Below are 72,089 nucleotides of genomic sequence, written 5' to 3' on the forward strand. Positions count from 1 at the left end.
AAAAGAGAACTGGGAAACAGAAAATTTGGGATTGTGATTTTCTCTGAGTTGGAAGGATAAGCTAGGGGAGGAATCTACAGGAAAGGACAGTTAATGATAATTATTTTGTTCTCTGGTGGGTCAGTGGGTTCACAGGTGTTCATTGTCTTACTGAAAATAAATATATAAATAAAGAATAAACTAAAAAGGACCCTTGCACAGAACAATAACAACAGGATGTCATGAGATCAAGATCATGATTAATCTATTTATGTGCGCCTGAAGTTTCCCTTCTACTCTCCCCTGTCAGCAAAGACTTTCATAAACATTTAGACAGAAAAACCTAGTCCCCTTCCAAGAAAAAAGAATTAGGCTAACTCCCCAAATCTCATTTGTAGTACTTAATTCCAAAACTTTAAATAAACCTCATTTTTGCTTGAACTTTAATAGTTAATATGCTTTTAGTTTTCTCATTTTGAGATCAGAGAGGGTGTTCTGTTTCAGTTTCTTTTTGGGGGAGGAAGTTTTGGAGGTTTATTTCATCATCTAGAATATGATCAATTAAAGTAACTTTAAGGAATATTTGAAAAGGATGTGCATTGTTAGATGCGATCTTTGTAGAAGACAAAGATCTCTTTTTCACTATTTATCTATCTAAATAGCTAAAATAAATCCTATTATTCTTATTATTTCAATTTTGGGAGCGTTTCTGAGACAGGACTAAAGATGTCCCTGGTATCAGGTAGAGCACCAGGCTGGGAGGAGGATTGGAGCATCTGTCTAAATACAGTGGCTGTGCCAAGGAAGGGCAGGGGATTTGGTGGTCAGACTCCATGTGACTTGGCGACCTGGAGCCAGACATGCCAACATTGATGTCACATTATTCAGTGTCTCCTAACTTCATTCCACCCTATAAAAGTGGGGACCCAAAGACTAGGAGTGCTCTGGAGAGGTGGGAGCTTTAAGCAGTGTCCAGCATGTGTGCAGCATATATAGATAGACATGTGCCACACTAGCTTCTCCCAGGAATTCAAGGGCTTTGGGTAAACATAAAGGAGGACCAGGAATAGAAATATGACTTGTGCCAGAGCCAGAGCAAAGCACAGAACCTCACTGAAGCCTCCTTCTCTCTTGGATGAGTGAACCTGTTCATTCATTCCCTCAAAGGTATAATGACTGCCAGTGTGTGCCAGGCATTGTGCTGGGCCTCAGGCAATCAGCATGAACAAATCAAAGCCCCTGCCTGCAGGGACTTCACCAGAAGTAAGGGAAATCGTCATTTTAGAGGCAGGATTTGAATCCCAGCTCCAACCCTTGCTGTGTGACTCTGGGAAACATACTTAATTTCTCTGGCCTTCGGTTTCCTCCTGGGCCTGCTTCATGGGTGTGGTCCTTTGCTTGGTCTAATGCTCTGCTGTTGCTGTCTTAACATTCTTCATAATTTTTTAACAAGGGGTCCTGCATTTTCATTTTGCCCTGGACTCCATAAATTATGTAGTTGGTCCTGGTTTCTTCCTTTGCAAAACAGGGTCAAAATAGTACATTCCTCATAGGATTGTTAAGACAATTCAGTGATGGTGCCTGGCACACAAACACCATACAAGTATCGTTTGGGAAATAAATTCTCAAAGAGATGTTTCTTTGAAGTGCTCCCAACTGGAGAAATATGACGGCAACAACAAAACAATAATGACTTGTGGTAACCACGCATTTCCTAGCCACCATACCCTTTGCCGAGCACTTATACCATATTTTCTCCTTAAATCCTCCCACCATCCCTGTGAATAGCTCCCAATATTATCCCCATTTTTAAAAGGAGGCAGTGAGATTCAGAGAGGAGTGTTCTCACAGTCAAGGGCCCCCAGCTGACAACTATTTACAGTTGGGTGTGTCTGGCTGGGGCAGCAGTCTCTTAACCACTGACTCCATTTTACAGCCTCCCGTGGGAGGCACGTAGCTGAGGCTTTCTATGGTGGGGCCCTTGGGAAGGGTTTCCCCCTTCTGCAGAAAACAGGAAGAAGCTGGTTCATTGACAACTGACAGCTTCCTGGCAGTTCTCCTCTCTCTCTTCCACTTATCTTCTGTTATCTTTGGCCTTGTGTTTTCATCTTGTCTCTGCTTCTAGATTAAGTTTCCAGAGGGCACAGACCTTGCTGCCACATCTATGTCTTCCCCTAGGCACTCGTGAGGTGTTAGGTAATTATTTGCAGAGCCACAAAATGGGTCTTGATAAATCTTTCTCTCTGACTTCTCTATCACCCTCAAGCTGGGTCAATTAAAGAGCAGCAGCCCTCGGGTGCTGGAGCTCTCTTGTGGAAGGCTTTGTACATGAGCCTCCCCACACACATCTCTGTTTCCTGCCATCCTCCACTCTGCATCCAGGAGCTCGATCCTATAGGCCTGGCAGCAGGCCATATGCTCCATGTACACTAATCTCATTTATCCTTCCCACCACCCTGTGAGGTAGGTCCTGTTCTTCTCCCTGTTTTACAGAGGAGTCAATCTGATAATAAGGTGGTAAATGTGAATCTTGTTTTTTATGCATGATTGTTCCGTGAACCCACAATGTCTCTAATAAAAGAAAGACAAAAACAGAGAGGGGAGCCCAAGGTCACACACCTCAGAGATGTGAGTCCAAGGTCACCACTGATAGTGATGGATCTGGGATTCAACTCAGGTTTCTATATGCCAGAGTGAGTGAGCTTACTCTCCCTGCCAGATGCTCCTGGAGCAGTCTGTCATATCTGTGCCCTTCTCAGGTATAAACCTTGCCTTTAGTTTGCTAGCTTTGTTCTTGGAGAATACTGGGCATGAGGGATGGGGGAGGGGGAATGGGAGAAAAGTATTGTTAGCAATACATCTACACATCATAAATGCTTACTGAGTGTCAACTATATGACTGGCACTCAGGATATAGCAGTGAACAGGACAGGCCAGAATTTTACTTTCCTGGAGTTTCTAATCTAGTGTGGGGGCATCACAATAAGCAAATATACAAGTAAAGAGAAGATAACTCTGGACTGTGATAAGTGCTTTGAAAAAGATAAATCAGGGTAGTTAGATGGAAAGCAATTGGGGTGGTGGGTGAGGATGATCAGGAGAGGTCTCTCATTTGAGTTGAGATTTGAATCACAAGAAAAGATTAGCCATGTGAAGTTCTGGGGAAGACGTTTCTCGGTGGGGTGAACAGCAAGGGTAAGGACCCTGAGGTGTGATTTGGGGAAAGCAAAAAGGCCTGAGTGGCTGAACTGTGGATAAGGAGGGGAAGTGCCAGAGGGATGAGCAGGGGCCAGATCATGCAGGGCCTCAAGAGCCATATGAAGGAATTTAGATTTGAGAGGGGACTGACCTAGAGGAACACCTTAGGTTAACCTCAGGACAATGTGAGTATGGCTGCAACCAGGATTTCCTAAGACCTTCAAGTTCCTGGGAGGCTCCAGGAACTTGCGGGGCCCAGGATGGCATGATGTCATCAGGTGGGGTTCATTTAAGAGGCAGAGTTGGGTGACACATACATTATGTCTCAGGCATCTTTCCTGGTGGTCACATGACCAGGGTGATAGCTTCAGACGGGTGGGGAAGGGTGATACAGAGGACAGCTGCTTCGTCCTGTAACTCCTGGAGCCTGTTCCACCTGTCATGCAGGCTGGTGACATAGATCTGTCAGGAATGGGTCAAAGGTTACTACAATCTAGGCCTGTGACTTGGTAGAGGGCCTGAAAGGGCCTAGAGGTAGAAATCCTTCACAGTGAGGCAGAAGAAGGGAGACAGGCAGGGGCAAGGCAATATACACCTTTTAGCACTGGCTCTTAGAAGTTTTTCCAAATAGAGAGGCTGGAGGTTCTGATACAGCAGGTGATTCTGATGCATTACATTCTAAATGGTAAGGCTGTGCATGGTTAAGTGCACAGAGGCCGGCACCACAGATTGTTGGTTCAAATCCCAGTTCCGCCACTTGTTACGTAAGGGGCACTGAGCAAGATACTTAAGCTTGCTGTGCTTCAGTTTCCTCACTGAAAAATGGAGCATATAATAATAGTACCTCATTCATACAGTATTGTAAGGAATAAAGCACTTGAGAGCAATACCTAGATGGAGTGCCATCATTGTGCTATTTCATTGATCTTCAAGAGGATCCTAAAAGAAAAGTATCATTATTACTGAGATTTATAAATGAGAACTGAGGTTAAGGGACCTTTCCAAGTTCACACTGAAAGTATTTCATTTGCCCAAATAAACAAAAACACATTACCCTTAAATGCTCAAATCATCTGGCATCAAATGGGCCCATATTACCCATTGTTCTGAAGAAAGAAAGCAATAATATTAACAATACCTTACTTGTAGGGCTGTCCTGAAGATTAAATGTGACAGTGAAAACATAATGAGGCAAAATTCCACCCCAGTCAGAGCCAAGCAACTCCTACCAAATCAACCCTTTGCAGAAAACAGCTATAAACTCTGGACAAAATGTAAAAAATAACTACCTGAAGACACTGGGGTGTGATGAAAAAAGGCTGGTGCTAGGGGTGTTGCCACAGGGAAGAAAGGAACAGCACTAAGTGAGTTTCCTGTTTTGAGGGCAGGGCAAATCTATGCCTTGGAGGGAGCTAAAACTCTGCTGGAAAACCTGGTCTTACTGGCCTGTTAGAACCCAAGGACAGACTATGTAGAACACAGCCTTTGGAAAGGTGAGGCATGAATCCTGGAAAGAAGAGATCTACAGAAGGGGAGCTCCAAAGGCTACCTATGAATTCTGCCCCAATCTCTGGCTGACCACGTGTACTCAGGGCATACTCCATCTAAGGCTAAACTGAACTGATGACAGCTACTACTCACTTCAGCGGTTGCAGTAAGCATTTTGAGTTCAGCCAAGTTAACTGCCTGCTTTAAAAAATCCAGTTATGCCCTGATACAAAAGGGTGTCCAAAATATATAGTTGAGAAGCTTAGTTAAAACCAGCATATAATATGCTACCATTGTGTATAAAAAATATACATTTGCATATATATTTATATACAGATATACTTGTTTATGTCTAGGATATTTCTGAAGGGACACATGAGAAACTGGTTACTGTGATTGCCTTCTGGGAAGGTAATTGAGTGGTTGTGGAAGAACTGCACAGTTGTTCTTTAAGTTAGTTGTTTTGTAAGTTAGAAATCATTGAGGTTTAATTTCCATACTATAAAATTCACCTTTTTAGTGTACAGTTCTTTGAGTTTTCATAAACACATACAATCACATAACCACCATGGTCAAGATATAGAACAGTTCCCTTACTCTCCAAAATCCCATTGTGTTCCTCTGCCTCTGCTACCAGCCCTTGAAAAACACTGATACATTTTTCTATTTCTACAATTTTGCCTTTTCTAGATCATTATGTAAATGCATGTAGCCTTTTGAGTATGGCTTCTGTGACAATTTGAAGTTCCTTTAAGAATCCCAAAAAGAAAAAGATTATGTTCTTGAGCTAATCCATTCCTGTGGGTATGGGGCCCTTTTGATTGGACTACATCAGTGAGGCATGACTCAGGTTGGGTTTCTGCCTTCTTACTGGAGCTTTTTATAAACAGAGACACACAGAGAGAAAGAGACAGAGAAAGGAAGCTACCATTTTTGACCTGCCATGTGAGAGAAGACTTGAGGATCACTAGCAGTCAAAATTTAAGCATGAAGTTCCAAAAAGCCTGTGCCTATGGAGCAGCTTCAGGCTGAAGAGATGAGCCATATGTCTGATAACCTACAGCCAAACTCAGGAAGAAAGCAGAGCAGCTGAGACTAAGAGAGGAGGCCTGAACACAAGCCCTATGCCTCATTGCCCATAGCTGAGCTATGGGCGACAGTGGATTCTGGTGGGGGAAGACAGGGTCCTTGGTAGACATAGGCTACCATCTTTACCATGTAGCAGGAAACCAGGATCACCAGTAGCTGACTTTGGTGAGAAAACATCTCTGATGGTGTTTTGATTTGGACATTCCATGGCCTTGGAGTTGTTATCTTTTACCCTAAATAAATCCTAATAAGTCAACCTATTTCTGTTACTTTGCAATAGCAGCCCTGTGGCAAACTTAGACAGAAATTAGTACCAGGAGAGTGAGGTTTGTGCTGGTTGCAATTATCAAAAATTTTGGAATGGCTTTACAAATGAGTAAGGAGTATTAATTGGAGGAATTGTCAAATGCTTGATAGCAAAGGCCTAGATTGCTTTGAAGAGATTGTCGGTAGGAATATGGACCCTAAAATTATTTCCGATGAGGCCTTAGACAGAAATGATGACTGTGGCTGGAAGGAAAGTGATCCTTACTTTAAAGTGGCAGAGAATTTTGCAAAATTTACTCTGATATTAGAAGGAAGGCAGAGTTTGAAAATAATGAGCTGAGGAGATTTCCAAATTGAATATGGAAAATGTGACCTGGCTTCTCCTTGCAGCCTATAGCAAAATGCAAGAGGAATGAGATAAACTGAAAACTGAACTTGCTGGGGACAAAGAAACCAGAAATTGATGGTTTGAAGAATTCTGAGCTTCTGAAAAACAAGCCCCCAGAGGACAGTGCCCCATGTGAGGACTTAACTAAACTTGGAACTAGGCAGCCATTTCCTTGCAAGTCAGGATTGGACATACAGTTATCCAGGAGAGACTTGTGGAGAGTCTTGATAGATGATGGCTTGGATGATGGCTTGGAACTGCATGCAAAACTGGAAAGCGATTTTCAAGATCTGTATGAATGAAACCACTGTCAGTCTGGACTAAAAGAGACGGCGAGGGAAGAGATTGAAGGAAAAATGGCTTCATGAGGAAAACCGTGGAAGCTGAAGTCTGGACTTGGGACTTCTCCAGCCAGGAGAGGGACCCTACCATGTGTGCTGAAAGGGGCACTTTGCCCCAGCATTTGAAGAGGGTGGGCTTCCAGTCTGTTGTTCATGGACAGTTTGGCTGCCCCAGGCTACAGAATGGGTTGGGCACATTCCCCAGTGGCTGGAGAGAGTTAGGTCAGCACCCCATTGTTCTGAGGGGGTTGGGCCTGTATGCCAGAGATTAGAGAGAATTTTGCTGCCACCCCACTATACAAAGGGAGTTATGTCTGTCCCCCAGAAATTGTGAAAGTGTGGCCATCACCCCGATATTCTTGGAGAGCGAGGTCTAGAACTTGGCCACTACCTAGATACTTGATGAGGGTGGAACTGAGAAGATGGCCACTGGGTAAGCCCTTGGAAGGAATGGACTCCCAATGAGGCCCAAGGAGAAAAAGGCATCTAGAAGAGATGACTCTCAGACTTTAAATCTAATGAAGTATGCCCTGCAGGTTTTGGGAGCTGTTTGGATCCCATGACATGTGTTTCTCTTCCAATTCCTCCTATGGTAATGCAAATATTTATCCTATGTCTGTTCCTCCTTTGTATATTAGAAGCAGATATCTTGTTTTGTAAGTTTCACAGGTCTACAGCTAGAGAGGAACTTTTGCCCCAAGACAAACTGCATGCCTATAGCCAATTTTTATGAGATTTTGTACTTAGCATTGTTACTGAAATGATTTAAGATTTTTGAAATGTTATGATGTAAAGAATGTATTTTACATATGGAAAGAACATATTTTTCTGGAGATTCAGAGGGTAGGGTGTGACAATTGGAAATTCTTTTATGAATCTCAAAAAGAAAAAGATTATGTTCTTGAACTAATCCTTTCCTGAGGGTGTGAAGCCCTTTTGATTGGACTATGTCAGTGAAGTGTGACTCAGGTTTGGTTTCTGCCGTCCTACTGGAGCTTTATATTAATGGAGAGAGAGAGACAGAGAGAAACAGAGACAGAGAGATACAGAGGGACAGAGACAGAGAGAGAAAGACACACACACACACAAAGGAAGCTGCCATTTTTGATCCTGCCATATCAGAGAGGACTCAAAGATCACTAGCAGCCAAAGTTTAAGCATGAAGAGCCCAAGAGGCTGGTCCCACATTGCAGCTTAAGGCTGAAGAGATGAGCCATATGCCTGATAGCCCATAGCTGAACTCAGTAAGAAAAGAAAGCAGCTGAGACTGAGAGAGGAGACCCAGAAAGAGACAAGCTCCATACCTGGTTGCCTATCACTCTGAGAAATGGTAGATTCTGGTAGGGAAGGCAGGGTCCTCAGTAGAGATTGGCTGTCATCTTCAACAAGTGGCAGGACACCAGGATTGCCAGTATGTAGGAGTATCTTATTGTTGTTTCAATTTACATTTCCTTAATGATCAATGATGCTGAGTCCCTTTTCAAGTGCTTATTTGCCACCATATACCTCCATTCTTAAAACAACTTTATTGAGATAAATTTGTCTACTGGTGGGAAGTGGGAAGACGGTAGAGTTGGAAGCTCCAGGAATCAGTCCCTCCACCAGAGCAATTTTTAAAAGGCAAGAACTATCTGAATCAACTATTTTGAAACTCAGGGATCTAGTAGAAAATTGTGAAGCATCTAGGGAAGAGCGGGAGGAAGAGGCTGGTAAATTGCAGTAAATACTGGTGAATTGCACTCTCCATGTGGCAGCTGCCATCACTGTAGACAGCAGTGCGGTACTTAACCCTGGCCCCTGGTGCAGCTTGCTGGCATCATGGAATATAAAGACCTGATTCTTCAAGATCCAAGGATGTGCAATCTGATTTTTGATCACTGCTTTCGATTAGCTACTTCAGATCACTGGGGACACTGCTTTGAAGGCAGCCACTGTTCCAAACTGCCCCCAAAAAAGAGGCAGAGGATACTTTAAGCCAGTATGCTTCCTCAAAATTACAGAAAACAGTTAAAGGACTGCATTTACTGGGCTAGGGATGAATCAAGAAAAAACAGTCTCAAAGAGCCATAGGAGATACTCTTGGCACCCTTCCAGACCCTTCCTTCATTCCCTTCCCAGGGCAGTTTGAAACCAGTCAGTGCACCCTTCACGGGTCCCTGCCCTTGTTCTGGCTGGGAAAGACTGACTTGGGAAACTTCTCTCCAGAGGGGACCTCCCTTCAGAATTTGTCCTCCAGGCAAAAGCAGCTCCAGACACTCAAAGCAGTATAAGAAACATATGAGTGGGGTGGCCTGGGGCAAAGGCATATTTGCTTTAAGTTGTGAGGTGGAACACGTGGGAGAGGGAGAAGATCTGTTTCTTGGGGACTACAGGGAACATTCAAATTCCTGTAAATAGGAGAACTTCTAATATCACTAGCAAACAAAGCCTAGGACAAGCCACAGGCCCAGAAAAGATAGTGAGGACTTCACACTTTTCATTCACCTTGGCTGATATTCTTGATAGGAAGGCTGATTTGCAAAGACTGACAGATTTTTTTTTTTTTTTTTTTTGCATAGGTTTGTTTGGTTTCAACTCTTGATATTCAAGAAAATCTCTGTCATACCATTAACTGGATACAAACTCAAGAAATGGGCAACCCAGGGACTAAATCCCAGAGTTAACATTCAAAAATATTAAAATGTACAGTGTGCAACAAAGAGTATACGCCAAATAAAGAAACAGGAAATGATGACCCACCAAATGAAGAGGATAAAAATCCAGAAAACATCAATGAAGTAGACCAGACTGTTGATATGCCAGACAAAGACTTAAAAAATTATCTAAAATAGGCTCAAGGAGATGAAGGAAAATACAGAGAAAGAACTAAAAGATATAAGGAAAACAATGAATCAACAATGTAAGAATCTCATTAAAGAGAAATATTAATAAGGAACCAAACAAAACTACTGGAGTTGAAGAACACAATACTTGAAATAAAAAGTATCCAGGAGAATTTTATTGGCAGTTTGGAGGTGGCAGATGCAAGAATCATTGAAATTGAAGAAAATTTAAATGTCAGGCTGACAATCAGAAAGGAAAAAAATTAGAAGCAGTGAAAATAGTCTAAGAGACCCATGGAATACCATCAAACATACCAACACGCATATTATGGGATTCCCAGGGGGGGGAGAAGGAGTGAGAGGATTAGAAGAAACAGTCAAAGAAATAATGATAGGAAACTTACAAAACTTGGCAAAAGACATGAATATGCACACCCAGGAAACCCATCAAACACCAGACAAGATAAACTTGTAAATGGATTAAACTCTCATGTTAAAAGGTAGGGATTGACAGAATGATAAAAAAGCATGACAATATGCTGTTTATAAGAGACTCAGCATATATTATAAAACACAAGCAGGATGAAAGTGAAAGATGGAACAAATAGGGAGCAGATGTTGCTCAAGTAGTTGAGTGCCTGCCTCCCACAGGTGAGGTCCCAGGTTCAGTTCCTAGTGCCTCCTAGAGAAGACAGACAAACAACTAGCAGACAATGAACAGACATTGAGCAAAAACAATGAGCAGACTGGGGCTGGCTGCCAGCAACTCCAGGTCCGTGGCTTTTCCATCACATGGTGGCATCATTTCCTCTCTCTCATGGGGCAGTGTCTTGCTGCAGCCTTCTCCAGAAGCCTTCCTGTCCCAGGATTAAGACCCTCCTTACCCAAAGCCACCTCCTCACAAGGTCCTGCTCATGTGGGTTCACCCCCACAGGAACTGATTAAGATGAAAAACGGGGGGAGTGGGTTTAACTCATGGGTTGAGCACCTGCTTCCCATGTACAAGGTCCTGGGTTCAAGTTCTGATACCTCCTAAAAAAACATAGGAAGAACATGCTTTTCCAGGGTCCATCCATAAAAGCCATCGCAGGCAGAGAGCCTGGCTGTTTTGTCCCCTTTTCACATTCCAGATGGCCTCTCTTTTTTCTAACATGAATTCCCAAATTAAGTGTTTCTCCCACATAGAAATTTTCCATTGGTTCTGGGCCCATATAAAAATATTTTATGTCTTTAAGAAAAAAACAAACAAAAAAACAATGAGCAGAAAAAAAGCAAAAACCATGAGCAAGACAATGAGCAGACAGTGAGCAAAAACAAACAAGCAGGGAGCCGATGTGGCTCAAGCAGTTGAGCACCCACCTCCCACATGGGAGGTCCTGGGTTTGGTTTCCAGTGCCTCCTAAAGAAAAAAACACATAGACAATGAGCAGACAATGAGCAAAAACAATGAGCAAAACCAGTGAGCAAACAGACAAGGGAGCCATCTAAGAGGGGAAAATAAATAAATAAAATAAGAAAAGAGTGTATAGAAAAAAAAAAGATGGAACAAATATATGTTGCAAATAGTAACCAAAAGAGAGCTAGGATAGCTATATTTATATCAGATAAAATAGACCAAAAAAAAAAAAAAACTATTGCAAGGAAGAAAGTCATTATATACTGATAAAGGGGCCAATTCAACAAGAATATGTAACAATTATAAATAATATGCACCTGAAAGCAGATCTCCAAATATTTGAAGCACTTACTGACAGATTTGAAGGGAGAAAAAGATGGTTCTACATTAAAAGTGAGACACTTTGAATATACCACTTTCAATAATGGATAGAACATCTAGGCAGAAGATCTATATTTCCTTATATAGATCTTGGATATACAAGATTTGAATGATACTCTAAACCAACAAGACCTGACAAGAGATATGTATAATACTTCACCCAACAGCAGCAGAATACACATTACACATTCTTTTTGTGAAAAAAAAAATTATCCTTTTTAAAAAAGATTTATTTTACTTATTTATTTCTCCTTACTCCCTCCTTGTTTGCACTTGCTGTGCTTGTTCATCTTCCTTGTTTCTCTAGGAGGCACCGGGAGCCCAACCTGGGACCTCTGATGTGGGAGGGAGGTGCCCAATTGCCTGAGCCACCCTTGCCCCTTACACAGTCCTCTTTAATACACATGGATTATTCTCCAAGGTAGACCAAATATTAGCTTACAAAACAACTCTAAAAATTTCAAAGATATTTGAAATTTTCTGTGACCACAATGGAATTATGCTAGAAATAATAACTGGGAAAAATAGAAAATCCAAAAATATGTGGAAATTAAACAGTATACTACTCTTAAACAACCAATGAGGGAAGTGGACTTGGCTCAATGGATAGGGCATCCGCCTACCACATGGGAGGTTCATGGTTCAAACCCAGGATCTCCTTGACCCTTGTGGAGCTGGCCCACGTGCAGTGTCCCCCGCGTAAGGAAGCCCCACGTGCAAGGAGTGCACCTCGTAAGGAGAGCCGCCCAGAGTGAAAGAAAGTACAGCCTGCCCAGGAGTGGCACCGCACACACAAAGAGCTGACACAGCAAGATAACAAAACAAAAAGAAACACAGATTCCAGTGCCGCTGACTAGAATACAAGTGGACACAGAAGAACACACAGCGAATGGACACAGAGAGCAGACAACTTGGGGGGGGGGAGGGAGAGAAATAAATACAAAATAAATCTTTAGGAAAAAACAACAACCACCAATGAGTCAAAAAAGAAATCACAAGGGAAATTATGAAATATCTTGCTGTGAATGAGAATGAAAACACCACACCAAAATCTATGGAATCCAGCAAAGGCAGTGATGCGAGGGAAATTTATAGCTCAAAATACTTACATTAAAAAAGATGACAAATCTCAAATCAGAACCCTAATCTCAAAACCGGAAAAACTAGAAAAAGAAGAACAAACTAAAGCCAAAGTGAGCAGAAGGAAAGAAATAACAAAGATTAGAGTAGAGATAAATGAAATTGAGAATAAAAAAACAGTAGAAACAATCAGCAAAATGAAAAACTGGTTCTTTGAATAGATCAATAAAATTGACAAGCTTGATTGGACAAGAGATTGGATGCAAATAACTAAAGTCAATTAATGAAAAGGGGGACAAATAAAAAAGGACTATAAGAAGATACTAGGAATGATTGTACACCAACATACTAGACAACCTAAAGGAAATGGACAAAATCCATTTTTTGCATCAAAGGGCATTGTCTTCAAAGTGAAACTAGAACCGACACAATGAGAGAAAATATTTTGAAACCACATATCTGTCCGATAAGGGTTTTATATCTTCAATATATAAAGAAATCCTATAATTCAACCACAAAAAGAGAAACAACCCAATTCAAAATGGACAAAAGATTTGAATAGACATTTTTCCAGAGAAGATATTCAAATTGCCAAAGGCATATGAAAAGATGCTCAACATCTTTGACCATTAGAGAAAAAGAACTCAGAACCACAATGAGATATACCATTTCACACTCACTAGAATGGCTATTATTTTAAAAATTGGAAATTTGAAGTTTGTGAGGAAGATATGGAGAAATAGAAGCACTCATGCATTACTGGTGGAAATGTAAAATGGCACAGCTCCTGTGGAAGATATTTTGGCAGTTCTTCAGAAAGTTAAATCTAGAATTACCATATGACCCAGCAATCCCATTTCAATATATATTCCTATAATTGAAATCAGGGAAAATATATTTGCATACCAGTATTAACAGGGGCGTTATTCACAATTGCTAAAAGATAGATGCAACCCAAGTGTTCTTAACTAATGAATGGATAGACAAAATGTGGTATATATGTGCAATGGAATACTATTCAGCAGTACAAAGGAATGAAGTTCTGAGACATGTGACAACATAGATCAATGCTGAAGATGTAATATTGAGTGAAATATGTCAGATACAAAAAGACAAATACTGCATAATCTCACTGATTTGAAATAGAATAAGCAAATTCATGGAGTCAGAACAAGAATATAGGTTACCAGGGGCCAGGATGTGGGTAGACAATGGGAATTGATGCTTAAATTGTAGTTTATAGTTGGGAGATGGAAATGTTTTGGTAATAGATGTTGGTAATGGTAGCGCAACATTGTGAACATAATTAATAGCATTGAAATGTATATTTGAATGCAGTTAAAAAGGAGAAATTTTGGGTTGTATATATGTTGCTATAATAAGAATTTTTTTAAAAAAAGAAAATCCGTAGAACTGTACAATACAAACTGTGATAGCACAATTATAAAAATGTACTTTCATCAATTGCAACATATATACTACATTAAAGCAAGATGCTAGTAATAGGATGGTATATGGTGACTCTGTATCTTATGCATGATCTTCCTGTAAACCTATAACTTCATTAATAAAAAATTTCATATATGACAAAATACATTTTTTTAATGTGTACTCTCCAGTAGTTTTAGGTATGTCCACAGAGCTGTGTGATGATCAACCTATCTAATTTCAGAACATTTTCATCACTTCAAAAAGAAACTTCATCCCCATTAACAGTCACTCCCATTTCTCCTCTCTTCACACCCCAGCCCCAGCATTAGGCAACCACCAATCTACTTTCTGTCTCTATGGATTTGCTTATTTTGGAGAATTTATGTTCATGAATTCCTATAGTAAGTGGACTTTTGTGTCTGGCTTCTTCACTTAGCATACTGTTTTAAAGGTTCCTCTCTGTTGTAGCATGTAGCCATATACTATATATATGTGTATGTATATATATACACACATATATATTTTTATATACATATTTTGCTTATCCATTCATCAATTGATGAACATTTTGGTTGTTTCCATGTTTTGGCTATTATAAATAATGCTGCTTTGTGCATTTGTACAAATATTTGTGTGGACATGTTTTCTGGGTATATTCCTAGGTGTGAAATTTCTGGATCATGTGGTAATCCTATGTTTAACTTTTTGAGGAGTTCCCAAATTGTTTTTCAGTGTCTGCACCATGGTATTTTTCTACCAGTAATGTATGAGAGTTCCAATTTCTCCATATCATTGTCAACGCTTGTTATTGTCCTTCTTTTTGATTATAGCCATCCTTCTGTTAAGTGGTGTCTCACCGTGGTCTTGATTTGCATTTTCCTTATGAATAATGATTTTGAGCATCTTTTCATGTGCTTACTTCCCATTCATATATCTCCATTGTAGAAATGTCTATTTAAATCTTTTGACCATTTTAAAATTGGGTTATCTTTTTGTTGTTGAGTTGTTAGAGTTCTTTATATAGTCTTGATAGAAGTCCCTTATTAGATAAATGATTTGCAAATATTTTCTCACTTTATGTGGATTGTCTTTTTTTAAAAATTTATTGAAACATATCACTCATACATAAACATACATAAACAATAAGTGTATAATAGTTGTGAACTTACAAAACAAACATATATAACTTCAAGCATATATAACATCTCATCCTACCACCAATAACTTGCATTGTTTTTGAACCTTTTTAATTAATAATTAAAGAGCATTGTCAAAATATTACTACTAAACAAAGTGTTTTTCCCCTAACCAATCTTATTAATATTATCTTTATATCATTTATATATGAACATACATAAACAATTAAGTATATAGTAAAAGTTGTGAACTTACAAAGCAAACACGCATAACATTATACAGGGGTCCCATAAATCAACCCTCCACTAATACCTTGCATTGTCATGAGACGTTTGTTACAAATTATGAAAGAATATTGTCAAAATCTTACTACTAATCATAGTCCTTATCTTACATTTGGTATATTTTCCCCCCAACCCACCCTATTATTATTTTTTAAATATATTTTTTATGGAAGAAGTTGTAAACTTATAAAACAATCATGCACATGTGCAGAATTCCCAAACAACACCCCTCTATCAACACAGCACAATGTGGTGTGTCATTTGCTACAGATAAAGTAATATCATCTGATTGTTACCATGTCCATAGTATACATTTGGCTCACATTTTCTATATTGCCTCAGTATCAACACAGTACATCTTTTGCATAGATGCAAGAATATTATATTATTATTACTAACCACAGTCCATAGGTCACTCCAGCTGTATTATTCCCATGCTTCTCCACATTCCTTTAACACCCTGCAGTAGTGATATACCTTTGTTCTAGCTAACAGAGGACACTCTTGCATCTGTACCATCAACCATGATTCTCATCCACCTCTTGGTTTACTGTGCTACCCACTTCCTAGATTATTCTCTAGCATTCTGTCAATTGGCATTTATATAACTAGACTACCATTTTCAGTCATATCCTCATTTATAAACTAGCTGTTAGTCACTGTGTGTTACCATCCACTCTATATATTTCCATACCTTTATAGCACAGCTAATTAAGACTTCTACATACATTAAACATAAGTAGTCCACTCAGTCCTTCTCTTATCTCCTTTAAGAATCCATCATCTACCACCAGGTCTTGAAGATATTTTCCTACAATTTCTTCTGGAAGTTTTATGGTTCTTGCTTTTATTTTTAGTTTTTTGATCCATTTTGAGCTAGTTTTGGATAAGGTGTGAGATAGGCGTCCTCTTTCCGTCTTTCAGCTATGGATGTCCAATTCTTTCAGCACCTTTTGTTGAATGGATTGTTCTGCCCCAACTGTATGATGTTGACAGGCTAATCAAAAATCACTTGACCATACCGTGAGGGTCCATTTCTGAACCATAAATTTGGTTCCATTGGTCTATTGTGTGCTGCTTTTACCACTACAGGTAGGTATTATGATTTAAAGTCTGGAGATGAGGGTTCACTTTTCCTTTTTATGATGTTTCTGGTTCTTCAGGACTCCTTACCCTTCCAAATAAATTTAATTACCATGTTTTCAATTTTTTCTTTAATGCTGGTGGAATTTTTATCAGGATTGCATTAAATCTGTATACCAATTTGAGTAAATTGACATCTTGATGACATTTAGTCTTCCAATCCTTGAGCATGGAATGTTCTTCCAGTTATTTAGGGCCCTTTTGATTTAACATTGAGTTGCAGTTTTCTGAATACAAGTGCTTTACATCATTGGTTAAATTTATTCCTGACTATTAGAGTTTTACCTGTCATATTTTATTTTCACCACTCTTTTGACACTTTCAGTTACTTTTATTGATATAATCTTCATTCCTAGACTCTCTTCTAGGCCCCTCTCTCCTGTCATTTCTTTTCAGGCTCTAGCACACCCTTTAATATTTCCTGAAAATCTGGCCTCTTGCTTAGGAATTCTCTCAGTTTCTGTTTATCTGTGACTAATCTAATTTCACATTCATTTTTGAAAGACAGTCTTGCTGGATATAAGATTCTTGGATGGAAGTTTTTCTCTTGTAGTATCTTAAATATATCAGACCACTGTCTTCTTGCCTCCATGGTTTCTGGTGAGAAATCAGCAGTTAATCTTATTGGATATCCTTTATATGCTATGCATTACTTTTCTCTTGCTGCTCTCAGACTTCTCTCTTTGTCTTTGGCCTTTGACATTCTGATGAGTATGTGTCTTGGAGTTGGTCTATTTGGATTTTTTCAGATGGGAGTATGTTGTGCTTCTTGGACAGGGATATCTATGTCCTTCAATAGGGTTGGGAAATTTTCTACCATTATTTCTTCAAATATTCCTTCTGCCCCTTTTCCCTTCTCTTCTCCTTCTGGGGACACCCATGACATGTATGTTTGTACACCTTTTGCTGTCCTTTAGTTCCCTGAGACCTTGTTCAATTTTTTCCATTCTTTTCTTCATCTGTTCTTTTCTAGGTTCACTTTCAGAGGCCATTTATTCAAGCTCACCAATCCTTTCTTCTGCCTTCTCAAATCTGCTATTATTTGATTCCAATGTTTTAAAATTTTCATTATTGCACTTTTCCTTCCCATAAGATCTGCTATTTTTCTATGTATGCTTTCAAATTCTTCTTTGTGCTTATCCAAGTCTTCTTAATATCCTTAATCTCTTTAGTCATCTCATTGAATTTATTAAGGAGATTTGTTTGAACATCTATAATTAGTGGTCTCAACTCCTTTATGTCATCTGGAGGCTTATCTTGTTCCTTTAAGTGGGCCATAGATTCCTGTTTTTGGTGTGGATTGTAATTTTTTGTTGATGTCTTGGCATCTGGCTTACTAGAGTATTTATTCTGGGTGCAGTTTTTCTCTTTAGTTTAGGGCTTCCTATCATTTCTCCCTTGCTGAGTGTGCAGGAGGAGCCAAGCATGTAGTTGGTGCTGTAAGCTGTGGAGCATCAAGCTGTCCTCATTGCACTAGGGACCAATGAAGCGTCTTCCAACTTTCTCCTTTGCCAGGGGTAGGAACAGAGTCACATCTATGTGGAACAATCCAAGTCATGCAGGCCTAAACTGTAGTTGCCCAGAGAGACTGATGAAGCTTCACATCCCTTTCTCCCCTGCCTGGGAGAGAATGGAGCTGCAGGTGTGGGCAGCAGTCTATGTAGTGCAGGTCCAAGATGACTGCAGTTGCCCTGGTAGACTTCTGATTTTCAGTCTATTCCAGCCAAACTTACCTGCAGTTACCTACATAGGCTGGTGCAGGGCTCCTCAGGCTCCTCCCCACCAGAGGCAGGGCTGAAGCCTAGGCTAGGGAGGCAGGCTGATCTTCATGAAAGAAACTGGTTCCTGCCAACACTGAGAGTTTCAGTCAGCCCAGCTTCCTCTCAGGCTGGGGGTGGAGTCAGAATGGTGGCCACTGGCCTCTTTCTGACTTGGGCTGGTTCACACCCCAGCTGTTCCCAGGGTTATCTCTTAGCCAGCCATGTCTACCAATCAGTAACCGAAATCAGCAGCCAGTTGGCTGCTGTCTCCTCCTCTCCAGTTTCTGGGAAAGGGAGCTTCCAACTCCAGCCACAGAACAGCTCCTGGGGCAGCTCAAGCTGCCAGAGTAGGATAATCACCAACCTCCGCAGCTTGGCCGGTAATTTCCCGGAGAGGATGGCGCTTCCTCCCTGCTAGAGGTGGCACTAGGGTATAGGCTAGAGCTGCAATCTGATCTGGATGGAAAGAAGCCGGTCCCCACCACATTGGGATCCTCAGTCCACCCTGCTTCCCCTCTGCCAGGTGCGGAGTTAAGATGGCGGCTCCCAGCCTCTTTCTGATTTGGACAGGCTTAAGCTTAGCTGTTCTCAGGATTATCCTGTCACCCGCTGCATTTACTCATCATTAGCTAAAATTGGTGCCCAACTGTCTCTTCCTCCCCCGTTTTGGGGAAGTGGAGCTTTCAATTCCAGCCGCGGAACAGCTCCCGAGGCAGCTTGGGCCTCCAGTGGAGGATGGGCACCACCTAGAGCTCCAGAGAGCTCTGGGTGTTTTCTAACTGCCATACAGCAGGAGCTGACTCTTGGAGTTCCTTACTCTGCTGCCATCTTGCTGGTTCTCTCTGGAGTGTCTTTTTACTTTCTTGACGATGTCTTTGAAGCACAAAAGTTTTTAATTTTGTAGCAGTCCAATGTATCTATTATTTCTTTTGGTGTCATAGCTATGAAACCATTCCCTAATCCATAGTCACAAAGATTTATTCCTATGTTTTCCACTAAGAGGTCTTATATTAGGTCTCTAGGTCATTTCAGTTATCTTTTGTACATAGTATGGGGTATGGGTCCAAATTTTGTATTTGGGTTATTCTGTTGCCCTAGCATCACTTGTTGAAAAGACTATTCATTTCCTATTGAATTGTCCTGGGACCCTTGTAGAAAATCAATTAACTACAAGTGTAGGAGTTATTTATGTACTTTCAATTCTATTCCATTGGTCTATAATTCTGTCCTTAAGCCAGCACCACACTGTCTTGTCTAGTGTAGCTTTATAGTAAGTTTTGAAATTAGGAAGTATGAGCCCTCCCCTTTTTGTTCTTGTTTTAAAGATTAATATGGCTATTCTGGATCTCTTTCATACTCTTGCATATAAATTTAGGACCAGTTTATCAATTTCTGCAACAATTCCAGCTGCAATTTTTTTATCCCCCCCCCCCCCATGGCTTTTTGCGCACTGTCTGCTCTCTGTCCATTCGCTGTGGGCTCTTCTGTGTTCTTGCTTGTCTCCCTTCTTTTTGTTGCATCTCCTTGCTGAGTCAGCACTCCGCAGCATCTGCGGGCCGGGCCGTCGGACGCTCCGCAGCGTGTAGGCGAGCCTGCCTTCACAAGGAGGCTCTGGGACATGAACTGAGGGCCTCCCATATGGTAGATGGGAGCTCATCTGATTGAGTCACAGCTGCTCCCCTCCAGCTGCAATTTTGATAGAGATTGCAGTGATTTTTGTAGATCAGTTTAGGAAATATTTTCATCTTAACAATATTGTCCTTTTTTAAAAAGAAAATTTTATTGAAGTATATCATTTACATGTGAACATACATAAACAATAAATGTATAGTAAATTTTGTGAATTTACAAAACCAAGGTGCCCATACATCTCCCCACCTCCAACACCTTGCATTGTTGTGAAACATTTGTTATAAACTATGAAAGAGCATAGTCAAAATAATACTACTAACTATAGTCCATATCTTGCATTTGGTATATATTTTCCCAACCAACCAATTATCAACACCCTATATTAGTATTATATATTTGTTATCATTCAGGAGAAAATGTTCTCATAGTTGTTCTGTTACCCACAGTCCATCATCCACCAATGGATTCCCTGTGTTATACAGGCCCGTGTTTTGTACAATCCATTCAAGGTGTATACTCAGTGGCTCTCACTTTCATTACAGAGTTGTGTTGTCATCACCTCAATCAACTTTAGAACCTTTTTCCTACCACACAAGGAAAAATCATATACCCCCTTATACCTCTCTATCGTTGTCCCTTAGTATTGAAAAAAATCTTGCCGTTGCTACAAAATATTGCAATATCACTGTTAACTATCGTCTATACAAATTACATTGAGTTGTAATTTTCCCATGTGTCACCATATTCTTAGAACTTTGTAAAAGAAGAGGATTTTATTGATATATCTTTCACACATGAACATGCATAAATAAGTGTATAGTAAAAGTTGTGAACTTATAAAACTAACATGCATAACATCATACAGGGCAACTGTTTATCACCCCACCACAAATACCTTGCATTTTTGTGAAACATTTGTAACAAATTGTGACAGAGAATCATAAAAGCATTATAAGTAATTATAATCTGTATCTTATATCTTACATTTGGTGTATTTCCCCCCCAAACCCATCCTATTGCCAATTTTTAATTCATAAACCATATAATTTATCTAAAGTATACAATCAAAGGCATTTGATATAATCACCAAGTTGTGCATTAATCACTTCAATCAATATTAGAGCATTTTCATTACTCAAAAAAAAGAGAGAGAAAACAACGAAAAACCAAATCACTATCATACCCAATCCTACAACATACTTTCCACCATTTCTATTCATTCCAAAACATTTACAATCAAATATTATCAATTCTGCACACATCAAACCTCAGCTTCCCATTCTCTAACTACATTCTATTTTCTGGTGACTTCTATTCCAGCTATTAACTCTATGAGTTCGCATGCTATATTTAATTCATAATAGTGAAGTCATGCAATATTTGTCCTTTTGTGCCTCTGTGCCTGGCTTGCTTCACTGAACATGTCCTCCAGGTTCATTCATGTTTTCATATGCTTCACGACTTCATTTCTGCTTACAGCTGAGTAATATTTCATCTCATGTATATACCACAATTTGTTTATCCATTCGTGAGTTGATGGATATCTGGGCTGTGTCCATCTTTTGGCAAATGCGAACAATGTCTCTATGAACATTGGTGTGTAGAAGTTTGTGTCATTGCTCTCAGTTCTTCTGGGTAGTGGTATTGCCAGGTCACACGGTAGATCTATACTAACTTCCTTAGGAATAGCCCAACAGATTTCCTCAGTGTCTGTACCATTCTACATTCCCACCCATAGTGAATAAGCATTTCTATCTCTCTATATCCTCTCCAACACTTTCAGTTTTGTCTTTTTTTTTTTTTTAAAAAGCAATCATATAAGGAAGCATTTATTTGAAGTTTAACATGAAATTACACAAAGAAAATTTGTATAAACACAAATCCTCACCAAGGCATAGCACAGATGACAAAGGACAAAGTAAAAACAAAGAAAACTAATTGGTAGTTATGTGCAGTTGGACACACTTGTATCTTGTACACTAGGAAGTCTTTTACAAAATAATCAGATCAACAGAAGACCAATCTCCAAACTAGTCCTGCAAGATGGGTTACTTTAGCATTTTCTCCTCATTTTTCCAATGTCCTCCTTTAGTGTGGCTGGTAATTGTTTTGGTCTTTGCCATGCCTTGAGATGCCTTGCCATATGTGCTCTGTTGGCCACTGCAGTCTGCTATCCCTGTCATATCTATAGCCACAGTTATACCCAGTATAACCACAGTTTTGATCACCACCATAGGCATTATTGTAATTCCCATATCCTTGATCATAATAGTTATTAAATCCTTGGTTCCAGTTTTGGCCTTGACCTCATCCATGACCCCTAAGACCACTACATCTACCAACTGCAGCCCCCCTTCCTCCTTTCTGTTGTTGCTGTTGCTGCCTATAAACCTCTTTGAGTTGTGCATACTTCCCAGAACCAATCTGATGATATCTGCTCTCTGATAATTTCTTTACTGGCTCTTCATCTATATACGTGATAAAACAAAATCCTCTTCTTTCATTTGTTTTTGTACCCATAGGAAGTTCAATATTTTTGATCTCTCCAAATGCTCCAAAATATTCTTTTATTTTTCTTTAGACGAATCTGTACTCAATTAGCCCACAAGACATTTTTGAGGTGTTCTTTCCCTTTCAATGCCTTCACTCTTTTTGGGTCTATCAATTTGCCATCCAATTTGTGTTCCTTCAGTTCCAAAACCTTATCAACACTAGCAACATCTTTGAAAAGCACGAATCCAAATCCTCTTAATCTTTCAGTAACTGGATCTGTTTTAATTGTGCAGTCTATAACCTCCCCAAATTGAGACAAATACTGAGTCAGATCTTTCTTGCTCGTATCCCAGCTCAAGCCTCTAATGATATCTTCCAATTATTCTGCTGATTCTTGTTCACGTTGGTCTTGTTTCCCTCTGTGAATTTCTCTGTACTTGCTGTACTTGTTCATGTCTTCCAAGGTGGCAGAGTTGTTGGTAGGGGGGTGCTGGCACACAGATGGAGTCCCAGCAATGGGGTGAGCAGAGCATTGTATGGAGCTGGATTAAAATGGCAGTGGAACAGCTCTGTCTTTTTAATAGTACCCATTCTAGTAGGTGTGAAATGATATCTCATTGTAGCTTTGATTTGCATTTCCCTAGTAGCCAGCGATGGTGAACACTTTTTCATGTGTTTTTTTCACCATTTTGTATATCTTCTTTAGAAAAATACCTGTTGAGGCCTTTTGCCCATTTAAAAAATTGGGTCATTTGTCTTTTCATTGTTGAGTTGTAGGCTCTCTTTATATACCATGGATATTAGACCCTTGTCAGATATGTGATTTCCAAATATTTTCTCCCATTGAGTAGGCTGCCTTTTTCCCTCTTTACAAAGTCCTTTGAGGTACAGAAGTGCTTAATTTTGAGGAGGTCCCATTTATCTTGTACAGAGAGTGAGATAGGGTCCTCTTTCATTCTTTTGGTTTTGGATATCCAGTTCTCCTACCACTGTTTATTGAAGAGACTGTTCTGTCCCAGAAAAGTGAACTTGGTATACTTATCAAAAATTAATTGACCATAGATGTGAGGATCTATTTCTGAACTCTCAAGTTGATTCCATTGATCAATGTGTCTATCTTTATACCAAGACCATGCCGTTTTGACCACTGTAGCTTTATAATACACTTCAAGGTCAGGGAGTGTGAGTTCTCCAATTTCAGTCTTCTTTTTTAGGATGTTTTTGGCTATTCAGGACCTTTTTCTCTTCCAAATAAATTCGGTAATTGACTTTTCTATTTCTGTAAAATAGCCTATTGGAATTTTGATTGGTATTGCATTGAATCTATAAATCAGTTTGGGTAGAATTGACATCTTCACGAAGTTTAGTCTTCCAATCCATGGACATGAAATGTTCTTCCATTGTTTAAGTGTTCCTTTTTTTTAATATTTATTTTTTAAAGATTTTTAAATTTATTTCTCTCCCTTCCCCCTGCCCCTGGTTGTCTGCTCTCTGTGTCCATTCGCTGTGTGTTCTTCTGTGATCCTTTCTATCCTCATCAGCAGCACAGGATCTGTGTTTCTTTTTGTTGTGTCATCTTGTTGTGTCAGCTTTCCGTGTGTGTGGTGCCATTCTTGGGCAGGCTGCACTTTCTTTCACGCTGGGTGGCTCTCCTTACGGGGTGCATTCCTTGAGAGTGGGGCTCCCCTACGTGGGGGACACCCCTGCGTGGCATGACACTCCTTGTGTTCATCAGCACTGTACATGGGCCAACTCCACACGGGTCAAGGAGGCCCAGAGTTTGAACCGTGGACCTCCCATGTGGTAGGCGGATGCCCTATCCATTGGGCCAAGTCCGCTTCCCTGTTTAGGTGTTCTTTTATTTATTTTAGCAGTGTTTCATAGTTTTCTGGATACAGAGCCTTTACATTCCTGGTAAATTAATTCCTAGATAATTGAGTCTTTTGTTGCTATTGTAGATATAATTTTTTTCTTGATTTTCTCCTCAGATTGCTCCTTACTAGTGTATAGAAATGCTACTGATTTTTGCATGTTGATCTTGTATCCTGACACTTTGCTGAACTCATTATTAGATCCAGTAGCTTTTCTGCAGATATTTTTGGATTTTCTAAATATAGTATCATATCATCTATGAATACTGAGAGCTTTGCTTCCTCTTTTCCAATTTGGATACCTTTTATTTTTATTTTTTATTTTTTGCCTAGTTGCTCTCACTAGAACTTCTAGCAAAATGTTGAATAATAGTGGTGACAGTGGGTATCCTTGTCTTGTTCATGATCTTAGAGGGAAAACTTTCAACCTCTCCCCATTAAGTATGATGTTGGCCATGGGATTTTCGTATATGCCCTTTATTATTTCGAGGAATTTTCCTTCATACCTATCTTTTGGAGTGTTTTTTTTAAACAAGAAAGGAGGCTCGATTTTGTGAAATGTCTTTTCTATATCAATCGAGACTACCATGTGGTTTATTTCCCTTCGATTTGTTAATGTGATATATTATGTTAATTGATTTTCTTATGTTGAACCACCCTTGAATACCAGGAATGAAGTCCAACTTGACTGTGATGTATACTTCTTTTTATATGCTGTTGGATTCAGTTTGCATGCATTTTGTTGAGAATTTTGGTATCTATGTTCATTATACAGATTGGTCTATAATTTTTCTTTTCTTGTAGTATCTTCATCTGGCTTTGGTATTAGGGTGATGTTGACTTCATAAAATGTGTTCGGTAATTTTCCCTCCTTTTCAAAGTTTCAGAAGAGTTTAAACAGGATTGGTATTTTTTTTTAAGATTTATTTTATTTATTTCTCTTCCCTTCACCCCCGTTGTGTGCTCTCTGTGTCCATTCGCTGTGTGTTCTTCTGCATCCACTTGCATTATCAGGCGGCCCTGGGAAATTGCGTCATTTTTGTTGTGTCATCTTGCTGCATTAGCTCTCCATGTGTGCATTGCCACTCCTAGGTGGGCTGTGTTTTTTTCATGCAGGGTGGCTCTCCTTGCAGGGCGCACACTTTGCTCATGGGGCACCCCTACATGGGGTCACCCCTGCATGGCACAGCACTCCTTGTGTGCGGCAGCACTGCACATGGGCCAGCTCACCACATGGGTCAGTAGGCCTTGGGGATCAAACACTGGACCTTCCATATGGTAGATGGATGCTCTATCAGTTGAGTCATGTCTGCTTCCCAGGACTGGTATTTACTTTTCTCAAAGTGTTTGACAGAATTCACCTGTGAAGGCATGTGGTCCTGGACTTTTCTTTGTTGGAATATTTTTGATGACTAATTCCATCTCTTCTCTTGTGATTGGCTAGTTGAGTTCCTGTATTTCTTTTTTTCTTTCTTCCTTTCTTTCACTTTTTAAACTTTATAAAAAAGATACTTTGATTACATAATTGTTACAGAGAATATATAGGAGATTCTCATATACCTTGATCCCCACACCTCCCATTTTAGTAACATCTTTCATCAGTGTGGTAAATTCATTGCAATTGATAAACACATTTTGGATCTTTGCCACTAAGCATGGATTATAGTTTACATTGTAGTTTACACTCTTTCCCATTTGACTCTGTAGGCTATGGCTGAATATACAGTGGCCTGTACTGTATTTCTTGTAGAGCCAATGTAGGTTGTGCATGAATTTCTAGGAATTTGTGCATTTCATCTAGGTTGTCTAATCTGTTGGTATACAGTTTCTCATAATATCCTCTTATGATCAATTTTATTTCTGTGGGGTCAGTCATAATGTGCCCCTTTCATTGCTGATTTTATTTATTTGCACTTTCTCTCTTTTTTTCTTTGTTGGTCTTGCAAGGATTTGTTGATTTTATTGATTTTCTCAAAGAACCAGCTTTTGGTTTTGTTGAATTATTGTTTTTTGTTTTTTTTAGTTTTTTTGGCTGCTGTTGTTCTCAATTTCATTTATTTCTGCTCTAAGCTTTGTTATTTCTTTCTTTCTGCTTGCTTTGGGATTGGCTTGCTCTTCTTTTTCTAGTTTCTCAGGTATTCAATTAGATCTCTGATTTTAGCTCTTCCTTCTTTTTTAATATAGATGTTTAGGGCTATAAATTTCCTTCTCAGCACTTCCTTCACTGTATCACATAATTTTTGATAAATTGTGTTCTAGTTTTCATTCATCTTGAGATATCCATTAATTTATCTTTAACCCACTGATCATTTAGGAGAGTGTTGTTTAGCCTCCATATATTTGCAAATTTCCCCTCTTCTGCCCATTATTGATTTCTAGCTTCATTCCATTATGATCAGAGAAGGTGCTTTGTATAATTCAGAGCTGTGTTGTGGCCCAAAATGTGGTCTATCTTGGAGAAAGATCCATGCGCACTTGAGAAGAATGTATTATCTGTTGATTTGAGGTGAAATGCTCTGTGTATGTCTGTCAGGTACAGCTCATTTACCATATTGTTCAAGTTCTCTATTTCTTTGTTGATCTTCTGTCTAGTGGTTCTATTTATTGATGTGAGTGTTGTGTTGGAGTCTCCAACTATTATTGTAGAGATATCTACTTTTCCTTTCAGCTTTGCCAGAGTTTTCCTCGTATGTTTTGGGACACCCTGGTTAGGTGCATAGATATTTATGACTGTTATTTCTTCTTGGTGGATTGTCCATTTTATTAATATATAATGACCTACATCTCTTATCACTTTTTTTTTTTTTGCATTCAAAGTCTGTTTGTCTGACTTTGATTATTATTTGTGTGAAATATTCTTTTTCCAACCTTTCACTTTTAGTCTATTTGTGTCCTTGGGCCTAAGGTGAGTTTCCTCAAGACAGCATATGAACAGCTCATGTTTTCTTATCCATTCTGTCAGTCTGTGTCTTTTGATTGGGGAGTTTAATCCATTAATATTTAATGTTATTACTCTAAAGACATTACTTCAATCATTTTATCCTTTGGCTTTCATAAGTTATATCTTATTTTTTCCCCATTTTAAAATCTTTTTGGTTACCCTTTCTGATGTCTTCATTGCTACACTGTCCTCTAAGCCTTTTTCTTCTTTTCTTTTCAGGCTACAGAAATCCCGTTAGTGTTTCCTGCAGAGCTGGATTCTTGTTTATGAACTCTCTTAATTTCTGTTTATCTGTGAATATTTTAAACTCACCATTATATGTGAGGGACAGTTTTGTCAGATAAAGAATTATTGGCTGGCAGTTTTTCTCTTTCAGTACCTTAAATATATCATAACACTGCTTTCTTGCTTCTGTAGTTTCTGAAGAGAAGCCTGCACTAAGTCTTATTGGATGTCCCTTGTATGTGATATCTCACTTTTCCCTTGCTGTTTTCAGAATTTTCTCTTTATTTTTGACATTTTTCATTCTAAACATTATATGTCTTGGGGTATTTGTATTAGTCTATATAATTGGAGTACGCTATGCTTCCTAAACGTGTGTATTCATATCTTTTATGAGAGTTGGGAAATTTTTGACCATTATTTCCTTAAATACTCTCTCTGCCCCTTTTCCCTTCTCATCTTCTTCTGGAACTCCCATAACACATATATTGGTGCACTTTGTGTTATTGTTTAACTCCTGAACCCCTGCTCAATTTTTTCATTCTTTTCTCTCTCTTTTCAATTTCAGTTGTTCTTTCCTTTATGTTGCTGTGACAGGGACACATGGAGACATCTTTATCCCATGATTTCAAATCTTCTGTTGTGTGCCTCTATTGTATTTTTTAAAAATTTTTATTAGTTTTTTTCTCCCCCTCCTCCCACCCTGTTGTTTTTGCTGTTTGTGTCCATTTGCTGTGTGATCTGTGTCTATTTCTCTTTTTTCTTCTCTTTCTCATTTTCTCCTCCAGGATTCACTGGGATTTGATCCTGGGGCCCTCCAATGTGGAGAAAGTTTCTCTGTCACTTGCGCCACCTCAGTTCCTGGTTTCTGTTGCATCTTGCCTTGACTCTCCCCTTCGTCTCTCTTTTCGTTGTATCATCATCTTGCTGCATGGCTTGCTGCACAGGCATGCCTTTACCAGGAGGTCCCAGGGATCAAACTTGGGTCCTCCCATATGGTAGATGAAAGCCCAATCATGAGCCACATCTGCTTCCCTCTATTGTATTTTTAATCTCACTTATTGTGTCTTTCATTCCCATAAGCTCTGTTATTTTTCTATCCAAGATTTCAAATTTTCCTTTGTGCTCACCCAGTCTCCTTAATGTTTTTATTCCTCTTTTTTGTTATAATTTTTTTGTTTTATATATATATATATATATTTTTTTTTTAAAAAAGATACTTAGATTACATAAATGTTACATAAAAAATATATAGGGAATTCCTATATGTGCCACTCCCCTCACCTCTCACATTTTCCCACATTAATAATATCCTTCATTAGTGTGGTACATTCATTGCAATTGATGAATGCATTTTGGAGCACTGCCATTAAGCATGGATTATAGTTTACACTATAGTTTGCACTCTTTAGCCATGTTGTCCCTCAAATCCATGATTTCATTTAGAAGATTTGTATGAAGCTCATTGATTAGCTGTTTCAGGTCCTGTGTCTCATATGGAGCTTTGATTTGTTCCTTTGCCTTAGTCACATTTTCTTTTTTCTTTGTATGACTTAATTTTTTGCTGATGTCTAGGCATCTGATTCTGATGCTGAGTTTACCCTGATGTTCAGTTTCTCTCTTTTGCCTGGGGATTTACTGTTAATTAGCTGTGTATTACCAATCTTCTTTGACTCTTGGTTCAACTTATCCTAGATATTTAGGATTGCTCCTGTTTAACTGCTCAGACCTGGGCCAAGCACCTAGTAATGGGTTACAGGACAGTTTTCAAGGGCCTTGGAGAAGGTGGCAGTAAAAATACCTGCTTGCCTATTTATTTATTTATTATTATTTTTCATTTTCATGCATTTTTTTTGTCTTGTCAGCAGAAGGCAATCTTGGGCAGACTGCTCAGCTGAGACCCCAGGTGCTAGGAGGGAATGCATTCAGTGTAAATCCTCTGGAGGGTGGGCAGTGCAGAAGAAACTTCCTCAGGGCTGGCCAAGCCACACAAACAATCTTTCTCAGAAGCTGTTCTATACCTTTGGCTGGCTGCACTGCCCCTCCTTCTGCCAACTCAGCAAAAAGCCTGGGCAGTAGGGAAGGTGTTTGAGAAGGCAAATTATCTTTAGCTCCCTGCAGACTCTCAGGGCAAGCAATGTCTCAGTTTCACTCAGCCTGGACATGTGCGACCCCTCCAATGCAGCAGACCACATTCAGTAACCAAAATCTGAACTTGTTGCAGGCTGTGTCCTTCCCTGTCTTCTTTCTTGGGGAAGAGGACCACTGCAACCCCCTCACTGCACAGCCACTGCAGTCCATAGTCTGCTATTTTTTCCTTAAGTGGGAGGAAGATGGCCCACAGCTGCTTTTGTAGTTCTACTAGGGATTTTTCAGCCAGATGAGACTCCTTTCCTTTGCCCCTCTGTTTTCTGGGTGGTGTCTCACCGTCTCTTAGTATCCTGAGCCCCAGAGCAGCCCTCCGGATAGTCTCCACCTGACTTCTAGCTATTTTTTCTAGGAGAGAAGTGATCCTTCTGCCTCTCTCATCGTCCATCTTCTCAGAAGTCACATTCTCTCCAAGAAGAACATTCTTATATTTATACTATTAACGACAATTTTTATTCAACACAAAAATCACTATATTATACATTTCCTAGATTGTTCTCTAGTTTCCTTTTAATTGACATTTACTTCCACAGACTATATCTTCCAGCCACAATCATATTTATAAAGCAGCAGTGTTAGTTATACTTATTACAATGTTTTACTCTCAACTTGTCATTTCCACCCTTTTACAACCTTATTAATGATGGTGCATACATTAAGCATCATCTTCCACTCTTGACTCATCTTTTATCTCCTAGTAACCTATATTCTAGATTTTACCTCTAGAGCTTACTCAAACTATTTAGTTTATATTAGTGAGACCATACAATATTTGTCCTTTTGTGTCCGACATTTCACTTAATATAACATCCTCAGGCTTCATCCATGTTGTCATAATCATCCTGATTTCATTTCTTCTTACAGATAAATAGTATTATTGTATGGATAAACCACATTTTGTTTATCCATTCATTGGTTGATGGACACTTGGTCTGGTTTCATATTTTAGCAATTGTAAATAATTGCTATGAACATCATGTGCAAATGTCAGTTCACGTCCTTGTTTTCAGTTCTTCTGAATATATTCTTAGTAACAAGATTGCTGGATCATACAGCAGTTCTATATTCTGCTTCTTGAGGTACTGACAATTGTCCTCCATAGAGGTTGTACCATCTACATTCCCACCAACAGTGAAGGAGTGTTCCTGTTTCTCCACATCTTTTCCAGCAGTTGCAGGTTTCTGTTTTTGAAATAATGACCATTATATAAGTTGTTAAATAGTATCTCATTTTAGTTTTGATTAGCATTTCTCTGCTAGCCAATGATGTTGAACATGTTTTCATGTGCTTTTTGGCCATTTGTATTTCCTCTTTGGAGAAATGTCTATTCAAGTCTTTTGGGAGGATCCAAGATGGCAGAGTAGGGAATGGCAGGCTGCACTCCTTCAGAAACTACGGGAAGGTAGGCAGGTTAACCTGGCAGAAGGAAAGCCACAGGATCATGAGCGCAATCAAGAGAAGGAGCTAGAGAGGGATGACCCAGTTGGGTGAGGGGAGAGGGAAGCCATAGGAGATAGGACAGGCAAGCCAATGCCTAGGCAGTTCAGAGGGAGAGGGAAGCCAGGGAAGTAATTTGGCAGGAAGACCAGTGTTCAACCAGTTCTAAGAGTGAGGAAAGCCCCTGGGGACCAGGGGTGTGTCCCAGTGCCCAGCAGTCTATGGAGGTGGGGACGCTGCAGGGCAAATAGTTGTGGGGACCAGCAACCAGCTTGCCCAGGTGGAGAGGGGAATAGGTGGGGCGGAGGGAGATAGGGCAGATGGACTGGATCTCAGCTGATTCTGAGAAAACGAGAGACGCCAGCCAGTGCTGAAGTGACTCCACAGAGAGGGGAGGAGGAATCTGACCAGGTGGACTGTCACTCCCACCTGTCCTGGGAGAGAGAGGAACTGGGCCAGATGGCCTACCGGCCTAAGGAAAAGAGGGGCAGGGAGACGCACCTAGCAAGCTGTTCGGTGCCCAACTGGCCAAGAAAAAGAAGGGAGCCAAAGAGCGATCCAGCAGGTTTTTAGGCACTTAGCAGTTCCTCGGGGGAGGGAACTGCGGGACAAGCAGCTTTGTGACAGGGGATTAGACTGAGATTTTTTAAAGGTTTCTCTTTTACTTTTATTTATTTATGTATTTATTTAATTTTTTGGACAAATCAATTTTATTGATACATATTAATAAAGCATACAATTCATCCAAAGTGCACAGTCAATGGTATTTGGGTATAATCAGAGTTGTGCATCCATCACTTCAATCATTATTAGAGCATTTCCATTATTTTAATGACAATAATTAACAAAAACAAAAACAAAAAACAAGAAAATTCTTCACCTTTCAATCTCTATGCTCCCCTTGCTATACACAGCTATTTCTGCCTCTTCTTGCTTATTAAGCAGTTTTATTGAGATAGTCATACCATACAATCTATTCAAAGTGTATTATCAATAGTTTTTAGTATAAACAAAATGTTGTGAATTCATCACCGCAAAAAATTTTAGAACAATTTCATTACTCCAAAAAGAAAAACTCCACACCCCTTAGCAGTCCCTCACCAGTCCTACATAGCCACTAATCTAATTTCATCTTTATAAATTCATTTATATTTACTTTTCATATAAATTGAATCATACAACATGTAGTACTTTGTGTCTGGTTTCTTTCACTTAGCATAATGTTTTTTTGGTCTGATATTAACATTTTGTACTATTAACATTTGTTTGGCTTCAAAGAATAAAGGTCATTTGCGCAATTTATCCATATTCATATTTCACATGTGGATTTACTACGCTAAATAGTTTTTCATGGTTTTTTTTTTTTTAGCCATTTGTATTTCTTCTTCAGAAAAATGTCTATTCAGGTCTTTTGCCCATTTTAGACTGAGTTGGGTTTTTTTGTTTTTTTTTTTTTAGGTTTTTAATTAATTAATTTTTAAAATTCTTTATTCTTTATTTTTTTCTCTATATTCAAGTACCTTACCTACAGAAGGTGGGATGCAGGTAATTGATTAGAGAGCACTGGCTGCCTGAGATAGTTGCTAGTGCCCTGAGAAAAAGACCTGTTTTTTGTGTGGTTTTTCCCCCTTTGTTTCTTTTTTCTCCTTATTGTCTTTATTTCTTTTCTTTCATTCATTATTCCCTCTTCCTTTTCTTTTCTTTTGTTCTACTTTCTCTTGTTTAGTTTTTTCCCCTATATTTTCTTTTTTCAAAATTTTTTACACTTTTTAAAATTAAAGTTAATAGATCACAAAGAACATTACATAAAAAAACATAAAAAAAAATAAGAAGTTCCTATATACACCACTCCCCACCCTCTCCTGTCTAGTCTTGATTTTCTTTCTTTTCTTCTCCTCTTTCCAGTATTTTATTTTTTCCTATTCATTTTTTCTACCTTTAAAAACTCTTATTCCCTCTTATTACTCATTTTTTCCCCCTAACTCTTTTATGGTTTCATTTCCATCCCTTTTTTAAAAAGTATTTTTACTCTCCTTTTTACTTTCCTTTCTTATGGTCTTAATTTTTTGAGGGGGAGAGGAATATGGACAACTGCAAGGATATAGAATAAGTGGAACCAAGTGTCAAAGAGGATCCAAACAAAATGAAATAAAACCCCAGAGCAGAAAGAGAAGCTAATCAACCAAATAAGCCCATGAAGATAAACAGATGCCTAGATAAGAGCAAAAAAGTTACAAGTCATACGAAGAAGCAGGAAGACATGGCCCAGTCTAATGAACAATCTAAAAAGCAGGAGGAGACACAGAATGTGGACCAACTAACTAAAGATGTCCATGCAAATATGAATCAACTTAATGAAATGAAGGAAGAAATAAAAATATTAAGAAGACACTGGGGAAAATGGATGTGGCTCCTATCTATCATATAGGAAGTCCAGGGCTTGATTCCCAGGGCCTCCTGGTGAAGGTGAGCTGTCCTGAGCAGAGAGCTGACCCATGTGAAGTGCTGGCCTGCATGCAGAGCTGGCAAAGCAAGATGACACAACAAAAGGAGACACAGAGGAGAGACAATAAGAGAGGCAGCAGATCAGGGAGCTGAGGTGGTACAAGAAATTGAGAACCTCTCTTCCACTCTGGAAGGTCCCAGGATCAGTACCTGGAGCTGCCTAAAGAGAAGACAAGAAGACATAGAAGAACGCACACTGAATGGACACAGAGAGCAGACAGCGAATGCAAAAAACAATGTATGTGTGTGGGGGGGAGTAAATAAATAAATTAATTAATCTTTAAAAAATGACACTGGGAGAACATACAGAAGAAATTGTAAGTATACATAAAAAGTTACAGATCTGATGGTGATGAATGGTGCAATGCAAGAAATTAAAAATATGCTGAAAACACATACCAGAAGCTTTGAATGGGCAGAGGAAAGAATTAGTGACATTGAAGATAGAACATCTGAAATCATACAAATAGTAGAACAGATAGATTAAAAAATAGAAAAAATTCAGCAGATACTCAAGGAATTGAATGACAACATGAAACAAACAAACATATGCATTATGGGCATCCCAGAGGAAGAAGAGAAGGGAAAGGGGGCAGAAAGAGTATTGGAGGAAATAATGGCCTCAAATTCCCCAACTCCCAAGAGGAACATGAATGTACATGTCCTGGAAGCACAACTCCAAACAATTTAAATCCTAACAGTCCTGCTCTGAGGCACATACTTACCAGAATGTCAAATGCTCGAGACAAAGAGAGAATTCCAAAAGCTGGAAGAGAAAAGAGATCTATCACATATATGGGAAGCTTGATAAGGTTAAGTACTGATTTCTCATCTGAAACCATGGAGGTTAAGAAGGCAGTGGTATGACATAGTTAAGGTGCTAAAAGAAAAAATAACTGCCAGCCAAGAATTCTGTATCTAGCAAAGCTGGCACTAAAAAATGAGGGAGAGTTCAAAATGTTCACAGATAAACAGAGACTAAGAGAGTTTTTCAACAAGAGTCCTGCCCTTCAAGAAATACTAAAGGGCATTCTGCAGGCTGAAAAAAAAATAAGAGAGGGTTGGAGGAGAGTGTAGAAAAGAAGATTATTAGTAAGAATAACTAAAAGGGTAAAATAAGAAATAAAAATAAAATATGACACATATAAACCTAAAGAAAAAATTGACTAGTGTAAGTACCATCTTGACAGTAATAACATTGAATATTAATGGACTCAACTCTCCAATCAAAAGACACAGATTAGTAGAATGGATAAGGAAATATGATCCATCTATATGCTGTCAATAAGAAACTCACCTTTGACCCAGGGACACAAGGAGGTTGCAAGTGAAAGGTTGGAAAATGATTTTACAAGCAAATAATAATCAAGACTTCTTTACATTTCTTAATTGGGTTGCTTGTCTTTTTGTTATTGAGCTGTATGAACTCTTTATATAATGTGGAAGTTTGAGATTATTTTTGTGAATCCCAGAAAAAGAGAAGGACTCTATTTGGAAACTGGTCTGTTTCTCTAGGTGTAATGCCCTTTGATTGCATTAGATTCAGTGAGTGGCCTCTGATAATGTTTACTTGATAAAATCAATTTAGGGCTTCTGATTGGGCTGCATCATTAAGGTGTAGCTAGAGTTAAGTCTCCACCCCCTTTGGCCTATATAAACTGACGGTCACTCAAGAAGACACACAGAAGAGGAGATAGCTCTGACATGTTTGATTCTGGGCCCTGGGGACAGATGAGCTATTCACCTGATAGTTTGCAGTTGAAGAGAATAGAGCAGCTGAGCAGCTGCGAAAGCCTAGAAAAAAATGAGCCCTATCCTAGACTGATATAGGAAGTCCTGAGAGACAAGCCCTCATGCCAGCCTACAGCTGAGGTTGGAAGAAGTTGGGCCTATGGAGCCTTAAGAGGAAGGAGGAAGGAGAGACCAGGCAGAGATTGCCCACCATCATGCTTCAACACATGGCAGCTGACTTTGGTGAGAAATAAGCCTTGAGTTGGACTCTTTAGGGCCTTGTAATTACAAGCTTTTACCCAAAATAAATACCTTTTATAAAAGCCAACAGATTTCTGGTACTTTGCATCAGCACCCCTTTGACTGACTAATACATATAACATGGATATCAAGTCCTTACTGAATATGTGGCTTCCAAACATTTTCTCCCACTGAGTAAGCTGCCTTTTTACTTTCTTGACAAAGTCGTTTGAAGAACAAAAGGGTTTAATTTTGAGGAGGTCCCATTTACATATTTTTTTTCATTGCTTGTGCTTTGGGCAGAAAATTTAAGAAACTACTGCCTATCACAAGATCTTGAAGATGTTTTCCTACATTTTCTTCTAGGAGTTTTATGGTTGTAGCTTTTATATTTAGATCCTTGATCCATTTTGAGATAATTTTTGTATAAAGTATCTTTTTTCTTTCTTTTGGATATGGATATCAAGTTCTCCCAGCAGCATTTGTTGAACAGACTGTTCTGGCCCAGCTAGTAGGGCTTGACAGCCTTGTAAAAAATCACTTGACCATAGATGTGAGGATCTTTTTATGAATTCTCACTTTGGCTCCATTGGCTAATGTGTCTATCTTTATGTCAGTACCATGATTTTTTTTTTTTAAACCACTGTAGCTAAGTAACATGCTTTAAAGTCAAGTGAGAGTCCTTCAATTTCATACTTTTTTTAAAGACATTTTTGGCTATTTGGAGCCCCTTATCCTTCTAAATAAATTTGATAATCGACTTTTCCATTCTGCAAAAAAGGATTTTGAGATTTTTATTGGGATTGTATTAAATCTGTAAATCAGTTTGGGTAGAATTGACATCTTAATGATATTTAGTTTTCTAGTCCACAAACACAGAATGTCCTTCCATTTATTTAACTCTTCTTCAGTTTCTTTCACCAATGTTTTCTTGTTTTCTGAATACAGGTCCTTTATGTCCTTGGTTAAGTTTATTCTGAAATATTTTATTCTTTTTCTTTTTAAAAAATTACTCATTTTATTCCATACTTCATACACAGTGGTCTCAGAATAATATCAACACTATCATGAATATCATTACTGAAAAGAATTTTTAAAAGTTCCTTTTCCTGCTAGGGATGTATAGCCAAATTGTTATGTTTTAAAGTCATTTGGGATAGTTCCTCTGGGCAAATTTATACTGCCACCAATATATATTTTGAGGTTTCTTTATTTTGTTTTACTTTAAATGTTTAGAAATTGCTCTTTGTATTTCATTTTGTTTTATTGTTATGTAGAATATTTGCATGATTCTAAAGTTACAGCTTCAACACAAGATATATTAGAAAAAGTAGCCTTTTTTCCTGTTTCTTCCACCCCATTATTTTATTAAATTTATGGTTTATTTCTTTTCATTAAGTTTTTATTTTAACACCTTAAAAAATTTTATTTTTTTAAAAAAGATATTTAGATTACATAAATGTTACATAAAAAATAAAAGGATTCCCATATGCCCGGCTCCCCACACCACCACATTTACCCCCATTAACAACATCCTTCATTAGCGTGGTACATTCATTGTAATTGATTAACACATTTTGGAGCATTGCCACTAAGCATGTATTATTGTTTACATTGTAGTTTATACTCTCTTCCACACAATTCTGTAGGTTATGGCAAGATACATAATGGCCTGTGTCTGTTGTTGTTGCAATGTCATTCAGGACAATTCCCAAATCCCGAAATGTCCCCATGTTACACCTGTTTTCCCTCTCCCTGACCTCAGAACCTCTAGTGGCCACTGCCTCCACATCAATGATATAAGTTCTTACATTGCTAGAATCACAATAATTCTATAGTAGAATACCAGTAAGTTCACTCTAGTACAAAGCTCATTCCCCATTCCTGGGGATTCTGGGATGGTGATATCCAATCCACCTCTAACTGAGAGCGGGTTTCAGTCCCATACAGCTGATGGATAAGACTCTTCTTGCTTGCAGTTGTAGGCCTTTTTGGTTCCTTGGTATGGTGATTGTCCATCATCACCTCCTTGCTAGTTGTCCTGGGTGAGTCCAATGAACTGAAGAGTAGGTGTTGCAACTCCGTTGAGACTCAGGGCCCAGCTGGCACATGGACAGTCCAAAGATTCAAGTCTCTTGGATGTACACCTATCAACTCCAGCATTGACTAAAGGTTCAAATAGAAGGGAACGAAGAGCAAAGGTTAGGGAAACCACAACTGAGTCCCATTCTATCACTTCTTTTCCTTTTTAATATTTGATTCTTTTAGTTACTATTATAAATGGACTTTTTTTCTGATTTCCTCCACAGATTACTCATCAATAGAGTATAGAAATGTTATTGATTTTTGCATTATTATCTTGTATTTCACCACTTTGTTGAACTTGTCTATTAATTCTAGTAGCTTTATTGTGGATTTTTCAAGATATTTGTTGGAGATTTGGACCCGAAAGGTATCGGGAATGAAAGAAAGAGAGAAAGAGAGAGTGAAACAAAGAGAGAGAGAGAGAGCTGGGATCAGGGGGTCTGTGAGTAGTCACTACTCAGACAACTTTATTTTCTACATGTGGCATTATATATACTCAAACTATCGAGATAACAAGCAGTGTAACTACACATTAACAAGACTCATAAATTAAAGAACTTATCTCAAAGTACAAAGATTTAGTATTCCTTTCAAACTACAAAGTGTGTTTGCTCGTATTTTTCTCTGCCCGACAGCTCTGTCCTGTTGACTCGAAAGGCTTAATTGCTGCATTCCTATGTTAAAAGCGTAGCCACGGAAACAGCACGTCTCCCATTGTGAGACCACCATGCCTCAGTTTCCACAATATTCTAGATGTAGGATCATATATAATCTGCGAATAGCAAAAGTTTCACTTCTTCCTTTCCTATTTGGGTACCTTTTATTTCTTTCTCTAGCCCAATTGCTCTAGCTAGAGCATGTAGTTCAATATTGAATAGCAGTGGTGACATCCTTGTTTTGTTCCTGATCTCAGGAGGACAGCTTTCAGACTTTCATCATTGAGTACAGTGCTAGATGAAAGTTTTTCATATATGCACATTACTATATTGAGAAATCTTCCTTCTCTTCCTAACTTTTGGAGTGTGTTTCTCAAGAAATGGTGCTGTATTTTGTAAATGCTTTTTCTGCATCAATTGAAAGGATTGTGTGACTTTTCTTCTTCAATTATTAATATGGTTTATTACACAAATCAATTTTCTTGTGTTGAAAAACCCTTGCATACCTGGGATGAAACCCACTTGATCATGGTGTATAATTCTTTTAATGTGCTTTTGATTATGGTTCGCAAGTATTTTGTTGAGGACTTTTGCATCTGTATTCATTAGAGATATTGGGCTGTGATTTTCCTTTTTCATAGTATGTTTATGTGGTTTTGATATTAGGGTGATGTTGGCTTTATAGAATGAGTTTGGTAGCTGTATTATTCAGCCAAAGGGGTGCTGATGCAAAATACCAGAAACTGGTTGGTTTTTTGTTTGGTAGAAGCTTACAGTTACCAGGCCATAAAGCATAAATTACTTCTCTCACCAAAGTCTTTTGCCACATGTTGGAGCAAGATGGCTGCTGATGTCTGCCAAGTTTCAGGTTTCCTGGGTTCCTCTCTTCCTGGAGATTGCTTCTCTCTGGGCTCAGAGTTCCTCTTTTCCTGGGGCTGGCTTCTCTTTCCTCACAAGCAAGCTCTTCTTTGTGCTTACTTCCCAGGGCTTCAGCTCAAAATTCCAACTTTCTTCTTTTGCCCTGTCTTTTATCTCCACCGAGGGGTGGGGACTCAATGCCCTACTGATGTGGCCCAATCAAAGCCCTAATCATAATTTAATTAAGCAAAAGTGAATCTTTAGACAAACCAGTTTACAAACATAATCCAATATCTCCTTTTAAATTCATAACTATATCAAACTGCTACAGTAATGTTCTTTTCTGTTCAAATTTTTGGAAGAGCCCGAGCAAGATTGGTATTAGATTGTCTTTGAATGATTGGTAGAATTCACTTGTGAAGCCATCTGGTCCTGGGGTTTTCATTTTTGGGAGGCTTTGATGACTGTTTCAATCTCTTCCCCTGTGACTGGTTTGTTGAGGTCTTCTATTTCTTTTAGGGTCATGTAGTTTGTTCATGTGTTTCTAGGAATTTGTCTAACTTGAATACATCTCTAGTTTTTTGGTGTACATTCTCTTAAGATCTCTCTTATTTCTTCAAGATCAGTGCTAATTTTCCCCCTCTCATTTCTGATTTTATTTATTGGCATTTTCTCCTTTTTTTACCCTTGGTCAATCTAGCAAATGGGTTGTCAATTTTGTTGCTCTTCTCAAAGAACCAACTTTTGATTTTGTTGATTCTCTCTATTGTTTTCGTTTAAGATTCCATTTAATTTTGCTCTGACCTTTCTTATTTCTTGTCTTTGCTTTGGTTTGGCATTAGTTTGCTGTTCTTTTTCTAATTCCTGTAGGTGTGCAGGTTTTAGCATTTTCTCTTTTTGAATGTAAGCATTGAGAGCAATAAATTTCCCTTTCTGTACTGCCTTTGCATTCTCACATAGGTTTTGATATGTTGTGTTCTCATTTCCATTCATCTCAAGATATTTGCTGAATTCTCTTCCAATTTCATCTTTCATCCACTGATTATTTAACTGTGTTGTTTAATCTCCACATATTTAAAACTTTTCCCTTTTTTGGTCCAGGCTGCAGGTCTTGAGGGTGGGGGATGGGCTCCCTTCTGGCCACTGAGGGGTTTAGTAACTCACATTTGTTGTTTCCTGTTCTTCATCTCTCTGTCATGGGGGTTGTGTAGCACTGTCTTGATCTGCTGACTCCCAAAGCAGGTCCCTCAGACAGCTTTTGGCCCTTTCTTCTTTGTTTTTGTGAGAGTTGAGCCCTGCCTGCCTACTCTGATGCCATTTTTCTCAAAAGCCAACAATATGGTCTTCTAATCCTGAATATGAAAAGTCTTTTTTAAAAATTTGGGTTGTCCTTAGTTTCTTCAACATTTTATAGTTTTCAGTGTATACATCTTACACTCTTATCATTAAAATTACTCTTACATATTTTATTTTTGATAAAATTTTAAATAAAATTTTTCCTTAATTTCATTTTCTTGTTCATTGATAGTCTATATATTTTCTTTGATGAAGTGTCTATTCAAATCTTTTGCCCATTTTTAAATTAGGTTGTTTGCTTTCTTATATTGATTTTTGATATTTTGCTGTATTTTCTTGTATATATATAGATTCTATATTATAGAATATGTTTTGCAAACATCCTCTCCCAGTCTGTGACTTGTGTTTTAATTTCTTTACCAGTCTTTTAAAGGGTAGGTAGAAGTTTGTAATTTTGATGAAGTTCAATTTATCAGTGTTTTCTTTTAGAGATCATGCTTTTTCTGCCTTATATAAGAAAGTTTTGCCTAACTTAGGATAACAAAGATTTTCGAGACCTGTTCTTGTGCTCAAGCGGTCTCCGTGGTTTTTCCTCAACTGCGCGTCCCCCACGCCTGGAGAACCGGTGTTCCCTCTTGGAGCACCCCCCGCCAGCGGTTCGGCAGGAGCAAGCCCCCCCGACTCTTGGGCCTGAGCGAGGACGAAACCCTCTCGCTCAGCTACAACTGGCGCCCAACATGGCAGCTCCTCCCCCGGCCCCTCTCTGCTGCTGCTGCTGCTGTGATTGTCCTCCTCTCCAGGTAGGGACCCCTCGCCCGGATGAGCCCCAAGGGACCCCTCGCCGTCGTCCCGTCCCTATCCCGTCATGGGCGCCTCTTTGTCATTGCGTCAGGCGCCGCAGGTCAGGGCCCTCGCTGCCCTGCTCGATGCCAATGGAGTCCGCATTTCCTTGCGGCAGCTCCAAAGGTACTGGGATCTCTTGCTCCCTTTTAATCCGTGGCTCGCCACCTGCCAACTTTGGAGCCCGGACACATACTCTCGACTCATAGATCGAGTCACTTCCGCCATGGAGCACGAGAAACGCACCTTCCCAACAGGCCTCTTACCCGTTCTCGTTGCCATTCGCGCCTGTCTCCTTGGCGCTCCGACCGAAGCCGTTTATGAAGCTTCTCCCAAATGGCCTCTAGACTGTGATCCCGATGAGTCCGCCGACACTGACTCTCTGTCTAACCAACTTGCTGCTGCTCTCGAGCACGAACCTCCCCGCCCGAGCTCCCCGCAGCAGACAGAAACCACTCCTGCCGCTCCCCAAGATGGCGGACTTCCGCCTTCTTCCCCCACTTCTGCCCAAGATGGCGCACATCCGGCTTCTTCTCCGCTGGTGTCCTCCTCCTCCCGCCTCTACCCGCCTCTTCCTGCCCAGTCAGCATCCGGTTCAGGCCCGGAAACTGCATGGTCGCCATCTTCCGCTAAACCGGAAACGCCCCTCGCACCATTTTGTCTGCTGCCGGATGTGGCTGCTCCACCATCTTGGCCGGTGCCCGAAAGGGTCCCGCCTCCATCTTGTTGTTGCCTGGAAGCCACTAAGCCACCATTTTCTCACCCGTGTTCCACTTATCCCTTGCTGCCGCCGTACAGCAATAGTCCTTCACCTGCCTTGGCTGCTCCATCGGTCCCCGGTGCCACACCTTCTCAAACCCCTCAGCTGTATCCGCTGAATCCGCAGCCTATGCCACAGCGACCCCAAACTTGGCTACCCTTTACAGCGGAAGAGGTCAGAACCCTCCGCAAAGCTGTAAAGGAAGACGGGATTGGCAGCCCTTATGCGCAGCAACTACTTGAGGAGTTGGGGACCCAACTCGTTCTCCCATATGACTGGATTGCACTAGCCCGTGCCATCTTAACGCCGGGTCAATTCATTGAATGGCGCACCCATTACCAAGCGGCTGTTGACCGGCAAATCGTGGAAAATGCCCAAGCCGGCGTCCTCGATCCCTCCGATGCATACATGGGCACCAACAATTATGCAAACCCTCATTCTTATCTCGAAACTGACCCAGGGTTTTGGCACCGGGTAAAAGTCCTCGTCCAGCGGTCATTCTCTCTAGTTTCCACCAAGCAGCCCACCAAGCTCGCGCAGCTGCTTCAGGACTCCAGTGAGACCTTCCCAGCATTTGTCACCCGCGTCCTGGAAGCTTGTCAATGGAAAATTTCCAGCGAGGATGCCCAATTTGCGTTAGCCAAAGAGTTAGTCATTGATGGGTGCCTTGCGCCGTTCCGGACCGTAGTCCTTCCCATACGCAACAAGGCTCTGCACGAATGGGTCCTTGCTTGCCGTGACGTCGACCCACAAGTCAAAACACTCACTACTGCCCTTGCCTCTGCCATGGCTGTTTCATCTGGCCCCACTTCTGTCTGCTTTCGGTGCAGCCAGCCCGGCCACTTCGTCCGCGAGTGCTCCCAACCAGGCCCAGCGCCTCGCTCAGACCCGCCGTTGCAGTGGCCAAGGGGCCCTTCTACGCCATGTCCGCGCTGTGGGAAAGGATATCACTGGGCCCGTGACTGCCGTTCTGCCCAAAGTCCTCAGCAGCCTTTAAACTCCCAGCGGGGCAGGCCTCAGCCCCACACCCAAGAGGCCCCCAGAAGAATTCCCAAGCCATAATGTGGATGATGCCCATCATGCACCGCCAGAGACCCTCATTGGAGCTTAAAATTGATGGGCAATGGCTCGATGGGCTCCTGGATTCCGGCGCTGAAGTCTCCTGTGTTCCCTTTGAAGTCGCTGCGTTCAATCACTGGCCCCTAGAAACCGGCCTTCAAGTCATCGGCGCCACGGGAGCCACTACCTCCTGGAAAACGTCCCAGCCTCTGCATTGGAGCGACCGGGAAGGCCATGAAGGCCAAATTCGCCCACTCGTCCTTTCGTCTGTCCAGACCATCTTATGGGGGAGAGATGTCCTCAGCCAGTTAAAGGCCCGAATTACCACAGAGGCCTTCTCAGCTGCGCTGCCCCCCCCCACTAGGGGCCACTGCTCACATCTCAAGACCTGACCCTATTCCTCTGGAGTGGGACACAGAGGAGCCCATCTGGGTCGAGCAGTGGCCCTTACCAGCTCACAAATTACAAGCTCTCTCTGCCCTCGTCCAAGAGCAGCTACAGGCAGGGCACATAGAGTCATCCACTAGTCCCTACAATTCACCAGTCTTTGTCATCAGCAAAAAGAGCACTGGCAAATACCGCCTTCTCCACGATCTCCGCGAGATCAACAAGCATATCAAACCAATGGGGTCACCTCAGCCAGGATGCCCGCACCCCACTGCAGTCCCCCAACATTTTCATGCAGCAACCATTGACATCAAGGACTGCTTTTTCTCTATTCCTCTTCACCCGCGAGACTGTCCGCGATTTGCGTTTACAGTCCCACGCACCAACAACCAGGGCGCAGCGCTTCGATTCCAATGGCGAGTGCTACCGCAAGGTATGCGGAACAGCCCAACCATATGTCAGCTCTATGTCAACCATGCCATTGAGCCGCTGCGCTCAAAGTTTCATCCAGAGCGAACATACATTCTCCACTATATGGATGACCTTCTCTTAGCAGCGAGCTCCAGCGCGCTCCTCAATGACCTGCTCTCTGCAGTGATGACACACCTTTCAAGCCTCGGACTTACCGTGCAATCAGACAAAATAAACCTCCAACCTCCTTTTCAATTTTTGGGCTTTCATTTTCATCACTTCATTCAGCCCACAAGCCCACAAATTCATGTCTCTCACAAGATGACGCTGACTGAACTCCAACAACTTTGCGGACAAATCAATTGGCTTCGCTCGGCGCTGCCCATCACAACAGCGCAGATGCAACCCCTCTTCAAGCTCTTGCAGACCAAAGACAGCCCACCAACTGCAGCCACCCGCAGCATCACCATCACTCCTGCTGCTCGAGAAGTCGTCCAGCAAGTTAGCGCCGCTCTGCAGCAATGCCGCCTGGAGCAGTTCTCCCCTAACCTTCCAATTTTGGCTTTAGTTCTGCCAACGCCAATCACTCCCACAGGTCTCTTGTGGCAAGATGGCCCTCTCCTTTTTCTGCATACGTCAAAGAGCAAACTCCCGAAAATCTGCCCTTTTACAAGGGCCTGGATCGCGTTGGCCACTGACTTAGTACTTCTCTCCATACAAACGTATGGCATCCCGCCACACACCATTGTCTGGCCTTTAGATGCCAAGGAAGTTACCTCCCTCATCATGAACAATGCCCAAATGCAGAGCCTGGTAGAGCTCTTTCGCGGCTCCTTTGACAACCACTATCCTCATCACCGATTGCTGCAGGGAATGTCTCAATTGGCATTTTCCAACCCATTCCATCCATTGCCCGCGGGGAACCCAATCCCCTCAGCCATCACTGCCTTCACAGATGCCTCAAAAACGGCATTTGCAGCCATTATATACACTCCTGGAAATCCTGAGCCACAGCAACTGCTGTTCGCAAATGACTTCTCTGTTCAAGTAGGTGAGCTTCTAGCCGTCGCTGCAGTCCTTAACCTCCACCCAAACCAGTCTCTCAACATCTTCACTGACAGCCTATACACCCTTCAAGTGTGCCGCAGCCTCCTGCTTGCCACTTTCTTACCGAGTGACTCAAACATTGACCGAGCGCTCGCCTTCGTACAGCGACTGCTTGAGGCGAGGCAGCAGCCTTGGTTCATTGCTCATATCAGAAGCCACTCTGGCCTACCAGGACCACTGGCTCAAGGGAATGACCTCGCTGATGCTTCTGTGTCCAGCCGCCAGGTAAACCCAGTCCTCCTCCATGAAAGCCCTGCCGACGGGCCGCGACTTGGAGACTTTGTTAATCAAGCCAAGCTCCTGCATTCCCAATTCCACTTCTCCGCGCGGTCCATCCGGAAGCTCTTCCCAGACTTACCCATTGAAACTTGCAAACACCTTGTGCACGCGTGCCGGACTTGCGTGCCATTGTTGCCACTTGGGCCTTTGCAGCCTCAGGGTGTTAACCCCCGCGGCCTCCGCCCAAATTCAAGGTGGCAATTAGATGTCACTCATGTCAGTGCATTTGGCCACCTCAAATATCTTCATGTGGCAATTGACACCTTTTCACATCTGTGCTATGCAGTCCCTCTTACGGGGGAAAGTGCTAAACACTGCGTCCAGGCGCTTCGCCAAGTTATTTTGTTCATGGGAATTCCATGGGATCTCAAGACAGACAATGGACCAGCATATCACAGTGCCGCCTTCGCCAGCTTCGTGCAGATGTATCACATCACGCATCATTTTGGCATTCCATACAATCCACAGGGGCAAGGAATCATCGAGCGCACTCACCAACAGCTCAAGCTACTCATTCAAAAAGAAAGGGCCTCCTCTCCCCACAAGGCCCCCGCCGACGTCGTGACTGCCTGCCTCATTCATCACAATCTCCTAACCTTCGATGACCATGGACTCTCCCCCATCCATAAACACTGGGGACCCATGTGGCAGCCCTCGCAAGTTCCCCTCGTCCATTGGAAAGACCCTGCCACAAATCGTTGGCAAGATCCAGCTCCCCTCCTAGCACAGGGGAGGGGCTTTGCTTGCGTCTTTCCAGAGTCTGAGCCGCAGCCACTCTGGGTTCCTGGGCGCTGCATCCGGCCTGCCACTGACCCACTAGTTCCACCGAACGATCAGCACCCTATGCCTTCGGTGAGACATAACATTGACAGTGGATACGGCCCAGAGGTCGCCCCGTTCACCCGGATCCAGCACCAGCCATCATCAAGGAATGCCCCTTCTTAAAACGTTTCAGACCCTTACCCCGCTCTCCTTACCCCCCTCATGCTGCCCGCTCGCCAAGTGTGGAGAGCGAGGAGTTTTCTCCACAGATGCCGCACCATCAGATGATGCCTCTACACAGCCTCGCAGCCGTTCTCTTCGTCCTGGCTTCCCTCGCTCTCCCAGCCGCTGCCAACCCGAGTCACCAGCCCTTCAATTGGACCCTCTCCCTCTGGCAACAAAAAAGGCTCCTCGCCTCGAACGTAACCGCCTCCGCCCCCTCTTTCACTACTGATGTCGCCAACCTCACTGGACGCATGAACCTTCCGTCTTATGAGTGGGGGGGACACAACCCCGCTGCCACAGGTTTCTCCACCTACTCCAGACCGCACGCCTATAGCTTCTTGTCTTCCTCTCCTTACTTCTCCCCAACTACTCCTCCCCATCGGGCGAGGGGTACAGGGGCATCACAGGCCCGTTTCGCTGGCAAGGCTCGGCGCGCGCCAGGCGCCGGCGTGCACTGACCCTAATGGCGGGCACATGCATCCTGGCCAGATGCTATGCTGTCCGCTCACGACCGGCCGGTCCTCGTGGTCTCCCCCCACCCCTCGTCTTATCCCCATGCCCGTCCCTATAACCTCCTTTTCCTCCTACTCTTCCTCCTAATCCTTGTCTTTTGTTGCTGCACACGCCGAGCCATTCACAGCCACTGTGCGCACCAAAACTTGTTGCTTCAATTTCTTTTTAAAACAAAAGGAACAATTGTTGCCGCCTTTCTCCGCCCCTCCTCCCCTTCCAGCCCCCGCCACCCTTCCCGCCAGTCCCACCCATATTACCAACCTACAATCTGCCCTCTTCCCCAGTAATTGCTTACGGCGTATTACCAGAGGTCTGCCCCCCCAGTTTTAGCCAATCCGCAGCCACCCCTCCGCCCTGCTCTCCCCTTCATACTCCACCCCCTTCCCTGCCTATATAACCAAGTGTACTTCTGCAATAAAGCAGACCTGTTCTTGCGCTCAAAAAAAAAAAAAAAAAACAAAAACAAACAAACAAACAAACAAACAAACAAAAAAAAAACAAAGATTTTCTATGTTTTCTTCCAGAAGTCTTATGGTTTTAGATTTACATATAGGTCTATCCTTCATTTTGAGTAACTTTTTTATGATTGACACTTATTTTTTGCATGTGGATTTGCAATTGTTCCAGCACCGTTTGTTCAATATGCTGACCTTTCTCCATTAAATGCCTTTTCATTTTTGTTGGACAGCAATCAACTATATATGAATTTCTTTTGTTTTTATTTTGAAATATATCCTATTTGAAGAAAGGTGAATAAACATACATGTTCAGTTTAAAAAAGAATAATTATAAAGAGTATGCATATAATTTCCAGGCAGTCAATTTCCAATCACAGCCCCATTTTTCTCTCCTAGAGTATCTTCCATCTTTATTTTTGTAATACTAGTTCCTTATTATTATTTAAAATTTTGTCACCTATTATGCATCCCTAAACAATACAGCTTAGTTTTGATAGCTTTCAACGTTGTATGAATGGAATTACACTGAATGTATTATTTTGCAGCTTACTTTTCTAGATCAATATTATGGATGTGAGCACTCTCCATGATGTTGCATATAATGATGAAGCTCATTCATTTTCATCACCATACACCAGTACATCTCAAAATCAGGATGCTCAAGAGATCTATTTTCATAATAATATTAAATTATTTGTCTTTTTCATCTTCATTCTATCATGAATGTACTGGGCCTTCCAGAATCTCCATGCTATGTGCTATCTCAACAGACTGAATGTAGAAGCAGATATGAAAATGCAATTATCTTCTATTAAGACAGATATTGAGAGATTTGCAAAAATATAAAGCAATGCCATGTAGCAATTTTCTTAGCCTAAATTTCCTATGCAAAATATATAGGTAGATAGATATAGATATAACCCACACAAAAGCTCTTTGAGTAACTCAATAAATTTTCATGTCAGTTATTGTATTTTTCAGCCTAGAACTTATCTTTGGTTCCTTTTTAATTTCTATGTCTTTGTTCATTCGTCATTTTCTGGTTTCCATTAGTTCTTTGATCATTGTTTCCTTTAGCTCTTTTAGCATATTTATGACAGTTGTTTTAAAGTCTTTGTCTGGTAAGTCCAATGTCTGGATTTCTTCAAAGACTGTTTCTGTCAATTCATTTTCTTCTTTTGAATAGGACATAATTCCTTTTACTTTCTGTCCTTTTGTTGAAAAACAGGACATTTGAACTTTTTTTCCTGGAGGATAAAATTGCTCTTTATTTATAAAAATGTGTCAGAAAAAAATGCATAGTATAGTTTGAGACCAAGTCCTGGCAATGATTATGTGTCTTTTTTAAATTTTGGTTAAAAAACATCAGTCTTATATGCATTTAAATGAGTCTGTTCCCTTGCTGCAAATAGTATAGGCACAGTTCTTTTCTAGTTCTTATTTTTAAAAACACTTAAAAATGTATACATACATACAACTCAAAGTTCTCCACTTTAACCTCTTCCAAGTATACATTTCAGTGGCATTAATTAACATTCACAACATTGTGCTACCATTACCAAAATCCATTATCCTAACTTCTTCACCCATTACCCCAATCTTCAACAGAAAATCTGCACACATTAAACACTAACTCTTCCCTGGTACTCTGTAATTTACTCTTTGTTGCTATGGAATTTACTTCCTTTAGGTGTTTCATATAAGGAAGATCATACAACAAACAAGATCTTGGTTCAGACAAACAATTTGTCTTTTTGTGTCTGTCTTATTTCACTTAACATGCTGTCTTCAAAGTTCATCAATGTTGTAGCAAGTATCAAAATTTCATTCCTTTGTATGACTGAATAATATTGCATTGTGTGTGTATACTACATTTTATTTATCCATTCATCTGTTGATGGACACTTGGGTTCCTTCTACCTTCTGGATATTATAAATAATGCTGTGATAAACATTGGTATACAAATATCTGTTCAAGCCTCTGCTTTCAATTCTTTTGGGTATATAAGTAGAAATGGGACTGCCCAGTCATATGATAATTCTACGTTCAAGTTTCTGAGGAACTGCCAAACTGATTTCCACAGTGGCTGCAGGGTTAAACAATGCCACCAACAATGCATAAGAGTTACAATTTCTCCATCTTCTCTCCAGCACTTTTTTTTTTTTGGTAAGAAATAGTCATTGGGTGTAAGGTGGTATCTCTTTGTGAGTTTGATTTGCACTTCTTTGATGATCAAAGATGTTAAGCATCTATTCATGTGCTTACTGGCCATTTGTATATCTTCTTTCAAGAAATGTTTATTCAAGTCTTTTGCTCATTTTAAAACTGGATTATTTGTCTTTTTATTGTTTGGACATTTAAAAATTATAATGTGGTAATTTGGTACTCAGATTTTACCCCTTTCCAAGAGTTTGCTCTTCTTGATTATTGAAGGATTCAGTGAGTTTTCCAAACTAGTTTTGCAAAGACTGCATTCCTTATTGTGTTTGGTCACTGAAGGATCTGTCTCTTATTTTGCTTGTATTCAACTAGTGTTTTGACAGAGATTTCCTTGATTGTTAGGAGCTAAAAATAAAAACAAAACAACAAAAACAAAAATACATTTCCCAATCTTTTGGATTGGCTCTATGCTGGAACACCAACATTTAGTTACTTAAAACTCTTCTTAGCTTTCACTTCCTGTTTTCCCTGGGCCTAGAGATGAGTCAAAGATCAAAGCTTAGGATTTTCTCCTGTCTTTTCTCAGCATAAATCCCACCCTAAGCATGGCTTTTTAAATTTCCTATTATGCACAGGCACTTTTGAATGCCCTGAATTCCCAAAGAAGCTCTCTCCCCAACTTTTCCTTCCAGGCTTTAGGCTATGTGTGCCTCAGCCATAATCTTTTGCTTGAGGTAGCTGCAAAAACGAATGAACAAACACAATGCTTCTGATCAAGACCTGCTGCTTTTCTGTTCTGAGTGAGTTTGAGCTAGGTAAAACAGAGACAAATCCTTGCATCAATCGTTCAGGTAGCCCCAGACATATCAGAAGAAAGAAACACAAAACTAGCAAATAAGTTCTGCTTACCTCCCTGTGGAACCAGGTACCACAGTTCCACACATCTTCAAAACCAAACTGGGAAGGGGATGGGACAATAGCAAGTAAAAATGCTATAAAGCTTTCCTACCATTTAAGGTTTCCTTTTTCTTGACTGAGCATTCACGTGGTTGCCGTAAAACTTCAATTCTTTTCCAGAGTTCTGAGAAAGTTAGTTCTGAGAGTTTCTCATTTTTTTTTTGATGTTTATGTGGAAGGATGGAATTTTGGAGCTGCCTACTCCACTGTTTTGTTGATGTTACTGCATTAAGAATTTTTGAAAATGTCTTGAGTCTCATTGAGTCTTGAGATAAAAAATTTGAGAACCTCTGCTATATCATATCCATTGAATTAATGTGCAATTTATTTATGTATCCTGCTGTAGATGGACAAATGGAATGTTTCCAACAGCATTATGTACAATGCTGTTATGGATATTCTTGAATGTGTCTCCTGGTGAAGCTGTGCATGACAAGAGGAATTACAGATCTTTAGCTTTACTAGATAGTGTCTTACTGTTTTCCAAACTGCTTGTACCAACTCATAGTCCCACCAGCAATAAGTGAGTTCTTATGGTTCTACATTTTTGCCAACAAATGAAATTATAATACTTTTTATTTATCACAAATTTTAATGTTGTGTAATGGAGACCAACTTTATACTATTCATTCATTTGTAAATTTGAACTTTGTTCCATGTGCATGTTCTATTATTACAAAAATTTTAATACATATATAGTTTTTTTTCGGAATTACCGGGGTCAGGGATCGAACCCAGGACCTATGTGGGAAGCTGGCATTCAACCTTTGAGTCACACCAATTTCTACAGTATATTTTAAAAAACAAGTTCCCTTTATAAAACCTTTTAAAAAATAACTTTCCATACAAATATGAGAAAGTGCTCACAATTTTTTTCCTTAAAAATTTCCTTATAAAATTAGGATGTTATCCATCTGAATATTTTATTATTTTGATAAATATGAGTAAATGGCAGAGCTAGAATTTTAATCCATGACTCTCTTTCTCTTTCTTTTTTCATGACAAGATCAAACATTTTTAATTGTGGTGACATATAGGTAACTTAAAATATCCATTTTAACCATTTTCAAGTATTTAATTTAGTGGCATTAATGAACCCCTGTGCCTCTCTTACCACTTCTCTTTAAAATAGCATGGTGAAAAATCACATGATTATATCTATAGATGCATTTGACAAAATACAGCATGCCTTCTTGATAAAAACACTCCAAAAGATCGGAATACAAGGAAACTTTTTGAACATGATAAAGAGTATATATGAAAAACCTACAGCCAACATTGTTTACAATGGCGAAATCCTGAAATCCTTCCCTCTAAACTCAGGAACAAGACAAGGATGCCCATTGTCTCTGCTCTTATTTAACATTGTCTTGGAAGTACTTGCTCGAGCACTGAGGCAAGAACCAGATATAAAAGGCATTCAAATTGGAAGGGAAGAAGTCAAAATTTCATTATTTGCAGATGACATGATCCTATACATAGAAAACCCTGAGAGATCTACAACAAAGCTTCTAGAACTCATAAATGAGTTCAGCAAAGTCGCAGGTTATAAGTTCAATGCGCAAAAATCAGTAGCATTTCTGTACACCAATAATGAGCAAGATCAGGAGGAAATCAAGAAACAAATACCATTCACAATAGTAAATAAAATAATCAAATACTTAGGAATAAATTTAACTAAAGAGGTAAAAAAACTTATACACCGAGAACTATACAAGACTGTTCAAGGAAATCAAAGAAGACCTAAATAAATGGAAGAATAGTCCTTGTTCATGGATAGGAAGACTGAATATTATTAAGATGTCTATCCTACCAAAACTGATCTACACATTCAATGCAATCCCAATAAAAATCAACACAGCCTTCTTTAAGGAACTAGAAAAACTAACTATGAAATTTATGTGGAAAGGAAAGAGTCCCCGAATAGCCAAAGACATTTTGAAAAAGAAAAACGAAATAGGAGGAATCACACTTCCTGACTTCAAAACATACTACAAAGCTACAGTAGTGAAAACAGCATGGTATTGGCATAAGGAGAGACACACAGACCAATGGAATCGAATTGAAAGTTCAGATATAGAACCTCAAGTATATAGCCATATAATATTCGATAAAGCCACCAAACCCTCTCAACTGGGAGAGAATGGCCTATTCAACAAATGGTGCCTGGAGAACTGGATAGCCATATGTAGAAGAATGAAAGAGGATTGCCATCTCACACCTTATACAAAGATCAACTCAAGATGGATCAAAGACCTAAATATAAGAGCCAAGACCATAAAGATCTTGGAAAGCAGTGTAGGGAAGCATCTACAGGACCTTGTAACAGGAAATGGCTTCATGAATATCACACCAAAAGCACGAGCAGCAAAAGAACAAATAGATAAATGGGACTTCCTCAAAATTAAAGCCTTCTGCACCTCAAAGGAGTTTGTCAAGAAAGTAAAAAGGGAACCCACAAAATGGGAGAAAATATTTGGCAACCATATATCTGATAAGAGACTTATAACTTGCATATATAAAGAACTCATATATCTTGAAAACAAAAAGATAAACAACCCATTTAAAAAATGGGAAAAAGATTTAAATAGACACTTCTCCAAAGAAGAAATACAAATGGCTAAAAAGCACATGAAAAAAATGCTCCAAATCTCTAGCTATCAGGGAAATGCAAATCAAAACTACAATGAGATACCATCTTACTCCCATAAGATTGGCAGCTATGAAAAAAACAGAAGAATACAAATGCTGGAGAGGATGTGAAGAAAGGGGAACACTCATCCACTGCTGGTGGGAATGCAGAAGGATCCAACCATTCTGGAGGACAGTTTGGTGGTTTCTCAAAAAACTAACCATAGATTTGCCATATGACCCAGCAATACCACTGCTGGGTATATACCCATCAGAACTGAAAACAAGGACACAAACCGATATATGTACACCAATGTTCATAGCAGCATTGTTCACTATCACCAAAAGTTGGAATCAATCCAAATGTCCATCAACAGACGAGTGGATCAATAAAATGTGGTATATACACACAATGGAATACTACTCGGCTGTAAGAACAAATACACTACAATCACATGTGATAACATGGATGAACCTTGAGAATCTTATGTTGAGTGAAGCAACCCAGGCATTGAAGGACAAATACTACATGACCTCAATGATATGAAATAAGCAAACTGCCTTAGAGAGCTAGAGTCTGGAAAAGAGGCTCACAGGAAATCGGGGGGTGGAAGAAGGATGTGAGTTAACGTCTGCAGGGGTGGAATCTGCGATGAACTGGCGGTAAGTATGAGCACAAAGAAGGGACAAAATGGGGGCAAGGGGTTGCCTTCGGGTGGGGCTTTGTGGGTTTGAGGGGGGCTGGGGATGGGCAGAGGGGTAATATTGTCCAAAAATTGGGGGGAGGGAGGGGCAACATACGAACATGGGAGAGTGTCAGGTGTTCGTTGAGAACAAAATGTTGAGAAAATCGTATCAAAGTATAAGTAGGAGGGTTACCTGTTTAGGATGCTCAGGGGGTATGGTCTGATGCGGGACGGACTCCGGGGGAATAGCTGAAGGCTCATTTTACCAAGGTGGGTTGTACCATTGGGAAGAGACCCAAGAAGTGAGAGTTGGGGTGGACCCACATCCTGGGGAGGACCAATGCCATCAAATAGAGAGAACTGTATCTCTCATGAGAAAGGATGGCTCCCAGGGCATTAGGGCAGTTGAGAAAGTCAGGCCCTGAATACTGCTGCAAGTATCTCTGGACATGGCTTCTTGGGAAATGGAGAGTGGCTGGCATTGTGGGCCCCAAGGGGAGGGGAAAATGGATGGAACCAAGGTAAATATGGGGGCAAGAGAGGAGTTTTGTGAGAGTACACGAGGATGAATATAAAACATATAATGTTACACCAAAAACATATAGGGGACGACAGACTAACAATGTAAACCATAAGGCAAAACATAGGATAACTAAAAAATTTAGAAAACTGTACAACCTAAAGTATGGACCACATAGTAAGCACAGATGTCACCTTGTTTGAAAGCTATTGTTTCGGAATCTGTACATCAGTTTCAGGAAATATGATATCAATAAGTTAAAAGATTATCGCTGTGGAAGGGAAAAGGTTTTATGGTGGATCGGGGAAGTACCGTATATTGTATATATGAATTTTGGTGATCTAAGACTCTTGTGAAGCTGACATTATGTTGGGATTCACTTTACGGGAAGTTTTGGATCACAGAGTGGTTCAACAATGGCAGCGGAGGAATACTGATGTAGGATGTTATTGACAGGATATATATGGTTGACAGGGAGTTATACAGGGCATATGCCCAGGGTATATAGTAATGTCTAGATATACTCATAGTGGAAACAATTAAAAACAACAGCTGGGGGGGTACTGGGCTCCTGGCCGGGGGGTCACTGTCGTGGACCCTGGGGGAGCAGCAGCAGTCCCCCAGGTGCAACGGCAAGAACCAGGAAGGAAGGAGGTCCCAACAGTGGGCTCCTGATACTAATGGCTATGCTTTTGAGCCTATACACCTGCAATAAGAACAAGGCCTAGAGTAGCACTGTGCCTGGGAGTTTCCTCCTGACAGCCTTCATGTTACTCAAATGTGGCCACTCTCACAGCCAAACTCAGCATGTAGATGCAGTGCATTCCCCCCAGCGTGGGACATGACACCTGGGGATGAGCCTCCCTGGCACCGAGGGATCACTACCACATACCAGCTGAAGATGCAACTAGAAAATGACCTTGAATTAAAGGTTCAATACGGATCAGCAGAATATCCCTGTCTACATATAATAAATAACATGACTTCAAAATGCTGTTTGACCTAATGGAAGGGGGAAATAGAAAGGAGAAATGAGATTATAAGGCTATGAGTCTCTAAAAAAGAGTCTGGAGGTTGTCAGAAGGAATGCCCTTATGCACAACTGAGCAGAGTCTAAGAGACAGATAAAGTAGATACAACCCCAGGTATTGGTTCTTTTGAGGGATAAAGAGACCCACGGGTTCTATGGTCATGGCAGATGGGGTTCACTGCCATGGCAGATGGCCCTTCTTTGGAGCTGGTGTTTCTGCGTGATGGAATTGGACTCAGAGGGGATCTCTTTTCACAAGACTTGCATGCTACTTTATTGGAATTGTAGTTGGTGCTGGGGTTTAAGATATATTTAGGGGATTTGAATCTCTGGACTGATAATATGACACCCAGGCCCAGAGCCTCAACAGACTTCAGCTCCTACACTTTGATTTATTGGACTTACCCCACTCAGCTAACATGGAGTTGAAGAAGGTCAACCACCACACCGTGGATCCTAGAGTGTTTACAACTGAAAGCAGGAGGAGTGCATCCAGTATCCATGTGGAATCTAAGCCCCCACTTGACATAGATGTGCAATGGACACAACCAATCCAATGTCCACAGAGAAAATGTGGAATGGGTGTGGGAAGGGTAGCCATGGTGGCTGCTGGGTTTGGGGAATGGGAGGAAGAGATGAGATGTGGAGGCGTTTTGGAGACAAAGAGTTGTCCTGGGTGGTGCTTCACAGACAATTACGGGACATTGTAGATCCCCCCAGGGCCCACTGGATGGAACGTGGGAGAGTTTGGGCTATGATGTGGACCATTGACTATGGGGTGCAGTGATGCTCAGAGATGTACTTACCAGGTGCAATGGATGTGTCACGATGATGGGAGAGAGTGTTGCTGTGGGGGGAGTGGGGGGTGGGGGCGGTGGGGTTGAATGGGACCTCTTATTTTTTGAATGTAATTTTAAAAAATAAATAAATAATTTAAAAAAATAGCATGGTGACTTGTAGCAGTTCCTTTTTGTTTTACTTTATTTTCATTTGATTTTAAGCAACCTTCACAAGTGGGTGATGCTGATTGTTGACCCCTAAGTGGACTTCCATGAAACTTCTCCCACTGGCTTGTCAGAAACCCTTTCTGAGTCCTGTGCTCTTTCTACCTGGAGGGCAAGGCCTCTGCATAATTAGAATCCTGCCTCCAGCAGAGAGAAAAAACAACAAAGAAACCTGATAATCATAGAAGTACCTGGCACATTGTATGTGTTCAATAAATGTTGTTTATTATTATTAATTGTTCATTCAACATATAATTATTGAAGGTTTATAAGGTAATGGGATACATAGAGTATTAAACAAAAATATTAATTAAAATTATTATTATTACTTTTCCAAGCTTCTAGCCATATCAACCCATCAGCCGGTAGGAAAATATACAATTGCTCTGGAGAAATAGTAAGACACTGGGGTGGCTAAGGATTAATATAAGGAGTATGCCAACTGGCAATGAATTCATGGGAAGATTCTGCATAGGACTCCTTCAGAGGCTAGAACAGGACTGTGATATAGAACTTTCTGTAATTATGGACTATTCTATATCTGCACTGTCCAATACAGTAACCAGTAGCCACATTGTGGCTTGAAATGCGCCTAGTGTAGTTGAGGCCACAGAATAACAAGAATGGAACTGCTCTTTTATCTTCCCAGAAATTAAACTACAATTGAAAATAGTCAACTCCTGATGGGTGTCCCATGGTTAGGTAGTTAGACTCTACTAAGGCCTAATACTATGTCAGGAGATGCTTTTTCTAATGTTGAAGAATTCTCTGCTGCACATGGCTTGGCCTTGCTCCAGAAGCCTTTGGATCTGTGTTGCAATCTTTCTACTGGGGCTTGCCAGAGATTACTGATGGTGTTATTTACTACCAACAATACTGCCAAATTATAGGATCTACCGTGTCATATGGTCAAGTGGCAGACCTACCTGTACTGTACCTGAAAACAGCTGAAAAGCCCCTTTTTGCTCAAGGCTCAATTAAAAACATAGCTTTCTGAGTTAGCAAGAGACAGCATCCCCTAGTTTGTAATGATCTGCAAGGAGGTGCAAGGTGCAGTATCATTTCCTTTATCTTGGAGGGGATGTCCTGGTATGTCCAGACAACTAGACTGGAAGGAAAACTTCACCACTGTGGCTGGCTACTGAGTTCTTGTAGGCTTTATCTTACGTTCTGTGGCACTCCAGAGCAACCAGATATTTCCTGTGTTCTGCTCACTAAGTCTGATTAACATGATGTCATCAATATAGTGGACCTATGTGATATTTTGTGAAATGTCCAGAAGATCAAGGTTTCTTGGGACTACGTTGAAACAGAGAACACCAGAGTTAACTTAGCTCTGGAAAAGACCAGGAATGCATATAACCTGTCTGTTCCAGTTGAAATTAAATTGCTCTGTGTCTTAGTTTGCTAAAGGCTATCAAGGTAATATACCATAAATGGGTTGGCTTTTACAATGGGGATTTATTAACATAAGCTTATAGTTCTGAGGCTGTGAGACATCCAAATCAAGACTTCATTAGGGGAGCAAATGTGACTCAAGCAGTTGAGCTCCCACCTCCCACATGGGAGGTCCCAGATTTGGTTCCCCATGCTTCCTGCACAAGCAAAAAGTATGAAAAAAAACTAACTTAGGGAAGCTGCGGTGGCTCCATGGTTGAGCACCGGCTTCCCACTTACTAGGTCCAGGGTTCAATTCCTGGCCCCCTGTACCTCAAAAACAAAAACAAAAACCTTTATCGTGTGAGGCTTTCCTGAGGACTGGCTGCTGGTGGTCCTGGATTCCTCTCTCATATGGTAAAGCACATGGTGGCATCAGCTCATTTCTCCTCTCTCCTCTGGGCCTTTTTGCTTTCAGCTTCTGGCTTCAGCAGCTTCTCTCAGCTACGGTGTTCAGTTGATTTCAGCGTCTGTCTCCCAGGGTTTTTGTCTCTCAGCTTCCCGGGGTTTCTCTCTGTTTTTGTGTCTCCATCTATTCCAGTTTATAAAGGACTCCAATAAGAGGATTAAGAACAGCCTTAAGGAGTAATCTAATCAAATGGCCCTTAATTAAACATAATCTAATCAAAGGTTTGCAATAGGTCCACACCTACAGGAATGGAACAATTTAAGAACACAATTTCATGGAATCCATAAAAGATTCAAACTGCCATCCTCTGACTCTCCTTTCTGATGGGAATTGAAAAGAACTCATCTGGCAGATCAATATCTGCATACTCAGTACAGAAACTGTGCTGATCAGTTTTAGTGAAGACCTCCAAAGAGCAAGAAGCTGCTGCTGAAAGATTTATTTTTAACAATGGAGTAATATAATCATATTTGCATTGAAAAAGACGACTTGGGATTCTTTATGGGGAGTAGATTGGAGGAGAGGGCAGGAATGATATTCCACATGTTGGAATTTGTTGGACCAGATATGAGATCAAAAAAGATCCTAGAGGGCTTGGCTGTATTTACTGAATGGCTAAGTGAGGGGATAGGAACACACTGGTGTGTTAAAGTAAACAATACTAGCTGCTATAACAAATGACCCATAAATCTCAGTCCCTAACATAATAAAAATTAACTTGCATCACAGACCAATTCAGGTCAATGGGGAGAAGGCGGACTACATTCCACATCATCATCCAGGGACTCCATTTTTAGCTCTGCCCTCTGGGTCCTTGGAGTTCCTCCAATCAGTCAGTAGACAAGGAAATGAGAATGGAAGACAGAGCATAGGAGGTTTCACTGGGCCAGTCCTGGGAGTGGTGCCTCATTATGCCCACATTCTACTGGCAGAACTCTGTCACATGGCTACTCCTAATTGCAATAGGGGCTGTGAAATATAGTCTTGTTGTGTGTCTAGGAAGAAGAGGAAATGGGTTTGGTAAGAACCCTAACAATCTCTACCACAACTGAGAATCAGGAAGCAAAATATGTGCTATAATATATCTTGTAGTATATGAGGAGTACTAGGAGCCTTCTAGAGCCAAGTTATATTCCAAAGAAGTAGGAATTGTCTAAATTAATCTAAATATCTTATTACTAACATTTTTATCAAGAGAGGGCCTTCTTTGCTGGTGTAGCAGGTCAATGGGAAATCTAGGAAGAAGTGACTTTTGGAGACTCCAGCAGGTAGGTAGGTGGGTGAAGATTGTGAGCAGATACCATGACCCCAGATATCCATGCAAGGGTTCAGGGGTGGGATTCTATTCCCTAAGAAACAGAGAGGGAATGATAATATAGGTAGAATTCTAACTGCAGGAGGTGATCCAGCCTGGAATTGAGGCAGAGGGAGAAGGCAGAAACCCAGCTTTCAGAACTGAAGTCCAGGGTCAGAAGCAGACTAAAAGCTAGGAGGAGTTGCTGCAGTCTCCTACTATTGAATTCAGACCTCCTTATTTCTATTCACCTAAGTAAGGTCTTTATTGGCCCCTCAAATGAGGTGGAATAATAGTGGAAATTTGTTATTTTTTTCTTTGAGCTTCCCCCATTTTGTTTTTCTGGTAAAAGTACTTTGTTTTTGCTCTGTAGAGCCACGCCTCCCTACTCTCAGCCCATGGCGCTTCAGGAGCCTTAAACTTGTATATACATATGAATGATGTAAAATATACTTCTTACTGTGGGTTGCAATGGAAAGGTTTGAAAGATTCTTGGTGGACACAGAGACTGACTCTCTAACATCCATTTCCCTGAGATAATCAGTTTAAGTGAATTATGATAATCCATCCCCCTTAGTAGTGATTGATACAAGGATGGGCAAGTCTAAGCCAATTTGTGCCAATGAGACACAAGGGAAGGATTTCTGGAGTCTTCTGGAAAAGATGCTTTGATGCACTGAAGAGCAAGATTGACCATGAATCTGTTGCTATAAATGGGCAGAGGAAAGAGATAGAAAGAACCTGAATCTTTGAGCAGGGATCAAATGAAAGTCCCCTTACCTCTGTACATTCTGGGTTCTGTTCCCATTGTTGAGCCAGTTTTTCTGTAAGTAGAGACAAAATCATCCTAACTGATATAGTTACTGGTAGGAGATAGATCTGGAGCTGCTAGGGGTAGTCTATGCATAGGAATTTTTTTGCCTTCAAAAGAAGCCATCACAGAAAAACTTGAGCTAATGGGTTTAGAAACACAAACTCCCAAAGCTATGCTTTGAACACCTGATCCAGCAGTACCTGGCATATTCAGTTACATGAGCCTATAAAGCACCCCTGTTTGTTTTTCTTGAGTCAACTTGAACTGAGATTCTGCTACTTGCAATCAAGAGTCCTGACTGGTATAAGGTTGAGCCACAAGGTGTGACAATGAAATAGTTCCTGCTGTGGGATGAGATGAGTCTGGAAACCAAGCCAGCTCTGATGGAAGAATTCCAAGGTTACTTTGTCATTTTAACATGTACAATTGGTATCATTGTAAGATCAGCTGTTGAAACAAACAAGTTGGGTTGGAGTCAAGATCAGATGGACTTAAGGGATATGGGGAATGGTATGGCAGACACACAGCACTCACCTACAACCCCTTGGCACTCACCATTCCGTCCCATGCTGGCTGTACTCTGAGAAAGTGCTGGGAAGTTAATGCCCCTGAGAGCAGCCATCAGCTGAAAATAGATAGGAGCAGGAAGATGAACACCCCATCTCCATTGTCCCTGAGGATGGAGGGATAACAGATTTGTTTTACACCATCTCCCTGAGGTCCCCAGTGTGATCAGCTTGTTTCCCACAGCAGGACCTTGCTCAATAAAGCAACCCTCATTTGCTTCTTTCCCTCCCCTGACTCTCCCAGTGCTTCCTAGAATTGCTTTCCAAATATATTATTTGCATTCAAACCCTTGTCTCAGGAACCCAACCCACAAGCTCATGATGAATAGGTAGTGGGGCACACAAAACTATAGATCAAGCTACGCTTCAGGAAGTAAGGAACAAGGTGATACAGTGCAGTAGTTAAAAGTGTGAGATTTTAAGACAGAAGTGGATTCAAGTCCTGGTTATCCCATCCCTTGAATAAGTTGCTTAACCCCTTAAGCTTTGGTTTCCCCATCTGCAGAATAATAATACTATAGAATCTGTCTCACTGAGGAGTTGTGAGAGTGCATGTGAAATGCTTAGCACAGTGCCAAGCAAAATCTGCATTTAAAAGTAGTAGCTCATTCTAGTAGTCATGGTATGCATGAAACATAGGTTTTACCACCCTGTATAATTGAAGGGGTAACCTGTAGTCCTGGCCATCTGGAAGCAGAGTCCCATACTAGGTTTCCAGGATGGAGTAAAAGGAATAAAAACCATATTATCACTGTCTTTGCTGGATTCTAGCCCAGATGGAAAGACCAGCTACCCCTGAAATAAGCTGGCTCTTTGGTAGCATGGAGTGTCACGATAAAAGAGTATCTGAATGGGAAAGATGGAGGCTTCAGTTCTGATGTTAAGTTCCTTGTGAGCAGAGATATGGTCTGTTTTGTTTTCTCTTTATCTCCAGTGTGCCCAACACAGATCAATGCATATGGGTTGAATGAAAGACTGACAAAATATATGTTTGAGCTAGGCTCTTTAGAGCTCCAGATTCTGGATAAGAAAAATGGGTGTCATAACTCTTGTCATAGTATATTTGTGATGTCCCAGTGATATAAGTGGAGACCTTTGTCAACTGGAATGTCTCTAAATATGAGATGAGAATTATCTGAAGTTAGGCCCTAGGCCTTGAGGATAAATGAATGGGCTCTGAAGCTAGACAGTTTAGATGAAAACACCAGCCCTGCCACTTACAAGCTGTATGGGCTTTATCAAGTCCTTAACTTTTCAGTGCATCAGCACAATCTGGCATCTAGTAAGTCCTCAAAAATAAAGTTAGGTATTAAGTCATCCTAGCTGGGGATGCCTAGCCTTAGCTTTTTCAAACTTGGCATTTCCTACCAGTTTCTCCTTATTTCTCTGTTTGGCCACTAGATGTCAGGCTAACCTCAAAGTTCAAAGATCCTTCGCCCAGGTCAAGAAACCATTTCTAAGTGTCCAGAGGCAAAATATATGTCCCATGAAATTGCTCTAGATGTACACACACCCCTTCCAAGGGGCTTTCTTCCCTTCCCAATCAGCAGTCAGATTTTTATCACTTGGCCAAGAGGATAGAGATGCCTACTGAAAGAGAGCAAATGTGTTGAGTTACTTCTGAGAAATCATCAGGGAAAAAGGAAAAAAGAAAAAAAGAATGCTGAAAGTAATAATAGCTTCCAAGGGCTAACTGTGTTTTGGGGACGTTCAAAGAATTTTAAAGAATTTTACCCTTATTACTTGATTATGAAAACTCTATTAAGTATGTATTATTAGTTTCATTTTACAAATAAAAAACTGGCTTGGCCCTGTGAGAGCTGGGTTCTTAATCGGGGTGCTACATTAGGTTAGCCAGGCCTGCGATTTTTCTTCTATTAAGAACCAGCTGATTTATTTCAGGATAGGATCTATGAAATATTAAAGGCTCTGAACATTTTCCAGTTGCTAATTCTTTTGCCGTTTCGGTCAAATCTTTTGGGTGAGTTAGACCACAGAGAGCACGGCTACCTCTTCCGACAATGATTACTTTTCTTACCTTCTTTCCTGTCTGTGACACTTGGTGGTGGTGGTAGAGAGCCTCCTGACCTGGGGTCAAACTCTGACAATGCCACTTGCTAGGTGAGTGGGCTTTGCAGGCCCTTAACTTGCTGCACTTAATTTCCTCCTCTGTAAATTGTAGAACCTTCTTCATATGTCATCTTCCATCCTCTTGGACTCCTCGTCTGGCTTGTTTTCTGTCTCCTCTTGAATGTGGGGTCATGTAGGGAAGATCCCATCTTGTTTGCTATGATACTTCTAATGTCTAGACCAGTGCTGGCATATAGTAGGTTTTTAAATATTTGCTCATGGTTGCCTGACCCTTCCCCTAATATCCCTTTCTATATTCCCACGGAGAATACATGATTTCAGTCATTTCCTAATAACTATACCATTCATTCATATCTCATTTATTCATTCGCAAACACTTGTGCTTCTACTCTAAGTTTCGGGACTGTAAGGAGGCATAAGGTGCCTATTCTTGAAAGCTTCAAGTTCAGGGTGAGACAAGCTGACATTTATGGAGCTCAGAACTCAGTAGTCCCACCCCCTGCTGACTCCACCAAATGTGTGTTTTTCTGGGTTTGACCCTTGCCCACCTAGAAGCAGAACTCACTGGGCCAGGTCATGTGGCATTGGTGTGGAGAAAGTAGCTATGGTGGCTGCTGGGGGTAGGGAGTGGGAGGAAGAGATGTTTTCGGGACTTGGAGTTGTGCTGGGTGGTACTGCAGGGACAGTTACCGGACATTGTATGTCCTCCCATGGCCCACTGGGTGGACCGTGGGAGAGTGTGGGCTATGGGGTGGACCATTGACCATGAGGTGCAGCAGTACTCAGAAATGTATTCACCAAATGCAATAAATGTCTCATGATGATGGAAGAGGTTGTTGTTATGGGGGGAGGAGTGGGGGGAGGTGTGGGGAGAGGGGGTGGGGGTATACCCCCATATACTGGGTACCTCATATTTTTTAATGTAACATTAAAAAAAAAGACAAAAATAAATAAAGAAAATAAAGAAAACACAGTATATGCAAAAAAAAATAGTATACAGGGAGCAGATGTAGCTGAAGTCATTGAGTACCTGCTTCCCATGTACAAGGTCTGGGGTTTGATCCCTGGTACCTCCTAAAAACAAATATACAAAGTAAACAAATGAAAAACCCAATTCTCATTGGGGAGAAGACATAGCTCAGTAGTTGAGTGCCTGCTTCCCGTGTACAAGGTCCTGGGTTCAATCCCTGGTACCTCATAGAAAAATGTGTGTTATAACACCCTATGACAAGATGAACACATTCATATTCTATAGAAGCATGCCCCAGGTAAGCCCTTACCCACACATCCTTCCACCACTCATATTCTGCACCAGTGACCCTCCCCTGCCATATTTGCCAAAAGAACTTACCCAAGGTTGAAATTTCAACCAAACTTCCACCTCTCCAGAGTTCACCTTTTCCTTCCTCTAGCCCTCTCAACCCATGGATAGTCCAACCCACCTCCTCTCAACCCTGCTCACACTCACACTCAGCATTGCTGACCCTTACATCCCTATATCACCATTACTCCCATCCACTGCCAAACCACCCCCTTCCACCTTATCATAGGTACTGTACAGATTGAGCCTGTGATCACCACTCTCTACTCCCTTTCTGATTCCTGGTAATCTATCTTCCAGACTCTATCTCTGAGTCTGCTCAATATGCTTAGGTCATATCACTGAGGTCACACAATATTTATCCTTTAGTGACTGGCTTATTTCACTCAACATAAGGTCTTGGAGATTCATCTGTGTTGTTCCATTTATTAATACTTCATTCCTTCTTACAGCTGTATAACATTCCATTGTATGTATATACCATATCTTGCTTATCCATTCATCTGTTGATGGACACTTGCATTGTTTCCAACTTCTAGCAATAGTGAATAATGTCGCTATGAACATAGGTGTGCATATATTTGTTCATGTCCCTGTGTTCAATTCTTTTGGTTATATACTTAGTAGTGGGATTGCTGGATGACATGGCAATTCTATAGTTAGCTTTCTGAGGAACCGCCAAACTGTCCTCTACAAAGGCTGCACAATTCTACATTCTCACCAGCAGTGGATGAGTGTTCCCACTATTCCACATCCTCTCCAACACTTATAGTTTTCTGGATTTTTTAATAGCAGCCAGTCTAATAGGGATAAGATGCTATCTCACTGTAGTTTTGATTTGTGTTTCCCTACTAGCTAGTGATGATGAGCATCTTTATGCTTTTTTCAGCCATTTGTATTTTCCTCTTTGGTAAACTGTCTTTTCAAACCTCTTTCCCATTTTTAAAATGCATTATTTGTAGGGTATTATCGCAGTGGATGGAGATGTACATAATAAACAACAAAATATTAAACTCCCATCCTGGAAAGTCTTGCTACATTCTCAAACAGAGGGGCAAGAACCTCTCAACTACATAGGCAATGCCTAATAAAAGAAAATAGACCAATATATCAAGCTCTCAATATTAATGTATGTAACTATGAACCTTATCCTTGTAAAATTGAAACTTAGCCTAATAATAACTATTGCCTAAGAGTTACCTCCTGAAAACCTCCTTGAGGTCTCCCTCTAAGCCAAACTCAGAAAATACATGCACTACCTATCCCCCAGGATGGGGCATGGCACCCAGGGATGAGCCTCCCTGGTACTGAGGGGTTATTACCAAGCACCAACCAATGACGCATTTGGAAAAAAACCTTGACCAAAGGAGGAAACATCAAATACGAAAGAGCTTTTACAGCAAAGAGATTTCAAAATGGGCCAGGAGGTCATTACAGAGGTTATGCTTACGCATGTCTCCGGCAGAGCTCATTAATTGCCACTTTGAACAAAGCCTCAAATAAGGGTGCTGCTGAAGGCTGTAGAGTCATCTGGACCCTGTAGGCAAGGCACAGAATCCCTTGAAATCACTATCCTGTCAATGGGCCTTACCTTGGAATATATGGTAACCTACTTCCCCAATGTGAAGAGTTAGACTCATTTATAATTACGCTACACATGATCTTTCTACCTCACTTATTTGAACCTATAATTAGCACTATACTCATTAAAATATGTCTCAGAGACTTAAATCTTCAGTCTGTTCATATGCTGGTTGGGTTCTGAATCTCAGAAGAGTTGTGGTTAACACCTACTCTCCAAATTCCTGAACTTACCCAGGACAACTAACAAAATGATGATGTTACACAATCCCCATCCCAAAAAGCACAGAGTATCTACAACTGGAAGAAAAACAGGTCCTTCCTTCTGCCCATAAGATCTAAGTTCCCTCTCAATCTGACACAGAGTGGGCATAACCATTCCAAAATCCTCAAGGCTGAGGTACAAACATAAGGGGGGAATGCAACCATGGACAAAGTAAATTTATTAATATTGTAGTAATGGAAGAACATGTAACATTTTTATAAAGAGAGTGTTTACCAGAGGTTTTGGGGGGGAGGGGCAATAGATGGAACATAGGGCATTGGAATTAAATGTAAGCTATAGTCTTTTGTTAGTAATAATGCTTTGATATTTCTTCATCAATTGTAACAAATGTACCACATAATTGTAAGGTGTTATTAATTTGGGAAGTATATGGGAATCCCTTATACTTTTGATGTAACTTTTCTGTAATTTAAAACCTCTTTAAAAATAAAGTTTATTATATTTAAAAATGTAAAAAAAATTGTACATTATAAACAAATGTGCAAAAATAAAAAATAAACTACTGTGCAGGTATTTCTCTCCTAGGGAAACATTTCTTCCACTCTTTCCCTCACATGTAGATCAGTGTGCCCATACATACACAAAGCTGCACATGTGTACATGTCTATATTCACACACTTTCCTGCAAGCCTTTCTACTTGGACTCTTGGGAGGTTAGTAAGGAATGAAACAAGGCACATGTAGTGAGGTTGAGTGTGGCAGAGCCCTGGAGGCCCATCCCTGCCCACAAAAAACTGTGGCAGGAGGTATGGACCATATTCCTGGGGCAGATGCTAGAAGCCAATTTTGCCCAAGTCAATTACAAAGGTGAAAGTGGGAAGTAGTAGTTCTAGGTCCTCTCTGAGCTCAGCTTCACCCCATCAGCTCTGCAAATCAATTCTTAAAATTTGTAAAAGCAGTGTCATTTTGTGGGTGGTTAGGTGGCAGAGCCTTGTCCCTGCTCTGTGAGAGAAATTGAGCTGTGTAAGCTTAATCCCAACTTAGCCAGGTAAGGGCATTTCCTCTGCCATAACACCACCACCCTTGGGTTAGTGTGCTCAAAGTCTGACTTTCTGTCTCCAAAGGCAGAGAACCAGGAGTGGCTTCTTTTCCTTCTGAGTGGGCCTTGACATAGAAACCACAACCACAAGAGGTTGAATGTTGCTTCCCATCTTTCTTTGATCTTATGGTGTGGGAGGCATAGAAGAAGAGAATCTCTTGCTCACAGAGGAATAAAAGGTTGCAAATTCTTATCACTTAACCTAGACTGGGTTCTCTAGAGGCAGATTCTGGGATGGAAACCAAATGATTTGTTGGGGAAGAGTTCTCAGGAGAATGGGAATGAGGAAGCAGTATGAGACAGATGAAAAAAAGCTAAGCAGTGGGAAGTGGATGTGGCTCAAGTGCTTGAGCTCCCACCTACCACAGGGGAGGTCCCTGGTTCAATTCCCAGAACCTCCTAAAGAAGACAGCAAACTGGTGTGATGGGCAGACACAGCAAGCTGATGCAACAAAATGACACAAGAGACACAAGAAAACCATAATGAGAGATATAGTATAGCAGGGAATAGAGATGGCTTAAGTGGTTAGGCACTTCCCTTCCACATCGAATGTCCTTGGTTCAGTTCCTGGTTCCTCTTAAATAAACAAGGAAGACAAACAGACACAGTGAGTGCAAGCTACAAGGGGGTGGGAAGAAATAAATAAAATAAATCTTTAATAACAATTTTAAAAAGCTAAGCACTACAACCTGATCCCACAGGGAGCTCTAGATCATGAATTGCCTCACAGACCGGCTCCCATTTTAAGACCAGGGTTCTGGCCTTTTGTACCTCTCACCAGTTGGTCATTGTCAAGGTCTGCCCCTGGGTGTATGTGGAGCCATAGTCTCCTGGGCAAAGTGGTTCTATTCCAACCAAAGGCAATTCTCCAGAGAAGAGGCAGCACTGAGTGGTTAGAAGCCAATACTCATGATTGAGGGGAGATGGATGTATTGGCTGGGAAGGCGATATGGGTGACACACAAATAGCAGGGTTCTCAAAGTGTGATCCCTGGACCAGTAGCCTCAGCATCCCCTTGGAAGTGGTTAGAAATGCAAAGTCTCAAGCTTCACCTCTGACTTAGAAACTCTGAGGGTCTTGTCCCTAAATCTGTGTCAACAAGCCCTCCAGGTGATTCTGATGCATGCCAAAGTTTGAGAACTACTGCAATACACTCTTTAGTCGCTGAGCAACAAATAGCAGAGGAAGGCAAGAGGTGACATCCCAGGAGTCTGTGGAATCCCAAGCAATGCAAGGCAGCTGCATTTCACAGCTCCAGGGTCAACACTCATATTGCATGTCAGATCAGTGGCACCCCCGGAGCACAACTCTGAAGAATGCAATCTGTATACACTATGTGTGGTTCATCCCCTGGAGTTGTGTAATGCTGTTTACCTGGAACCAGGCCTGACCTCCTCTGGTTAAAGAAAGAGTAGCACTTGAGCTAGACATTCTCATCAGGTGCCACAGAAGTGGAAAGAACTGGGAGCATCTTTGAAACTGTCCTGGAGAGTTGAATAGGGTAACATTTCTTATTTGAATGGAAAGGCAAGTGAGTGGCAGGAGTGCTCTAACCCAAGTAACCTGCTAATTCTCCTAAAATCTATTGCTAAAAGCCAACCACACTCTGACATTTCATACATAGTCCTGGAATCTAAATGTAAACTGTTGCATGATAACCCAGTTGCTGGTGCCCATTTTAAGGGCTACAGGCCTCAGCTAATTAGGGGAGAGTCTGGTGATAGAAGGGAGAAAGCCTTATTACAAAGGGGTATGTCACGGGTCCTAGAGGAGTTTGCTCCTAGGGACCCCTACCACTGGAGTCCAGAGCCCTATCATCCTTTGAGAGCCTTTTCCCAGAGTATTGGCTCCTTGAAAGCTAGGCAGTTTTGAAACCATGGGGTGAAGTTGATTGGCCATACCTGCTATATAATTTGTAAGAATTCCTGAGTTCCTATATGAATTGACTCTCCCTTCTGAGCTCCGTTTCACAGAAGACGAAACTGAGTATGCACATCCAAAGTATGGTCTAAAGTCACTCAGCTGGCAAATGATCCACTTGGGATTTAAACCCAGGCAGTCTGGCTCAAAGTCTGGGCTCTTAACTCCCATCCCAGCTGGGTTGTGGGGGTACATGGAGAATCAATTTCCACCAGATATGGATTGGTTCCCAGCTCAGCTCTGTTCCTGCCACTGGGGTCCCTCTTTGATCCTGTCTTTCCTGGTTATCCTACTGAGTCTGCAATGGCTTTATCTGAGTCTAGATTATGACTTCTTGGGTTTTGATCTTAAAACTTGAGAATTTGCTTCCATTGTTCTCTGGTTTCCTGGTGACAAGTCATCCCTAAGGCAATGGGTGATGACTCATGACTAGCTTCCTGAGGGCTGGGGCTGGGGAAGTAGTGTGCAGGGAGTCAGAATAACAAGAGGTGGAATTGATCACATCTGTTTCTATGTTTCTGATTCCCCACCTCCTCTACCTTCACTTTATCCTACTTCAGATCCATTTAGGTCATGGAGATGGGGTTTAAGTTCTGTGTCTGGTCCAGGCTACCCCTTCTGGGATGCCCTCACCCTCTAGGACAGGCTGTTCAATAGAAATACAATGTGAGCCACACATGTCATTTTAAAGTTTCTAGTAGTCACAGTAAAAAGAAACTGATAAATAAATTTCAATAATACGTTTCATTTAACCCAATATATTGAAACTAGGATTTCTTAAACATGTTATAAATATAAAATATCATTATTTTTTCATACTAAATCTTTGAAATCTGGTGTTTATTTTATACTTAAAATTACATCTCAGTTCTGACTATTCACATTTCAAGTACACAGTAGTCCCATATGCCTGGTGCCTACTGGATTGGATAATGCAGCTCTAGTGCTCTCTGGAGCACTGGCCCGCTGTGGTCTGGAGTGACTTCATTCCAGTCATCAGTGTCAGAGGACAGCTCTAAATCCCTGGAGTATGATTATTTCCAACTTAATCTCTTCTGGAGAAAAGAGTGTTGTTCTCTGTTAGTGGAGAATTTGTCCTTTGTTTGCCCACTGTGGGACTTTTTCTAGAAGGTAGGTGTTGAGCTCTAATCCAGATTTGTTTAATATGTGGAGAACAGGACAATATTTATTAATTTAATAATTACTATGGTAGATTGAATTATATACCCCAATTATATACCCCAATTCTTAATCTTAATCCCATCCCTGTGGGCATGAATCCATTGTAAATAGGGCCTTTGGAGATGTTAATTTTAGTTAAGGTGTAACCCAATGAATGAGGGTGGACCTTAATCCAGATTAACTGGCATCCTTTATAAATAGAAGTTCAGGCATAGTAAAAGAAAGCCACAGGGAGGAGCCAGAAACAAGAAATCAACCTGGAAGAGAAAGGATGTTGCCATGTGATGGGAAGTGGGGATACAAGCCAAGGACTCCCAAGGATTGCTGGCAGCCAGTACCACAATGCTGCAGACTTTGAGGAGAAAGCAATGTCTTGCTGACACCTTGATTTTGGATGTCTCCTAAACTCAAAACCGTAAGCCAATAAATTCCCATTGTTTAAGCCAATCGTTGTGTGGTATTTGTCATAGCAGCATGGTAAACTTTGTTTAAGGTCCTTGGCAATGGAAGCAAATTCTCCATTTTTAGGACCAGAAGCTAAAGTGAACAGAACAAGGTCCCTGCCCTCATGGACCTTTCAGTTCCATGGAGGGAGAGAGACAAGGACCATGGGGAGTATGAGTGGGTGTGGGGGTGGTCTGTGAAGGCATCATGAGAATTAGGTGACATTTGAAGAATTGCTATGGGATTGGGGGAGGACGCTGGCAGGCATCAGATTACCTGGATTCAGATACTGGCTCCAGAGACTTCAGCTTCTGATTATGACAGATTGAGAAGGACCAGATTTACCTTGCCTTACTCAACTGAAAATCCTGATGAGATATGTGAAATGATGATTTTTGGGCATTGAATAACAGGCAGCCCAAAACAATGTTCTCTGAGAAGAGGGAAATGACTGAGATGAATCCTCTGATTGCCCAGGTGTCCTAATTGGAGGGCATTTCCAGGTTTCCATGTAGAGAGGAGAAATCCTAACAGACTCCAAAAGTGTTCCTAAGTGGAGAGTTTAGGGAAGTCAAGGAAGAGAGCATGGAGCCACCCAGAAAGAGAACTCCAGAGATCTGCAGAGGGCTTCCCTCAAGTCTTCAGAGACTTTAGCTGAGGACTGATCAGCACATGCATGTAAGGAATCTACCTGAGGTCAAGGAAGGACCACCAAAAAGAATCAGGTGAGCTTGCATGGGGGCCTGGTAACACATGGGGCCTCAAGCAGAGTATTAAGGATGTTGCTTCCATAGTGACTGAATTAGCCCTTGATTAAGGTTGTTCTGAATCTGCCTAACAATAAAGACTGCCTAACAATCAAGGCTTGGCTAACAAGCATTGAAAGGATCAAATTGTTTCCAATATCTTAACTGCTTCCCAGAATAAAAGACAGAAGTATTCAAAGGAATACAAAAACCTCTGCACTCAACAATGTAAAATTCACAGTGTCTGTCATCCAATAGAAAAATTACCAGACATGCTAAGAAGCAAGAAAATATGAGTCATAATGAGGAGAAGTCTGGGCTAATAGAAACAGACCTGGACACAGAAATGTCACAGATGATAGAATTAGTACACTGACACGGTGATTATAAATATAATTTAGATGTTCAAGAAGGTAAGGAAGACAAAACAAACAAACAAAAAAAAGGTAAAGAAAAGCATGAACTTGTTAATGAGAGACATGGAAGATGTAAAAGAGACCCAAACCTAACTTAAAAAGATGGAAAAATATGTAGATTGGGATTGCAGATTAGATACTGCAGAAGAAAAGATTAATAACTTGAAGAATAGGCATTAGAGAATATCCAATCAAAAATCGCATGCACACTAAACAGTATCAGTAAACTGTGGACGACATAAAAAGGCCTAAAATGTGTAATTAAAAGGAGAGACAAGAAAGGGCAGGGGGACAGAAAAAATACTTGAAAAAAATAATGGTTGAACAATTTCCAAATTTGATAAAAACTGTAAACCCAAAGATCCAAGACTCTCAATAAACCTCAGGTAAATAAATCTTGGTTCCAAAACTTTCTGTGTAAATTAAATTGCTCCCTGTGGCAACTTAATTCAT

General features: G+C 40.8%; 1 pseudogene; it reads right to left on the bottom strand.

The window, feature by feature from the left end:
* Positions 1 to 21,904: 21,904 nt before the first annotated feature.
* LOC101426704 (heterogeneous nuclear ribonucleoprotein D-like pseudogene) lies at positions 21,905 to 41,762 on the bottom strand (annotated as a pseudogene).
* Positions 41,763 to 72,089: the final 30,327 nt, after the last annotated feature.

This window comes from Dasypus novemcinctus, chromosome 23 (assembly GCF_030445035.2).
Source record: "Dasypus novemcinctus isolate mDasNov1 chromosome 23, mDasNov1.1.hap2, whole genome shotgun sequence".
NCBI classification, from domain to species: Eukaryota; Metazoa; Chordata; class Mammalia; order Cingulata; family Dasypodidae; genus Dasypus; species Dasypus novemcinctus.